We start from the raw sequence: 72,089 nt of genomic DNA, 5'->3' as shown, positions 1-72,089 counted from the left end.
TACCGTGTAGGTTTTCTAGAAGCTGCAGAGATATGTATTGGTCGTTCTCTATTCTTACAGACTACATAAACCAGTATAAGAGACTGCTTCTAAAAAATATTAGGGGCATATCAATTAGAAAATTCTATCTGTCAAGAGGAAATAGCTTCAGCATTTTTTTTTTTTTATTGTTGGGGATTCATTGAGGGTACAATAAGCCAGGTTACACTGATTGCAATTGTTAGGTAAAGTCCCTCTTGCAATCATGTCTTGCCCCCATAAAGTGTGACACACACCAAGGCTCCACCCCTCTCTCTCCGTCCCTCTTTCCGCTTCCCCCCCCATAACCTTAATTGTCATTAATTGTCCTCATATCAAAATTGAGTACATAGGATTCATGCTTCTCCATTCTTGTGATGCTTTACTAAGAATAATGTCTTCCACTTCCATCCAGGTTAATACAAAGGATGTAAAGTCTCCTTTTTTTTTAATGGCTGAATAGTATTCCATGGTATACATATACCACAGCTTGTTAATCCATTCCTGGGTTGGTGGGCATTTAGGCTGTTTCCACATTATGGTGATTGTAAATTGAGCTTCAGTAAACAGTCTAGTACAAGTGTCCTTATGATAAAAGGATTTCTTTCCTTCTGGGTAGATGCCCAGTAATGGGATTGCAGGATCAAATGGGAGGTCTAGCTTGAGTGCTTTGAGGTTTCTCCATACTTCCTTCCAGAAAGGTTGTACTAGTTTGCAGTCCCACCAGCAGTGTAAAAGTGTTCCCTTCTCTCCACATCCACACCAGCATCTGCAGTTTTGAGATTTTGTGATGTGGGCCATTCTCACTGGGGTTAGATGATATCTCACGGTTGTTTTGATTTGCATTTCTCTAATATATAGAGATGATGAACATTTTTTCATGTGTTTGTTAGCCATTCGTCTGTCATCTTTAGAGAAAGTTCTATTCATGTCTCTTGCCCATTGATATATGGGATTGTTGGCTTTTTTCATGTGGATTAATTTGAATTCTCTATAGATCCTAGTTATCAAGCTTTTGTCTGATTGGAAATATGCCAATATCCTTTCCCATTGTGTAGGTTGTCTCTTTGCTTTGGTTATTGTCTCCTTAGTTGTATAGAAGCTTTTCACTTTAATGAAGTCCCATTTGTTAGCTTCAGCATTTTTGAGCAAGATCATTCTTAGAACTACTTAAAGAAGGATGTGGGTAGAGTCAATCTCTTTAGCACTTCTGGGAGTATGTTTAGACAGTATATCGGGCCTCAGTGAGTACCAAGGATGGCTTCAAAAAGAAATGATTATGACAAGTGCCACATCTCCTTTGAGTATGGAAGTATTCCTAAAGGAAAAAGAAATGACTAGTCTGGCTAGTAGAATGTTAGGAAATTAATTCAACAGTGGATGTTCTGCTGCATTTTATAGAATGACCGTTTTTAAAATTTTTTTTAAACCCACAAATTTGATTTTGCTTCAAAATGCTTTGTGTTGGCAGATAAAGCCTCATGACCCAGATATAAAATTGTATGATATATTCTATCACTCCAACAGCATTCAGCTGCATATCTTTAATAAAAACTGGTTATTTCTGGAAGGATGAGGCGAAATGTGCATAACAAGTATGTATCTTTCTGGGGAGAAAGTCTTACTGCTGGAAAAGTAATGTAAGAAGATCTCACAGGCTTATGTCTTTGGACAAACCAGTAGCAAATGACTTTCTCACTCTTTAATTACCTAAGTCATTTAGAAAAATGTTAGTAAAATACTGCAGTCTAAAATGTTAATAGCTAATTAACTACTTAAACAGTCAACATTCAGTACACAATTATAGATTACACACCAGGCCCTGTGGAGAATGGAGAAGGAGAAAGTGAAAAAAAATGTATGTAAAGTTCCTATCCTTAAGGAATTTAAAATCAACCAATTAAAAACAATGAAAATAAAATATTGGTTGAATCTTTCAGAAATGAAGTTTATGCTGGGCCCAAACCTGGGCCATGGGGATATAGTGGTGTCCAAGATAGACAGAATGCCTGCTCTTGTGGAGACCACATAGTCAGATAATAAATTCCTGAATACATAAATAAACTACTAAAAAGAAAATAGAATAGATCAGAGATATTTTCTCCACAGATGTGATATTTGCGTCAGCCAGGGGAAACATTTGAGGGCAGTGTGCTCTTCTAGGGACAACAACAAAGATAACCATCTGAATGCAGGAGCAGACAGAGTGTTCAAGGAGCGTCAATAGGGCCAGCACGCTGCAGCGGTGTGGACAATAGCTCTATGGTGCTGTAGTTTGAATATGTTCTCCAAAGTTCTCCCCCATGTAACAGTGTTGATAGACCTTTAAGAAATGCTTAATCCTCTGTGGATTAATACCATTATCACAGCAGTGGCTCAGTTATTACAGAAGTGAGTTAGTTACCATGAATGGGAGCTTTGTATAAAAGTGAGTGGTCCCCTCTCACTTTCTTGCACTCTCTGCCCTTCTGCCTTTGCCAAGGGATTCTATACCAAGAAGGCCCTCCTCGGATGCTGGCCCTTTGGCCTTGGGCTCCCTAGCTTCTAGAACTATAGGAAATAAATTTATTTTCTTTGTAAATGACCCAATCTCTGATATTCTGTTATAGCAACAAAATACAAACTAAGACAAATGGGGTCAAAGAGGTATGCAGGGACATTTTGGGGAATGGCTGTAGGTTCTGGTAAAAATTTTGGATTTTAATCCAGATGCCATGGTAAACTGGTAGAGAGCTTTTCAGTGAGACGCAATGTGATGTACGCAAATTATAATATATGTGTAATATGAATGCTATTCATCTAAAGTGTATAAACTGAGAGCTGCAATTAATTGAAGACTAGACATTTTTTAAATCTATTTTTGATAAAGAATTAGGGATAATTTCATGGAGAAGTTTGTCTTTGAGCTGAGTCTTGAAAAATGCATAAGCGTTCCTATGCTGAGAGAATCATGTGAACAAAGCTCTCAGTCAAGAAATCATGAGATGTTGACAGCTGCCTCACAGATACATTTGCTTCCCAAGAGGAGAAACTATGTTAGCATAATGAAATGACTTATGTGTGAAATTGTAAGCACCAGCAGAAGGCTGAAACGTTTGGATGGCCCAAGGTTGACCGGGATGTGGCTGCTGGACTCCACTCCTCAGGCTACACTGATGGCAGCTGTTTGCTCTTGCACCTGGATGCTGACCTTCTTGTTGTGTTTTGACGTCCTGAGGGACAACATGATGCAGTAAATGTCAGGATAAAGGTGTCATGTTTCAGGAATCTGGCTAGGTCACAGAGAAAGGTTGGTACATTCTCAAAGTAGAAGAAGTTCTCGCTAGTGAATACAAATGGGCTGACCGCTGCTGCCTGTTTGTTTCTGTGTCAGTGATTATGCAACGATGCTGTCTGCATAGAGAAAGGTGACTCTGGTGCTTGGGAAAAGGGAATGAAACATCAATTCTTGGGTCTGGATTATGATAAAGACTCAGAAATAATTGAGTTCAAGTTTAATAGCTCTGTCCAGAAAGGGATGGTGTGTTCTGTGCCACCAATGTAGATGGTAACATGAAGTCCTGGAATTACAGTTGTCTTCATTTTGATATGGCTATTTTGATTGCACTGTTTTCCTATGTTGAAAGACTTTGTCTGACACACAAGTCTGCCTAGTAATGTTTACTATTAGTTGAATTGTCTAAAAGCAGGGGGTCTGCAAAATTTTTCTATAAAGAGTCACATAGATAATAAATGTTTTAGATGTTTTGGGCCAAGAAGGTAAGCCAACTTTTTATATAGGCACTTATATAACAAGAAAGAAAAAAATCTACAAGTTTTTACTGGTGAGCTAGAAATATGATAATAATTAAGTATAATTTTTTATATTGCAACTCTACTAATGAAAGTAATGGAATTCTTTGAGTGACAGGGTTTCACTTAATTTGGGTTCAAAAATAGTGTTCCCCATCATCAAATCAATTATACATATTTATTAGAACTATTCTTAGCTTATAAGCTGTACTAAAACAGACAATGGGGATGATTTAGCCCCTGGGACATAGTTTACAACCCCTGCCTTAAAGCATATCTTAATTAGCAACATAAACACTTTTTCAAATTCATAAACATAATATTAGTCACCTTTATTTATAACCCTTTTTTAAAGACATCCATATACCAAAAAAAAAAGACATCCATATACCAAAAAAAAAAAAGACATCCATATACAATACATAAGTGGTTAAAAAAATCTGTGCATAATGGTTGGCATTACTCCTTTGTGACTGTGTGACTTCAGGAAAGTCACCTAACATTGCTCAGTGTTGATTTTTCCACCTGTACCATATGATAATATTATACTAGTATTTCTTTCAGGCCATTGTGAAGATTAATTGAGATAATATTAATATGGTGCCTAACACATTGTGGGCAATAAATAATAGTTATTAATTTTTATGCATTATCTACAATAATTCATTACAGATATATAAGACAAGGATTATTATTCACACCATTAGTATTATTCTTCCCTGGGGAAATAGAGGCAGAGATCAAGAAATTTACCTATAATCTGTGATGGTGCTACAGATAAAAGTCAGTTCTCTGATTTCATTAATTCACTTAGTATTTATTTATTATGTATATATGTGGCAGGCAGAATTCTAAGATGGCCCTTGAGAGACCTGTGCCTGATATGAATACCCTCTATAATGTCCTCTGCTTGAGTGTGGGCTTAGGTGGATTTGGATACCAGGGATAGTTACTCACTTGATTAGGCTACATCATATGGCAAAGGGGAAGAAAAGTCATTTCCATGATTATGTTATATTATCTAAGACTCCATAATAACAGACTAGAGAGAGCTTCCCTGTTGGCTTTGATGAAATAAACAGCCTTCTTATGAGAAGATCATGTAGTTTGGACTTGAGGTCAGCCTCCAGGAGCTAAGAACAATCTCAGCAGACAACCAGCAAGACAGCAAAGGACAAAAGCTCTACAACTGCAAAAAATTGAATTCTGCCAACAATTTGAATGAACTTGGAAGAGGACCCTAGGCTTCCAATAATAATGTGGCCCAGCCAACACTGATTTCCCATGAGGACTAAGCAGAGACCCAGGTATGCTGTGTCTGAACTGCTGGCCTGCAGAAACTCTGAGATAATAAATGTGTATTCTAGAAAGTAGCTAAATTTATGATAATTTACTACATAGCAAATAAAAATCTAATAAATGTACAAGGTAGTTAGCTAAGTGTTAAGAATAAAATGGTGAAGAAAATAGACTTGGTCCTTATCCTGTAGGGTTTGTGGTTTAGAGAGCAAAGGGAACATTTTAATGCAATATGTTTCTATCATACAAGTAGAAAGAAATTGTCCTGGGAGAAGAAATAAGGTCATCTGACTGTCTTGGGGCAAGGAGGAGCAGTTTCTGGGGGGGGAGCCTAGGAAGGGAAAATTTAGGACATCCAGCCAGAGAACTGGAGGGCCAGTGCTGGGGGGAGGTGGGAGGAGCATTCCAGCCTGGGTAGTAGCAAGTACAAAGATCCTGGGACGTGTGAGAGCACAGTGTGTTCAAAGAATTCCAAATTACTCACTGGCTAGAGGGAGCGAGGTGAGAGAGAAGGGTGCAAGCAAGAAAGTTCATGAAGGACCTCATATCATAGAATTTGGACTTTCTGCTCAGGGGAAGGGGGCACCAGTGAATGGTTCAAAGGAGAGGAGTGGCAGCTTCCGAGGTGTCATCTTTTCACTCTGCATTTAATTTCAGGGTAAAGTCAGAGAGACTGGTTCAGGGGCAGAGCAGCGATCCAGAAGGCAGATTGTGGTACCTGGAACTAGGACCATGGCATGGCAGTTGGAATGAAAATGTTCTCGGCTGCCTTCATTTCTCCAGTGTGGATATGGAGTTGCCTTAACTTCTGACAGGCCAGATGTGTTGGTTCATCAGGGCACAGCTAGAAATGGAAAAATTCACATCTCCACCAAACCTTTAAAAAAATAGATTATGTGATCAGAATGTCTAGACTGTGGGAATAAAGGATTCAATAAAGTGTCTTCCTTATGACCTTCCTATTGGCCTACAACTTCTGTTTATTTGTGTTTTTTTTGTGTTTTTAGGAGAAAGTACTTTCAGAAGAGTGGTCACTCCCAGCTGTTTATTGATCCTTCTGAGGACTGAGGAATGTTAAAATGCTCTGACCTTTCTTAGCCTTGTTGCATTCCTCTGGCATTTTGATGAAAAGCAATTAGCCATTTCTCTTTCTCTAGTAATAGCAGTTCCAAATTCAGAACAAGCTCCCTAATTAGAAGATCATAAGCCAGTATGGAAAAGCAAATGGTCACCTGACAAGGCAGAGTAAGATAAATGTTGGTGTTTCATGCAGTGACTGCTGGACACCAGCTGAGCAGGGCCATTGAAAGAGATTTTAAAATTAATCTGGGCCTGAGAAATGGTGTGAATGTTGTAGTGAATCTATTGTTTGTTAATAATTCAGTAAGTGCTGAAGAGCACAATAATTTGTTTATGGTAACAGAGAAGCTGAAAAAGCTTATACAGTAAATTGATTAATGAAAAAAATACCACGGATTTGATTATCCTGTCACTGAGAGAGATGTGGGGGGTGGATAGCATCAGTTTGGGGTCCACAGAAGGTACAATACAGACACTTATTCTTATCCTTTAAATAGGATTTAGAGTGATTCCCTACAGCCCTGAATAGGAGAATTGTTGTAGCCTTGAGCTTCTTGTACAGCTATTTCAGTAAATGACACAGGCGAAGCCTGCAACAAGCGTATCTAAAATAAGAGGTGGTTTAACAGCCAGGGAAGGCTTTGATCATGTGATAAGTGAGTCAATGGGAAGAAATCTCTAAGGTTAGAGAGCTATAGTTCTATCAATTATGTTGCTCTATAAATCAGGAGAATTGGGGAAAGAACAAGAGGTTGCCTTTCAGCCTCCTGCCAGAAAGATTTCTAGGAGAAAACTTCAGCTGCGTTCCAAAACTATGTCACAGATGAACTCTCAGCTGAAGTATGTTAATGTAGGTAGCACTAGGTAGAAGTGCTAACATTTTCCTTAATCTCCTCCTATATGAGATTCTGTGGTGGGGGAATGTTTCTGTGTGGATGCAACAAAGCAAATAAGGCTAGTGAGTTATTACACAAACCGTCTCCTTTTAAAGTCAATTTAAAGCCCATGGCCAAACTTTCAGATATGTTTTGTTGTACACTTGTACATTGGTGTCACCTTTTGATGAAAGTTGGCTGTGATGAGCCTGAAATTCTGGAAGCATATTTTCTCTCACAGGGGCCTATCTTCCTAATTAATTCTCCATGAGTATTTTGTTAGTAGAATGGAAAGCTTAGTCAGGGGTTCATAAAGTATCCCTTTGGTAAACCCAGGAAAAGTGGCACAGAAGCCTCTTTCTCACTCTTCCTAGATGGGTGGACTCATTAAGCCCATTCTTCAAAGTCTAAGAAATCTCTCAGGAATGATTCATCTTATGAGATTTCTAATATCCAGCTCAATCTAACTAAACACCAATGAGCATTTTCGCTAGGTAATGTTCAAGCAAACCAGGTACAGCCCTGGTTTTGTTAGATGGAGCACATTCCCTGAGATACCTGACTGTCACTAGCTTCACACATATCATCAGGGAGAGAGGAAGGAGTCCATTCTACAATGCAGTAAAGTGTATTTACTCCATAATCTTTGTGATCTCTATAAATGTCAATGTTCCATACCCATCCCATCCCTTGCCAATATATTTTTCTTTATTAGGTTTAAGTAGGAATCACATAAAGTAAATGAACTGGTGGTAGGATTCATACAAAGGACCAAATCTAAAAATGCTTTTATTTGTACCCAACTAACCATAAAATGAAATATTATCTGACACCTCATCTCAGTGGGCATATTATGAAATTTGATCTTAAATTGCTATTCTATACCACTCTCCTAGAACCACTCATAATTGGATGGCCTTTGATAAATAGAAGAAAGAGATTAAAGGTATAAGGCTTTGGGGTCAGTTAGAAATGCATTGATTGGGAGATACAGAAAATCCAACCATGGTGGCCTACAGGTACACGTTTTCATTTTTTCCCCATGATGTACTTTCCAGATGCAGACAATGACTGGCATTGATCCGGTCAATATCAGTAGCAACATCTTTGTGATTCTCTTGACCTCTCCTCATGTCATAAGATGACTGCTTCTATTAATTTCCTAGGGCTGCCACCAATTGCTGCAGTCTGGGTGATTTAAACAACAGAAACTTCTTTTCTCCTGATTCAGTAGGCTAGCAGTCTAAGATTAAGGTGTCAACAGGCTTGGTTTTTCCTATGGTCTCTCCCTGGCTGCAGATGGCTGTCTTCTTCCAGGGTCTTCACATGGTCTTCCCTCTGTGTAAGTCTGTATCCTAATCCCCTCTTTTTATAAGGATACCTAATGATTTCATTTTATTTTAATTATTCTTTGAAAATGCTGTCTCCAAATATAGTACATTTTGAGATACCTTGGGTTAGGACTTCAACAGATGAATTTCAGGAAGGCATAACTTAACCTATAATGGAAATGAAGCTTGAATCATCACCTCCATATTCAAAGATGAAAGAAAGAATCATAGCAGCCGGGTCTTCCTTATTAAAAGTCCTGCCTACCTGTAGGTCATTGATCAGCCCTGGAACACGTAAACTTCTTTAGATATAAAGAGCCTAGGAAGGGCGGAAATTGGTTTGTTGTGATTTCTTTATCTCAATTGTCATCCATTGCCTAGAATTAAGCGCACCATTTATTTCAACAAAATCTAGTTTTGTTAGCAAGAAGGAAAGGGGAAAGATGCATATTGCATATATAAATTAGAAAATTTACTGTAGGGATACAAAAGAAATAGAGGCATGAAGAAACTGAACTTTATGAACTTGTTTAACTTTGGCCTAGTCCAGGGTCAAGGGAACATGTAAGGCCAATACTGGACACCATTGTAAAGAGTCACTGATTTCTCTGCTGTCTCCCTTTCCTCTCCGTGTTTTCACCCCTCCCTAGGCCTCACAGGTTGCTCCTTGCCTGAAGATTTTCTGCATGTCCTTTGGTCAAAGCTTGCTCTCAGAAGAGCATCTTCTATCAGTGTGGACTCCCTGTGGTACCAGTGTGAATAAATTTAAGTCATTGAAATTCATTTCTGAAGGAGATTTCTGTTTTAAGCCTTGCTTTATAATGAAAGGCTTTGCTCCACAACTCAGGGGATTTCATGCAGGTGCACAAATGAGGGAGCTTAGCATCAGAATAGCCATTCCCGTGCCCTGGAAACTGCACTGATTCAGCAGCTGACCTTATATATGGCTACTACTCCACTCACTGAGGAGGCTGGTCCTGAATATTGGCTTGAACTAGGACAGCCCTGGAATATGAAGTCTAGATTGAGTGATCAGATTAGTTTTCTATTGCTTTGTAGCAAATTACCATAAATTTAGTAGCTTGAAGCAATAGCAATTTATTACTTCATGGTTTAGTCAGTGGATCAGAAGTGTATGATGGGCTTGCCCTGATTCTCCACTTCAGGTCTCATGAGTCTGAAATCAAGGTGTTGGCAGGGCTGTGCTCTTACATTGAGGCTGTAGGACAGAATCTCCCCCCAAGTTTCCTGGGTATGGGCAGAATGAATTTCCTTGGCTGTAGGATCAAGGTCCCCATTCCTTGCTGGCTGTGGCCCAAAGTTGATCCCAGACCTGAGAGGCCGTGCCCTACTCCTCACCAGCTGCTCCTTCCCATCTTTAAGCCAGTTTTGAATCTCCATTGTGCTTCAATCTCTGACTTCTTCTGCTACCAGCCAGGGAAAACTCTCTACTTTTAAAGGGCTCATGATTAAATGAGCCTAGGTAATCTCCTTAATTTAAAACTAACTAATTAACCTGAATTACATCTGAAAAATCCTTTTTGCCAAGTAATAGAACATAATCAGTGGAGTAACACCAGGGGACAGAGTTCATGGGGGAACATCTTAGCATTCTATGAAATATCTTTGATGAATTGTCTACTTTATTTATTTATTTTTTGAATTTAGATTGGTTTTAAGGCAGAAGTGGTAAAAAACAAAAAACACTGTACACAGATTTGGGAAATGGGGTGGGTTTTTTCAGGATGACTTTTTTGTTAAAGTCGAGTCATGTGGAAATGGACAGAGGGCAGTTAAAAGAGAACCTTAAGCTGTAAGAAATCAGAAATAGAACCATGTTTGATTTTTTTATTCTTGTACTTCCAATGTATAGTAAAACATTCAGTGAGTGTGTGTTAAATGAATGGATGATTAGAATGTTTATTAGTCATCTTTTGTTAACACTTATTACCCCCATGTTATTCACTTATATTAGCAAACATTTTATTTCTAATTACCTTGATTTTTGTATTTTCTTTTCTCCTAATGGATCATGTCGAAAGTTTATTTTTTTTATTAAATCATAGCTGTGTACATAGATATGATCATGGGGCATCATACACCAGCTTCATAGACCGTTTGACATATTTTCTTTTTTTTTTTTGTAGAGACAGATTCTCACTTTATGGCCCTCGGTAGAGTGCCGTGGCCTCACACAGCTCACAGCAACCTCCAACTCCTGGGCTTAAGCGATTCTCTTGCCTCAGCCTCCCAAGCAGCTGGGACTACAGGCACCCGCCACAACGCCCGGCTATTTTTTGTTGCAGTTTGGCAGGGGCCGGGTTTGAACCCACCACCCTCGGTACATGGGTCCGGCACCTTACCGACTGAGCCACAGGCGCTGCCCCCATTTGACATATTTTCATCACAATGGTTAACATGGCCTTCCTGGCATTTTTTTAAATTATTGTGCTAAGACATTTACATTCCACATGTACTAAGTTTCACATATACCCTTGTAAGATGCACCGCAGGTATAATCCCACCAATCCCCCTTCCTTTATCCCCCTCCCTCCTCCCTCCCCTTACTTCCCTCCCTTTCCCCTTCCCCCTATTAGGTTGTAACTGGGTTATAGCTTTCATGTGAAAGCCCTAAATTAGTTTCATAGTAGAGCTGAGTACATTGGGTACATTTTCTTCCATTCTTGAGATACTTTACTAAGAAGAATATGTTCCAGCTCCATCCATGTAAACATGAAAGAGGTAAGGTCTCCATCTTTCTTTAAGGCTGCATAATATTCCATGGTGTACATATACTACAATTGAAAGTTTAGACCAAGTCAAGTACTCAGTTACTTTAAAGCCTCTTAGAGATGGACATAGTTACATTCAAGTTGCATGTCAATCCCTTATCAATGGGATGGGAAAGTCTGGTTCATCTTCAGAGATGTGCTACAACCTTACACAACAGGGAGAGGAAAACATAGTTGGGAACAATGGTACAATCTATCACAGACTACCTCTCTATAGTTTATTGCCTGGTACTTGTCCCTGCTTCTGTATTAGCAGTTGCTCTAAGGTTTGGCACCAACGGGAGAATATTTAAGAGAGGAAGGACAGCTGATTGAAAGTTTCCCTCCTTTGTCACTCTAAGCTCCCTGTTTCTCTGGGTTGTCTTACACTACCTTGTATTTAAGCCAGAATGCATCAGGCAGAGTTTTAGGGGAGCATTCAAATAGCCCATTTGTCCAGCCTCATTGCTGTGGCTCCTAGAGGTCCCCTCACCAATGATTTTGTTTTAACAAAAGTATTTATTTTCTTTTTCTTCTAGAGATATCCATATACCATTATCTTATCCACAGAATTTACATTTTGAAGCTCTGATTTCTCACTGTTTAAATGTACTTCAGACATAACCTGATTGGAATAATGACATTCATTTTACCTCAAAGATTATAAGTATTGTTTTGAAAAGAAAATGCACATGTAACCCAATTTATCTTTCCTTAAAGAAGCATATATCTTTCTCCTTCTTGCATGCAGGCAACATTAGTCTTAAATTATAGCAACATATAGTGAAAAAATATTGTTCTCTTACCTTTAATGCATGTTCATTTCTCAAGCTTAGAAGAAAAGTTGTTGTGGAAATAACATTTTAGTCAATAGATTACTAACATATTATATGCCTTGCACCTTGGGAAACGTGATATATGGAAAATTACTTAGCTATTAGTCTTCAGTGGGAGCCAAATGAATAATGAGAATTGGTAATTCATCTTATTTTCAAGGATTTTCAATACTATCTGTGTCCTTGGGGCTGCTTTTGCAAATGTTACACTTTACTATTTCCTGATCCAGAGCGACAGGAGGCTTTTTTTTTTTTTTTTAAGACTGAGATTTAAAAGAGGATTGAGGCTTGTCTGGGCTATGCATCAATAAAGACAGGCAGGCAGAAACATAACCATTTGTTTGTGTTTCTTTTCAAATGTGACAGTCAGAACAATAGCTGCCTTTTCTATCCATGTGAAGTTTTCAAAGCACCTGGGACAGATACAGTCACTCTATTAACAAATACAAAGCTTGTGTGTGTGCCAGCTTCACATCTTACCATTACTCACAGTCCTTGGTCCTGATGAACCACCTGCTGCCATAAAGTCAAAAATAAAAAATTTCACCATTCTCTTATTTCATTGAGGGGCACTCATAGGCTTTTTTTTTTTTTTTTAGCTGGTGATGCTGTACATCTCTTCAAATCCTTGATAAATAAAAATTCATGAAGTAAAAGGAGACACATTTGTATGGATGGCTGTCAGAACAGTCAGCAAGCATCTGGCTATCACACCTATTCTGATGGTATCACAGTTACCTCCCAAATGAAAGAAAATGATTCCTTGATGGCTCTTTTCCTGAGTTTTTTTTTGGGGGGGGGCAGGGGTTGTTTTTGTCTCCCCCCCAGAGTTCATTATAATTACTGTGGCTTTTCTTATTCTAAAAAAGATGCAACTATATTAGGTAGTAAGATTGTGTGGTAAAAACTGGCTAGCTGTGTACTAAACCTTACTCTGATTCTTTTATGCACACAAATCACAATTTCTAGCCTTTTGTACAATTAGGAATGGGTCCTCAGTTCTAGAAAATGGGATATAAGCAGAAATAAATGTTCTACTCTCCACGGACGTGCCATAAAGCCCTGCCATTAGTGACCCTCCATAGGTGGGTGAAGATAGACGTGATGATCTTGAAAATATGCGCTGAAGATGATGGAGTTACAAGACAGCAGGATTTTGAGTGCCTGAATCATCTCTTGGAGAAGTGTCCTCTGCTGATTAGTAACTCCTATTTTGGACTTTGAAAGAAGAATAAACTTCTATTTTGTTTGGTATTAAGAACCGCTATGTGTTTTTGACTTTGTTATTGCATCTATGATTTATTTAGCTAAGGCATATATAATTTTATTATGTTCTAATTGTATGTAAAGGTAAGAAGAAGACTCACTACATTAAATCTAGGAAAAATGTAGCAATCGATGTCCTTGGTGAATGCTGATATATTGGAATCATTGACCTGAGTAGACTTCATAGAATATGAGGAAGGAAACAGGACATATGAAGAAAAGTGAGAGGTTATTATCAAGTGCTATGTACTCAGATCTCTAATCAGAGGACACGGAGGATTATTCATTGTTGCCCACTGAGGTTTAGAGATTATTAATCAGTGAAGGCACTGGTGCATTGAGATGACTACAATCCTGACCAATCTTGACTTCTGGAGATATTTTGCTAAGCTGTGCACAAGATTCCTGACAAACAAAACTGAACTGAGATAATAAATATTGTTGGTGTAAGCCACTAACTTTGGGGTAGAAAACTACTACAGGTTGGATCTACTACAGCTGAGTATATATACCCTATCACCCCAAAGTTCCACTTACAACCATCAGAAGTTCATGCATATATGTTCACAAACACATGTACAGGAATTGTAGCAACAGGGCTATTTATAGTAATACCCCATACTGGAAACTTCCTGAATGTTCACTATGTTAAATGTCTACCAAAAGTAATAGATAAGTAGTGGAAGGAGCTGGAAGCTCCTGGCAGACTCTCTATTGATAATTGCTTAGTGTGGAAGATACACCATTTACTTTGTGGGGTTTACATGGTTTTATGTGCATACTAATTATAATAAACTATGCCCAACTTAAAGTAGTGGGTAAGTCAATTTTGATATATTCATAAAATGGAAAAATATATAGTATTCAGAATGATCACTACACAAATAAGCACAAAAATATAGATACTTTTCACAAAGAAGCTGGGTACAAAAGAGAACTTACCTGTAACATTTAATTTATATAAAGTGTGTTTTCTAATTGGTATAATGTCAATATAATGGTTGCCCTCTGGGGGGATAATGTTGATGGGGGATCTAAGAAACATTACATTATAGGCAATACTCTTTCTTCAAATGGATGGTATTTATGAGTGTGATTTTCTTTGGGAAAATTTATCAAGGGATACATTTTGATATGTGTAAATTTCAGCATATGTATTACATATTAATTAAATATTTTCCTAACAGGTTACAAAATGAATGTGCTTCTGTGATAGAAATTGTGTGCTTAATATTGTTGAGCAATTATACAAAGCTGCATGTAATTTTTATGTTAGTACTGGGTGTTGTTTCAGAAGTTTGGAGACATCTACATGTCCACTAAAATGATGGGTTTAATGAATTATGGCACATTTATCAAAGGGCTTGCTGCAGAGCCATTAGAATAAATATGGGGATCTGTGTTTACTGACATTGGAAAGATGCTCACAATGTATTTCTCAATGAGAATAAAAGTTGAAAGACAAGACATGCAAGGCACTGGCAGAAACAACAGTGGGTCAGGCAAACAGAAGGAAAATTACTAAAGTCTTGATGATTATTTACTTGGGTGGTAACTTCATGGCTGACTTTTTCCTTTTTGGATACCTGCATTTTTAATATATCAATGGGATAGGTTTGATTTGATTTTATGTTTTTTTAATATCTTAGAAAGCAGCAGTCATACTTTTTATTTGACAGCTTATTCTGTACACATTTAATTCATTTAATGTAGACCTTGTACAAAGTCAGAACTCAATAAATATTCACTCACAGCCTGACTGAATAAAAAAAGTAATAATGGCAGATAATCTGCCATTCTCTCTCCTCCATTTTAATATATGTCTTAGAGAAGGGTATTTCTGTATTCTAACAAGTTGTATACATAGAGAAAATGAAATTGTATGCATTTGTGTGTGTATGTTTTGTGGTGGAAACTTACATGCTAGACCTTGTTTAAAAGCATTTTGGACATTAATTTAAATGAGAGGAAGATATGTAATTGAGAAGGGACAATGAAGGTAATACTTCCAGTTGGTTGATAGTTTGTGGACATGTTTTTAATCTCTTGAACCATGTGTTAATTTGATTAGACATTTTATCTGATGTTTAGGCTCCTTGTCTGATTTTGTGAAGGTCACATATGTCCTTGCTCATCTATGGTGAGGAAATAACCTGCCAGAGCCTTCACAGCCCAGGCAGGTGGCTGGTGACAGCATGCCTAGTGATCTGAAGCCTGGAATTGCAGTTGGTTACTTATTCTGCATGCAAAACTCAAGTTCTGAATTTCGTATTTCCTGTCTGAGAATGACTTTACAAAATAAAGAACACTGAACAAAACTCATACAATTTTAAGCAAGTCTTTCTTTTTTTTTTTTTTCCTTGTCATGGTTGACACCAGTTTTTTTTTTTTTTTTTTTTTTATTGTTGGGGATTCATTGAGGGTACAATAAGCCAGGTTACACTGATTGCAATTGTTAGGTAAAGTCCCTCTTGCAATCATGTCTTGCCCCATAAAGTGTGACACACACCAAGGCCCCACTCACCTCCCTCCTTCCCTCTGTTTCCCCCCTCAAAACCATAATTGTCATTAATTGTCCTCATATCAAAATTGAGTACATAGGATTCATGCTTCTCCATTCTTGTGATGCTTTACTAAGAATAATGTCTTCCACTTCCATCCAGGTTAATACGAAGGATGTAAAGTCTCCATTTTTTTTAATGCCTGAATAGTATTCCATGGTGTACATATACCACAGCTTGTTAATCCATTCCTGGGTCAGTAGGCATTTAGGCTGTTTCCACATTTTGGCGATTGTAAATTAAGCTGCAATAAACAGTCTAGTACAAGTGTCCTTATGATAAAAGGATTTCTTTCCTTCTGGGTAGATGCCCAGTAATGGGATTGCAGGATCAAATGGGAGGTCTAGCTTGAGTGCTTTGAGGTTTCTCCATACTTCCTTCCAGAAAGGTTGTACTAGTTTGCAGTCCCACCAGCAGTGTAAAAGTGTTCCCTTCTCTCCACATCCACACCAGCATCTGCAGTTTTGAGATTTTGTGATGTGGGCCATTCTCACTGGGGTTAGATGATATCTCAGGGTTGTTTTGATTTGCATTTCTCTAATATATAGAGATGATGAACATTTTTTCATGTGTTTGTTAGCCATTCGTCTGTCATCTTTAGAGAAAGTTCTATTCATGTCTCTTGCCCATTGATATAAGGGATTGTTGGCTTTTTTCATGTGGATTAATTTGAGTTCTCTATAGATCCTAGTTATCAAGCTTTTGTCTGATTGAAAATATGCAAATATCTTTTCCCATTGTGTAGGTTGTCTCTTTGCTTTGGTTATTGTCTCCTTAGCTGTACAGAAGCTTTTCAGTTTAATGAAGTCCCATTTGTTTATTTTTGTTGTTGCAATTGCCATGGCAGTCTTCTTCATGAAGTCTTTCCCCGGGCCAATATCTTCCAGTGTTTTTCCTATGCTTTCTTGGAGGATTTTTATTGTTTCATGCCTTAAGTTTAAGTCCTTTATCCATCTTGAATCAATTTTTGTGAGTGGGGAAATGTGTGGGTCCAGTTTCAGTCTTTTACATGTAGACATCCAGTTCTCCCAACACCATTTATTGAATAGGGAGTCTTTCCTCCAAGGTATGTTCTTGTTTGGTTTATCAAAGATTAGGTGGTTGTAAAATGTTAGTTTCATTTCTTGGTTTTCAATTCGATTCCAAGTGTCTATGTCTCTGTTTTTGTGCCAGTACCATGCTGTCTTGAGCACTATGGCTTTGTAGTACAGACTAAAATCTGGTATGCAGATGCCCCTAGCTTTATTTTTGTTACAGAGAACTGCCTTAGCTATACGGGGTTTTTTCCGGTTCCATACAAAACGCAGAATCATTTTTTCCAAATCTTGAAAGTACGATGTTGGTATTTTGATAGGAATGGCATTGAATAGGTAGATTGCTTTGGGAAGTATAGACATTTTAACAATGTTGATTCTTCCCATCCATGAGCATGGTATGTTCTTCCATTTGTTAATATCCTCTGCTATTTCCTTTCTGAGGATTTCATAGTTTTCTTTATAGAAGTCCTTCACCTCCTTCGGTAGGTATATTCCTAGGTATTTCATTTTCTTTGAGACTATGGTGAAGGGAGTTGTGGCCTTAATTAGCTTCTCATCTTGACTGTTATTGGTGTACACAAAGGCTACTGAATTGTGGACATGGATTTTATATCCTGAAACATTACTGTATTTTTTGATGACTTCTAGGAGTCTAGTGGTTGAGTCTTTGGGGTTCTCTAAGTATAAGATCATGTCGTCAGCAAAGAGGGAGAGTTTGACCTCCTCTGCTCCCATTTGGATTCCCTTTATTTCCTTGTCTTGCCTAATTGTATTGGCTAGAACTTCCAGCACTACGTTGAATAGTAAAGGTGACAGAAGACAACCTTGTCTGGTTCCAGTTCTAAGAGAAAAAGCTTTGAGTTTTACTCCATTCAGTAAAATATTGGCTGTGGGTTTGTCATAGATAGCTTCAATCAGTTTTAGAAATGTGCCACCTATGCCTATACTCTTCAGTGTTCTAATTAGAAAAGGATGCTGGATTTTATCAAATGCTTTTTCTGCATCTATTGAGAGGATCATGTGATCTTTATTTTTGCCTCTGTTAATATGGTGGATAACGTTTATAGACTTGCGTATGTTAAACCAGCCTTGCATCCCTGGGATGAAGCCACCTTGATCATGATGAATGACTTTTTTGATGATAAGCTGTAATCTATTGGCTAGGATTTTGTTGAGAATTTTTCCATCTATGTTCATGAGTGAGATTGGTCTGAAATTCTCCTTTTTGTTTGGGTCTGTTTGCTTCATAGAATGTGTTGGGGAAGATTCCTTCTTCCTCAATTTTTTGGAATAATTTCTGCTGTACAGGAATAAGCTCTTCCTTGAAGGTTTGATAGAATTCTGGAGTGAAGCCACCTGGCCAGGGCATTTTTTGGTTGGAAGATTTTTTATTGTTTCTTTGATCTCAGTGCTTGAAATTGGTCTGTTTAGGAGCTCTATTTCTTCCTGGCTGAGTCTAGGGAGAGGGTGTGATTCCAAATATTGATCCATTTCTATCACATTGTCAAATTTCTGGGCATAGAGTTTCTGGTAGTATTCAGAGATGATCTCTTGTATCTCTGTGGGATCAGTTGTTATTTCCCCTTTATCATTTCTGATTGAGGTTACTAGAGATTTTACTTTTCTATTCCTCGTTAGTCTGGCCAATGGTTTATCTATTTTATTTATTTTTTCAAAAAAACCAACTCCTTGTTTCATTAATTTTCTGAATGATTCTTTTGTTTTCAATTTCATTGATCTCTGATTTGATTTTGGATATTTCTTTTCTTCTACTGAGTTTAGGCTTAGATTGTTCTTCTTTTTCCAATTCCTTAAGATCTCTTGTGAGATTGTTGATGTGCTCTCTTTCTGTTTTTCGAATGTAGGCATCTAAAGCGATGAATTTTCCTCTCAAAACTGCTTTTGCAGTATCCCAGAGGTTTTGGTAGCTTGTGTCTTCATTGTTGTTATGCTCAAGGAAGTTAATGATTTCCCGTTTTATTTCTTCCTTCACCCATCTGTTATTCAACAGAAGATTGTTTAGTTTCCATGCCTTTGGGTGGGGTCGAGCATTTTTGTTAGAGTTGAGTTCCACCTTTAGTGCCTTATGGTCTGAGAAGATACAAGGTAAAATTTCAATTCTTTTGATTCTGTTGATATTTGTTTTGTGTCCCAGGATATGATCAATTTTGGAGAATGTTCCATGGGCAGATGAGAAGAATGTATGTTCTTTATCTTTGGGATGGAGTGTTCTATATGTGTCTATCAAGCACAGTTGTTCTAGGGTCTCATTTAAGTCTCTTATATCCTTGTTTAATTTCTGTTTAGAGGATCTGTCCAGCTCTGTAAGAGGAGTGTTAAGGTCCCCTGTTATTATGGTATTATCAGATATCATATTGCTCAGACTGAGTAAGGTCTGTTTCAAGAATCTGGGAGCATTTACATTGGGTGCATAGATATTTAGAATTGAATAAATTCTAAATATTGTCTTCTTGTTGTATTTTTCCCTTGAGCAATATAAAGTGACCATCTTTGTCTTTTTTGACTTTAGTTGCTTTAAATCCACATGTATCTGAAAATAAGATTGCAACTCCTCTTTTCTTCTGAATTCCATTTGCCTGAAAAATTGTCTTCCAGCCCTTGACTCGGAGCTTTAATTTGTCTTTTGAAGCCAGGTGTGTTTCTTGCAGACAGCAAATGGATGGCTTGTGTTTTTTAATCCAGTCAACCAATCTATGTCTCTTCAGTGGGGAATTCAAGCCATTAACATTTATGGAGATAACTGATAAGTGTGGTAGTATTCGATTCGTCTTATTTGGTGAGAGTCCATTGCTTAGTTTTATCTTTTGCATCAGTGTGGAGGTTTGGTTCTGTCCTTTAATTTCTGAGTTCTTACTTTGCTGCTGATCCATTGTGGTGGTCAGTGTGCAGAACAGGTTGAAGTATTTCCTGTAGAGCTTGTCTTGTTGTGGCGAATTTCCTCAATGTTTGTATATCTGTAAATGATTTGATTTCTCCGTCAATTTTGAAGCTTAGCTTAGCAGGGTACAGAATTCTGGGCTGGAAATTTTTCTGTTTAAGTAGATTAAAGGTAGATGACCATTGTCTTCTTGCTTGGAAAGTTTCATTAGAGAAGTGTGGAGTCAATCTGATGGATTTGCCCCTGTAGGTCAACTGGCGTTTACGCCTGGTAGCTTGCAGAATCTTTTCTTTTGTCTTGACTTTGGACAGGTTCATCACAATGTGTCTTCGAGAAGCTCGGTTAGAGTTGAGGCGACCTGGGGTCCGATAGCCCTCTGAAAGCAGTGTGTCAGAATCTTTGGTGATATTTGGGAAATTTTCTTTTATAATATTCTCTAGTATGGCTTCCATTCCTCTGGGGCATTCTTCTTCCCCTTCTGGAATACCTATAACTCTTATGTTGGAACGCTTCATAAAGTCCCATAATTCTGACAGTGAACGTTTTGCTTTCTCTCTCTTCTTTTCTGCCTCTTTTACTATCTGAGTTATCTCAAAAACTTTGTCTTCTACCTCTGAAATTGTTTCTTCTGCATGGTCTAACCTGTTGCTGATACTTTCCATTGCATCTTTAAGTTCCCTGATTGACTGTTTCATTTCCTTCAGCTCTGCTATATCCTTTTTATATTCTTCATCTTGTTCATCTCTGATTTGATTCTGTTTTTGGATTTCCTTTTGGTTATTTTCCACTTTATTAGCAGTTTCCTTCATTGTTTCCATCATTTCTTTCATTGTTTTCAACATGTGTATTCTAAATTCCCTTTCTGTCATTCCTAACATTTCTGTATACGTGGAATCCTCTGCAGTAGCTACCTCATGGTCCCTTGGCGAGTTTGTTCTGGACTGGTTCTTCATGTTGCCTGGAGTTTTCTGCTGATTCTTCCTCATGGGTGATTTCTTTTATCTGTTTCCTTGCCCTAATTTTCCTTTCACTTCCTCTTGCTCTTTAAGTTCTCGTGCCTGTGGACTAAGGGTTACAGGACCAGAAGGGCGAGAAGGTTGAAGAGCAAAAAAGGGATGAAAGAAAGGAGGAGCGAGTGATAAGAAAAAAAAAAAAGAAAAATAGAGAAAGGAGAGGGGGTGGGTAAAGGGAATATTGACAAAAAGAAGAGAGGCACAGAAAGAGGGAGACAGAGCAATATAGGTGTACAGTAGGGTACTTTGATACAACCTTAAAAAAAAAAAAACCACCTTCTGTGGATGCCCAGTTGGGTGGTTCCCTTGAGGTCAGCAGCTCTTTGCTAACCTGATCAGACACAGTACCCCACCTCCACCAAGTAGAGAGGAAAGACAAATATGCTATAAATCAAACCAAAACAAGCAAACAGAAAACTTTATGGGATAAAGTTGGCTGGAAAAACCAAATAATAGCGGTAGAAACACTAACAAAAATGAAGTTCTAATTATTGTAATACTCAGCAATGGGAAATTATAATTAAACTAGAAAAATTGAGAAAGAAAAAGGATCTGTATGGAAAAGGTTGAACTTAAAAAACAAAACAACAATCAACAAGATCAAAATAAAAAAACACAACCAAACCAAAAAAAAAAAAAAAAAAAACACAACCAAAAACAAAGCAGTATGTATATGTTATTGAATATTGTCTGGGCAACACGTGGTCTTCTGGGGTATGAGATGTTAATCACAGTTCTGATACGACTGGCAGCTGCTAGTTTCTCAAACCCCAGCAGGTAGACACCCTAAATCTCTCTTCAGCCCACTTAAAAGGCACTTCGAACTTGTTCACTTACTGAGCAGAAGCTTTCTCAGGGAAGTGCTTGTCGCTGGAATCACTGCTGAAGTGGCTATCCACTTACCCTGTGTGTCAAAACTGGTCTCCCTCTGCCCCCGAGGGTTAGGGCTGCAAGGCGGCTCAGACCCCGCCCTTAGGCTACTTGGTCGCTGGGTTACCAGCTCCCACCCAATTCCAGCTCTGCCACCCTGAGGGTGGAGCTTGCCGGGGCAGATCGCTCACAATGTCTGCCTGTGACCCAGAGCCAAACACTATTAGCTCCGTCTGGCTCAGCGGCTCAGACTGGGGCCCTAGACAAAGGCCAAAGTTCTCCGCACTCCCGCTCAGGCTCTCCCCAAGGCAGTTCAGCTGAGTGCCAAGTCCAAAGACACCAAAACAGTTCATAGGTAAGGCCTTTCTGGTTTGCAGTCTCGCTGCTACCGAACTTACAGTTGCGGGCCGGTTTAGACGGATTGAACACACGCGACCACTTGCCAGTTTTCCACTGTTTTAGTCCTCCTCTTGGGGTCCAGAAGTCTCTCGCTGACTCCCTGTATCCTCTCAGGGGTGATGATAGGCAGATCCCACCAGCCAGCGATGCCTGGAGTCCTATCTCCCCAGACTCACGGTGCCCAGATGCAAGGAAGCTGTTCGCAAGTCTTTCTTTTTAGTCCCTTTTTTTCCTTTTCCTTTCACTTATGCATGTGCATGTGTATGATAGTATGTCCTAGACCATTGATCAGCATGTCTTATTTATTGTTTTATTCCAAAACAACATTGACAACTGTCCACTTAAATGTAGTAATACTGGCTTGGCACCTGTGGCTCAAGCGGCTAAGGTGCCAGCCACATACACCTGAGCTGGCAGATTCGAATCCAGCCCAGGCCTGCCAAACAATAATGACGACTATAACCAAAAAAATAGCTCGGCGTTGTGGCAGGCGCCTGTAATCCCAGCTTCTTGGGAGATGGAGGCAGGAGAATCGCTTGAGCCCATGAGTTGGAGGTTGCTGTGAGCTGTGATGCCACAGGACTCTATCTAGGGCAACAGCTTGAGGCTCTGTCTCAAAAAAAAAAAAAAAAGTATCGTAATACCAACTCAGCTGTCTCAGTAGAAACAAAATGTTTGCAAATACCAAAATGTAGGAGATGAGGGAGGGTTAGGAAGAAGGGAATAGTAAGAAAGGATTTAAATTTTTTATTTCCAGTACGTAAGAATGAGGACTATTAGAAAACCAGCATTTAGTTTGATATTTTATGCAAATTAACTTATATAAGGAAAGAGGAAGTAATAGTTTTGTCATAGGAACTATATGGATTTAATTGAATCACAAAATATAAAAGTGGAAAGATGCAATAAACAAATAATTACTACCTAGGTTTGATTAGCCAATCCTTTACTTTCTCTTCTCTTCTCTTAATCCTGTGGGCATTTATCACATACTACATGAATATAGCCAAAAATTTTTAAGTTCAAATGGGCTTCATTTATTTGCTAGCTGGAATTTATTTTAGAAAGCTAAGTGAGGGCTATCTCAAAGCAGTTGACTTAATTGGGGAATTATCCATAGATCTGTAATTCAGGTTTTTATTTTATTTTTTTCTATTTGCAGTCCCATTTAGAATAGATGTAGTTTTAAAATCGTTACATGAAAAAAAAAAAAGAAAAAAAATCATTACATGAAAAAGCTGACCAAATCATTTACTTTTTTTTTTTATTTCAAGCTATATAGCTCAGTGAAAAAAAAAAAGAAAAAAAGAAAAAGGGACATGCAGACATAGCCTAATGACAGAGAGTCTTAGAAAAAAAGTAAATGATATGGAGGTATATTTGTTGAATCCCATACAAGCTAGATTTGGCAGTGTGCTCACTGCAGGTTTAGGGGAGGGGCGCCGCTAGGCCTTAATGGTAGGGCAGAGCATATTCAAATGGGAACAATTGCAGGGCTCTGAGGTAAGTATTCTAGGGGCTAATAAATCTCTTCTATTTCAAACAACCAACCTACAAGATAGAATACCATTGTATCTCCCTGGGTAGTACAGAGGTAGTAAAAATGACAGGTTAACAATGATAAGTTTAGGCAAATGACAGAAGTAGCCCCGGTGGTCCTGTCATTGTGATGTCATGTGGCAGATGAAAGATAAGGTGCTGAGTTACAGCGGTTAAGATCTTACTCCGTCTTCTCTATGCCATAGTATCTATTTTCTTGGGTAGAAGAAATTCTTATCAATGGGTCAAATTTCTGAGCTCTTGCAAGACATGCAACATCGCTGTTCTGAGAAAACAGAGAAATATAACTAGAGAGGTTAAAGTGATCTACAAAATAAAAAGCTGAGTCAGGAGAGAAGGAAAGGGAGAGGTAAATATCCTTGAAGACTGAGAATGGGATGCTATCGTGCCCCCAAGAACTGATAAAAATGAAAGAGCAATACAAGGGTATTTAAGATGTTTGGGAGTAAAAGGAGTAATTAGATGTTTTTGAACCTTCAGGTGAGGAGAGTAATAGGACAAAAATATGTGGAAACTGAAAGAGGGGGAAGTTAAATAATAAGTAGCCAAACTTGGCTTATATCACATAAACATATGAAACATCTAGAATTACCTTAAAACAAGCAAACAAACCTGGGATATTCAACATATCAAAGTTTAGTGTTAGGGCTAAGATTAGAGTTAGAAAAAAGAAGAAAAAAATAGGGAAAGAAACATGAAAATGTAGTGTTGAATGATGTATCTGTGTTTATCATCACGTAAAATTAGAGTAACATATTTGACTTCTGGGACCACCAATTTTCTCCCTTTAAATTTAAGTGGAATAATTGCAAGAACATATGAAAGCAAGCAAACATGCACAACACCTGATATATATTGGTTTAATCAAAAAGTGGAAAAAGGAAAAGCTTGAAGCCTCCTCACATATAAGAATTTTGAGATAATCCATCATATACTCTTTTATAGCACTGTAGATTTTCATTTTGTTCCTCCCAAGGAAAAGCAAGGGCTTTATTATCTCTACTAGATAAATAATTATTAAGCATCCCAAGAAGTTTTAAAATGGAGACTCTTATAAAATGCTGTATGGTAATTGTCAAAAACCCCATAATCTTTACAACACATCAAAGCCTCTTTCAAGCCATGGGCTTACTAAACCATTAAAAGGACAAGTCTTTAGCAGCTATAGGTTTGCAAATGTAAGATTACCTGAGTCTTTAAATATTTTTATCCTGTCTCTAGGATCAATTTGTACCTATTTTTGCCTATATTCTAGTCTAGATTAATATGTGAATTTAAGTTTTAAAACTCTTAATTTTAGTAGTCAGAGAAAAGTTGATGTTGAACCATATTTTAATGCATGAGAAAGAGATGACAAAAGCCAGTTGTCAGAAGTCTCAGCTTGAATGTAAACTCTGTAAGGTTTGAAACTTTTCTTTCTTTTCCAATCATTTTCAGTGCCTTGAAGAAGATTTTGCCACACTTGGGTATTTGACAAATATTTATTAAGATAATTAATGAAAAATTTCCACAGTTATTGATTATCTTGTAGCATATTTCTCAAAATTCAGTTCTTTATAGAGCTAAATACTCTAATACACAAGCACTCTGCAAGCCACAGATGTAATATTCTTCTTTGTAAAATATCTCAGGAATGGAAAGAAAATCCATAGGAGTACTCAGTACTACTATGAAACCAGTTTTTAATCACTCACACTTTATGAAAGATGAATCACAACTATAGCCTAGGATGAAGGAGGGAAAGGGAGGGGAGGGAAAAGAAGTGGGGTGAGTTGATATAAGGAGGGTTAATAGGGGGACCACACCTATGGAGCATATTGCAAGCACAAGTTGGATCTATCAGGTATAAAACACAAATATCTTAACACTGTAATTGGGTAAATGAGGTGAAGACTATGTTAGTAGGACTTAAGTACTCCAGTTTGTACAAATAATCAACACATTGAATCCCATAATGGCATAATTGTATGCATGATCTATGTACCAATGACTTAATAAAAAAAAAGTTTTGGGGAGTACTATTTTAAAACTAAAAAGAAAATAAGATTATTTTTAGTAATATATCTTTTTTGTTCCAGTATATCTAAAATACCACTATTTTAACAATTAATATTATGGTTGCGAGGTATTTTATATTCCTTTTTGGTACCGTCTTTTAAATTCTTTGTGTATTTTACATTTACCATACATTCAGATGAGCTGCATTGTAAGAACACAGAATTTCATTAGCACATTAGGCAGGTTTGAAAGAGATGAAATTAAAGCAGAATCTTAGATTTAAAATAAGAACAATATGAGATCGGTGGTGTGTATGAGAAAGCTCTGAATCTGAAGTTAGGTTAGAGCTAGTTTTGAATCCCGTTCATTAGTTGTGTGACTTTGAGTGAGACATTCCCAATGAGTCTGTATGCTCATGCGTACTCATATAGAAATAATTATTCAGACCATGCTGGGTTGTTGAGTATGTTAGAAAAAAATGTAATTGAGAGGTATCCTATTGAACATGACATATACTAAGTGTTCAATAAAGATTATTAATATTTGCCATTATTTTATTATAATTGTATAATATATACTTCATGTTTTTCAAATTTTTGTGATTTTAAAAAATGACATTACACTTCCCTTTTAAATGAAAATAAGGCATGAATCCTGCTTCTGGATTATATGCCAGATATTAGCTCCTGAAATATTTTTCCCACTTATTTGTGAGCATTTATCTCAGGACAAGGTCCTCGTTTGCCTTTATATCAGTGGTATGGGGCTGTCTTGACTACTGAGAAGTCTCTGGGTTTTCTGTTCTACTGGGAAAGTTCCCTGTTGGCATTATGCTTCTGTTACTACATTGATGTCCCATTTTAGACAAAGGAATTTGGATTTAGGATCATAAAGCCAATATGAATAGCCTACACATATGAGGAAAAAATAAACACATTTTTAGACCTACAACTGTCTAGAAATTTATCACTTACTAGTTTACTTGAAAATTAGTCGTAAATGTACTCTAGCAAGCAGAAGACTGAGTAATAATTTGAGAAAACCATAAAATACAAGAAATGATAAGCAAATAAACAATGAGGATATGTAATTGTTCAATTGTTAGGTAAGGATTTAAAAATAGGCTATATTATTATATTAAAAATCAATAAAATTGAGAAATTAAAAAACTAGGAGAAGCGGGCAGCGCCTGTGGCTCAAGGAGTAGGGCGCCGGTCCCATATGCCGGAGGTGGCGGGTTCAAACCTAGCCCCGGCCAAAAAAAAAAAAAACTAGGAGAAGGAAGTAATTTGTATGCTAATGGTATTCTCTCAAAAAAGGGAGCTCTAGATTCTCATTGATTTTTAACATTAATATGAAACTAAATTTTCATGTTAGCTATGAATTGGTGTATAAATATTAGTAGAATATAAATAAAACTAAAACATCCAATATTCCAAAAGACGAAAGGCAAATAATATATGATGAACATAAGCAATGGTGAAAGGTAAAAAGAAAACACATAGATATTAAAAAATAAGATGCCTGTACTAGAATCTAAGATCTATGCCTATGTTTTTGTGCTATTAGCTGTAGTCCATAATCATGTGACTTCTGTCCAATAGGATATTAAAAAGTATATGTCGCTTCCAGTACTGATCCCTAAAGTTCCTTCCTGGTGACTCCCAGATGCAATTTTTATTTCCTCAGATTGGATGAAAATGGCTACAATAAACTTTGACGTGGTTCATTTAAGATGGCAAAATCTCTACTAATGCAATTCCTTCAGTGATTATACCAAGCAGCCTTCTGCTCCTTGCTACTCTGGATCACTCACATTTATTTATTTATTTATTTTATATTTATTTATTTTTTGAGACAGAGTCTCACTATATTACCCTTGGTAGAATGCTGTGGCATCACAGCTCACAGCAATCTCAAATTCTTAGGCTTACGTGATTCTCTTGCCTCAGCCTCCCAAGTAGCTGGGGCTACAAGCACCCACCACAACACCCAGCTATTTTTTTTTGTTGTAGTTGTTGTTGTTGTTTGGCAGGCCTCAGCTGGGTTGGAACCTACCAGCTCCAGTGTATATGGCTGCCACCCTAACCACTGAGTGACAGGCTCCAACCCCACTCACAATTATTACATGGTGTCTTACTCCATTGCACTGCTATTAACAAAATGCCATGATTGGATACTTTATAAATAATATAAATTTATTTTCCCACACTTATGGAGATTAGTCAGTCCAAGATCGAGGCACTGGCATTGGTGTCTAGTGAGATCTAGTCTTCATTTCCAACATGGAAACTTGTAGCTACATCCTCCACAGGGGAGGAATGCAGTATCCTCATATGGTGAAAGGCAGAGGGCAGAAAGGGGAAAATTCTCTGAAGACTCTTTTATGAGGGATTAATCCATTCATGAAAATAGAATTCTCATGACTTAATTACTTCCCAAAAGGTCTAAACTTTTTTTTTTTGCAGTTTTTGGCTGGGGCTGGGATTGAACCCGCCACCTCCAGCATATGGGGCCAGCGCCCTACTCCTTTGGGCCACAGGTGCTGCCCAAGGTCTAAACTTTTAATACCACCACAAGAAAGATTAAGTCTCAACATTAATTTTGAAGGGGATACACATTCAACTCATAGCACATGATAGATAAACTTCCAGTACATTTTAGTCATTATTTGTCTTTTGGTTCTATTTTATGTCTAAGTAGTATTTACTTCATTAATATGGCTGAAATAAAGCCAAATAAACTAATGATTACAATAAACATGAATAGATTATATTCTTAAAATAAGCCAGATTTAGAGAAATGTACTGCTACTTAATTCAATTGCTTTTTCTGAGTTGAAGGACCAGATCATATCTTGAAGGTGTATTTATGTATGAGATATTTGAGTTCAGTTCCAGACCGCTGCAATAAAGCCAGTATCAATAAAACAAGTTCCCCGTTATTTTTTGTTTCCCAGCAGATATAAAAGCTCTATTTTTATTACGCTGTAGTCTATTAAACGTTCAGTTTTATGCCTTAAAAACAATGTGCATACTTTAATTAATAAAACTTTTTTGCTAAAAATGCTAATGATCATCTGACCCTTTAGTGAGTTGTAATCTTTTAGCTGGTGAAGAGTGGTGTTCCCTCAGTGTTGACAGCTGCCTATTGAACCAGGTGGTGGTTGCTAAAAACTGGTGTGGCTGTGGCAATTTTTTAAAATATGAAACAGTGAAATTTGGTTCATTATTATCTCTTCTTCTCATGAAAGATTTCTCTGTAGCATGTGATGAATAATTATCAGATGCAGAATTTAAAATTCTTTTGTTTTTTGGTCAAACTGATTTGGGAAGATGTTATAGTATCACTACTGAGAATGCTTTTCTGGTTTATGAGTTCCTAGAGCAAATGGAGAATTATGTCCTCCATTTTCAGATCCATGTGCCTCATTGTGCAATGATAAGGACTATGGATATATTTTTCCAAAACTCACTTTAAATTTTTTTTCTTTAGAAGTAGACACTGCACACACCTTCACAACTTCATTAATGTAAAAAATACCCATATTTCTAGTTTCATTTCTAGTTTCTAGATAGTTTCTAAAAATTTACTTGAAAATAAATTTCTGTGTGTACAAGTAGTATGTGTGCATGATTTCAATTCACAGAAAAATTTTTTTTTTTTTTTTTTTTTTGTAGAGACAGAGTCTCACTGTACCACCCTCTGGTAGAGTGTTGTGGCGTCACACGGCTCACAGCAACCTCTAACCCTTGGGCTTACGCGATTCTCTTGCCTCAGCCTCCCGAGCAGCTGGGACTACAGGCGCCCGCCACAACGCCCGGCTATTTTTTTTTTTTTTTTTGGTTGCAGTTCAGCCGGGGCTGGGTTTGAACCCACCACCCTCGGCATATGGGGCCGGCACCCTACCCACTGAGCCACAGGCGCCGCCCAATTCACAGAAAATTTTTGTGGTAGAATTATAACACTTGGGAATTACAGGTTTATGTTGATTTTACATTCCATGGCTTATATCACTATGTTTCAGCTTCCTATAACTATTGAATAGTAAAATGTTTTTTGCAATATGCTATAGTAAAAACTTATTTACAGTCTTAACATATGGGTCTATTTCACATTGTGACAGAAGAAAGAGAATGCATAAAGGTGTGTTATTTACCCATGTCACTTTAATTGGAAAGCAAAATAAATGAAGTCGTAAAAAAAAAGTCTTATGAAGCACAGGTAGATAATTTGATGTTTTTAGTTCTTAAGCAAAAATGATAGGCCCCAATTTATGAATATAATTAAAATTGATATCTGGTAATGAAGGTATGCATGTCTGTTCCTCCTGAGCAAGCATATATATCATATCAGGCAAAAAAAAAAAAAAAAGCAATAGATCATCATAGGTAAATGAATTGTCTGCATTCAAACATATTATCTTTTTCTTCTTTCATATGTTGTCATGGCAACGATTGACTTCATATGGCCTGATTTAGTTACTCAGCAGCCAAAGAGAAAATAAATGTCCTGTTTTCTGTAATCTGCTTCTAAAAGTGATATCTTTAGATTGTGCAGTGATAAGAGGAGATGGTTAAACTTCCTGGATTTTCTTTCATGATTGCTGCAAAATCAATAATTATCTACAAGATGCAGGGCAATTATCAACTTGGGGTTTGAATAGTAATGTCTTTAGGTAAAGAACAAAAGTGTTTTAAGTATGTACAGAGTTTCTTTGAGAAAATAGAGGCAGGATAACCTTTTAATAGACATTTGTCCAAATGTTTTCATATATATAACTTAGAAATGAGAAAAGGCCTACAGAATATGAGATTTTTGGACAGAGAAATATTTTAGCAACACCTAAAACTCAATTTTATTTTTCTGTATCTCCTTGTTGTACAACATCCTATTGAAATATTTCTTTCCTATGTGAGTTACATTTATGAAAATTTGTTTACTAAAATAGGAAGGGAAAAATAGTATCTATTTCCAAATGAGTATTGAGCGTCTAGTATTAGTATTCTTCAAAATAACATAAGAATGGAAAAATTAAAATTTGCTAGGTGTAGGTTTGTATAATTTTCTACGTGGACTGAGTTAAAAAGATACAAAGTATGCTGAATAAAATCCCCCTAAGACTTTACATTTTTATGGACTTGGACAAAGAAGTTTTTTAAGAATTAACTTAAAATATGAGTTCTAGGGTAGCGCCTGTGGCTCAAAGGAGTAGGGCACCAGCCCCAAATACCTGAGGCAGTGGGTTTAAACCCAGCCCCATCTAAAAACTGCAAAAAAAAAAAAAAAATGTTCTAATTTCAGTTATTCGATTTCTAATTCTTGAGCAAAATGGGTTTAAGTGTTTGGTTTTATAAGGGATTTCCACTCAGTAGACTATACATTATCATAAATGGCTTTGTGCTCTTCAGGGCTACCAGTGAGTCCTGAGAGTGGTCTCTAGGTACAAAAAGATATGGAAAAGCTATCTTGTTTGGGGGTGGGAGGGTTGCTTTCTTTTTATTGTGCATTTCGTGATTATAGCTATATATTTTGCTTTACCTATGAAATAAGGGCTTATGAACATGAAGATTTCTCTGCTGAGGAATGAAACTATGAATAAAAACACAAATCCAAGAGTAATTCAAGGGTGCCCCTTGCCCATGGCTGTCCTATGTACATAGAGACACCTTTACCTCTGATTCAGGTTTCCCCTAACAATTTAACAGACTGATCATGGAAACCACTTCTGGGATATTTCTACTATGTCATCTTTTTTATTTTCATTTTATCTAATGAAAAAAGAGCTAGGGAGGGAAATTAAACACTTAAAAAAATCTGAAATGTGGGCAATTCTTCCCTCTCCTTCTCATCTCCATCTTGATTATATGTTTAGTTTTTCAGTCATTCACCTCATTCAGGTTATTTGACTTATTATTTAGAGAAGATTAAAATGACAAAGATTTAGCCACTTCAATTCTTTGTGTGAGTCTCAGTTCTATCATCTGTGAGTTCCGCATTTCAATAATACTGAATCAGATTAGTATAACATCATACTCTTGGATCTTTTGGAAACATGACCCTATGTTAACACAAGGTATTGCTATTCACTTTCTCAAAATGACTCAGTTGCTGTAAGTCTTGGTTTCTCCAGTAAAAATTTGAAATGTTGAAAGTCACACTATTGATCTGTGTCCTGAATTTATTAATTTTTTTTTTTTTTTGAGACAGAGTCTCAAGCTGTTGCCTGGATAGAGGGTGCCATGGTGTCATAGCTCACAGCAACCTCCAACTCTTAGGCTAAAGCAATCCTGTTGCCTCAGTTTTTCTATTTTTAGTGTTTACAGGTTCTTGCTTTTGCTCAGGTTGGTCTTGAACTTGTGAACTCAAGCAATCCACCTGCCTGGCTCTCCCAGAGTACTAGGATTACAGTTGTAAACCACTGTGCCTGGCCTATTAAACTAGTTTTGAAACAAGTTAGAAGCCAGGCTGAGAGCAGGATGCAAATAAAGCCAAAATAAAATATTCTTTTTTTAACTCCTTGGCATTGCCTCAGAGTGTTCTTATTGTTTTCCATACAGTTTTGCACTTTTGGACATTCCACCAATGATAAAATTCAGACAAGTAATTGGTGTATTCCTCATAACACCTTCTACAGATAAAATATCTCCAAGTCCAAGCTTGTGTTCTTTTCATTTTATTTGACCTTACATTTTACTGCATCTAGTTTATCAGCAGACCTTGTTGCCTGTCTCTTCACTTGTGAAATGGGGGAAAGAGTGTCTATCTTAGACGTGATATATGATTGGGATGTTAAATATAATAGCATGCATTAAAAGCCTGGAATAGAGCATGAACAACAAATAGTTAGGTACTAGTTTCCTTTCAGTTCTTTAGCCCCCAGGTGTGGGAAAGTTTTGTTTGTTAGTTTGCTTGTGGTAAATTGATCCATGCTAACTGCATTAGTTAGCTATTATGAAAAATCACTCCAGACTCTTCAAAATTTTTCTGAGGATAAATCTGTGTTGTTCTGCTAATCTTGACCAGGCTTGGCTAGTATCACTTGAGCTTGATCATGCCATCCATGATGAGTCAGCTGAGGGAGAACAAGCTGGGACGGCCTTCATCGTGAGACCTGGGCTTTGCTCCATGTCCAGCTGCCATCCACTCAGAAATCTAGCCTAAAAGTGTGTATCAACGAGCAAATAAGTTCAGTTGTGGAAGGGAGCAAGGAAACATAAGTATGTGCTTTTCAAGCTTGGATCACACTTACTAATATCCCACTGGTCAAAGTTATGTCCAGAATCAGAAAGTAGAAGGAGTATAAAGTTGTAAGACAAAGGACACAAATGGTCAGGGCCATTGGTACAATTCACCTGCTATATCTACAGAGTCTTTCTTGTAGACACAGTTAATCAGGCAAGGTTTGATAAAAAGAACAACTGTAACTCACCATTCAATGAACATTGAATAAGGGATTTACTTTAGGAGCTAAACCTTATACAATTGTGGGGATCTGTTGGCATAGATTACCAGCCCTCTCTGTCTCATATTAGTGCTGAAGCCATTTTGCCCGCTAGACTGCTACTCAAAAGGAGAAACAGGATGTGGAAAGTCCACTAGAGCTCATAAGGACAAATTGGGACTTAGTCTGTTTTTCTTCACCTTCATCCTTGGTACAATGGATCCCCTGAAGGGGAAGGGTTGTGTTCTTCACCACAAGCTATACACACTCTTAACTCAAAAATCAAAGAAACTAAAGGAAGGGATTAGGTGAGAGCTAAAAGGGCTGCTGGTCCAGTTACTGCCTTACTCCCTTACAGAGCTGCTCTAGTGCCTGATGCTATGTGTCAAGCTTCAGAGTATGAAAATGTATGGTTATTGCTTCACTCTGTCTTGTGAACTACATGCAAATGTTGCTCATGGCCAAAACTAATCTGGAGCTGTACAGGGAGGGAAATGTATCATCAGCTTGGTCTCCTGTCCTATTTGTTAAACTCCCTTTTTGTCTCATATCACTTCATATTTGGGTATGGTAAATTCATCCCATACTCTATCCCACTCTCTAAGAGGGTTTAGATTGCTAATTCACTCACTTTGGAAAAATTGATGCAAAAATTTCCAATTGTATGTAGCATGTGAATATTTGGCATATTTTAACTTTTTTACCTATCTTATAATTCTTGATAAAATACTATAATAGATACTTTGCTTCCAGATTAGAATATGTTTATGGTAATATAATAAAAGATGTTTCATAAATGCAAAGATAGAGACTGAGAATTTAATTTCTGAAATAATGATTATAACGCTCAGTAACCAAGGGGAAAAATAAATCAATAAAGCATATTAGGGATTTGTTATCATTTCAGTGAAGAAATGATTTCAATGGCTAAATAATGAAGTTTTTTAATTAATGACAGATTCTAGTGAACCTCTTTGATTTCGATGTAAAATTCCCACAATTGAATAGGTAGAAATAATTCTCAATTCATCTAACCTCAAAGCAAAGAATGATCTAATGGTATTTACTGTTGCTTCTCATTAAAATATTTTATTATAGAAATAGCCATGACTAGTCAGTTCAGAAAAAGGATCATACCTCTCTACATATATATGTATCATCTATCTCTATGTATTTCCCTAATTTTTATTTTTAATTACTATGGGTACTTAATACTTACATATCTTTATAGGGTAGATGTTATGTTCTGGTACAGGCATGTGAGTTCTGATAATTAAGTTCTGACACTCATCCTAGAAAAAGTGGTACATACCTCACTGCTGAATATCTCTATAATCACCTTAAAGTACCCCATTTGGGAAGCTATGCACCCACACCAGAGCCTAGTCTAACCTTCAATGCACTTTTTCTACAATGAGTTCAGAAAATTATCAGACCTTATTCTCTGACAGCTCTGATGGCCATTCCAGAAGAAGAGTTCCAATTTTTCTCTGAAAAGTTGACTAGGTGCTGGTGTTGGTGCATAGCTTTCCAAGGTGAGTACTTTGTTGGTGACCATAGTGATATTCAGCAATGAGGTACGTAGCACTTCTTGGATGAGTTTGTGAATGTAATTGTCACACCTCATATACACATACAAACACACAGATGCTCTCCAACTCATGATAGTGTTACGTACTGATAAACATATTGTAAGTTGAAAATATTCTAAGTCAAAAATGTATCTCAGAAAGTCATGAGTCAAAGAATCATTGACAACTGAGAGAGATTAAAGATGGCGGCCGAGTAACAGCTTCCCTGCAACTGGGCACAGTGAGTCTGGGGAGATAAGACTCCAGGCATCTCTGGCTGGTGGGATCTGCCTATAATCATCCCTTTGAGGATACAGGGAGTCAGCAAGGGACTTCTGGACCCCAAGAGGAGGACAACAACAGTGGGAAACAGGCAAGTGGTTGCATGTGTTTGATTGACCTAATCACACTGGCAACCGTAAAGTATAAGCAGCAGTGAGACTACAAACCAGAAAGGCCTCACCTGCTAACTGTTTTGGTGTTTTTGGACTTGGCACTCAGTTGAACTGCCTTGGGGAGAGCTTGAGCAGGAGTGCAGAGAACTTTGGGCATTGTCTGGGGTCCCAGACAGAGCCGCTGAGGTGGGCTGCAGGCAGCCACTGTGAGAGAACTGCGCCGGCAAGCTCCACACTCAGGGTCCCAGAGCAAGGATCGGGCGAGACCTAGTAACCTAGTGACTGAGCAGCCTAAAGGCGGGGACTAAGCTGCCTTACAGCCTTAACCCTCAGGGGCAGAGTGAGACAGTTTTGGCACACTGGAGGCTCGGGCTGTTGCCCTGGGTAGAGTGCCGTGTGTCACAGCTCATAGCAACCTCCAACCCCTGGGCTTGGTGCCACCCGGAACTCCATAAGATCTGCGTCGCAACCCCGTACCAACAGGGCCTCCACATGCCCTGACCAGGAACTACGGGAGCCACACAACCTGTGTCCTTACTCCTGTGTCCTCCCAACCTCCACAATGGCCCGCTCATCTGGCCAGGGATACTGGTAGCCGCCTGCCCTCTGAACCCTCCCTGCCTCAGCGCAGAGCCCTTCTCCTGGCCACAGACGGCTGGAGCCTTGGGCTCTCTGTGCCAAAGTCACTGGGCGACAGGCACTCCCAGAACCCTACACACCACCTCCCGCCCTGTTGATGGATCCGGGTGTGTCACATGCCAGAGCTGCTTCCACAACCAGAACTCCCTAGCTGGAGCAGCCCCAGAGGAACTACACAGGGTCACTCCCTACAAAGATCCAGCAACAATAGAGTGATCCCGCTGGGGTCTAATCTTGGAGAAACACCTCCCCAACTCTGAGGACAGCCAGAGGCAACAGTGAAAAACAATCATGAGAAGAAATCAACAGAAAAACTCTGGCAATATGAATAATTAGAGTAGATCAATTCCCCCAAGGATCAATGGGGCAGAAACAGCACAAGATCTCATGCACAAACAAATAGCTGAGATGTCAGAAATCAAATTCAGAATCTGGATAGCAAATAAGATTGAATTAGAACTCCAAGCAGTAACCCAAAAGATATCTCAAGAATTCAACAAATTCAAAGACCAAATGACCAAAGATTTTGACACATTAAGACAAGAATTTGCATCCCTCAAAGATCTGAGAAACAGTAGAATCCCTCAGTAACAGAATGGAGCAAGCAGAAGAAAGGATTTCTGACATTGAAGACAAAGTTTTTGAATGCTCACAAACTCTCAAAGAGGATGAGAAATGGAGGGTAAAAACAGATCACTCTCTCAGAGAGCTCGGGGATAATTCAAAGAAAACTAATATTCATCTTATAGGGATCCCTGAAAGCAATGAAGTGGCTTCACAGGGCACAGAGTTTCTTCTCCATGAGATGATGAAGGAGAATTTTCCAGACATGCCAAGAGATTCTGAAATTCAGATAGCAGATAGTTTCAGAACTCCAGCACGACTCAACCCGAATAAGACATCCCCCAGACACATCATAATCAATTTCACTAAATTTAATAAGAAGGAGAAAATTCTGAAAGCTGCCAGATGAAAGAAAACCATTACCTACAAGGGGAAGAATATTAGAATAACTGCAGATCTCTCTGATGAAACCTTTCAAGCTAGAAGAGGATGGTAATCGACTTTCAATCTCCTAAAACAAAATAACTTTCAACCCAGGATCTTATAGCCAGCTAAACTGAGTTTCATTTATGATGGAGAAATTAAATACTTCAATGACATTCACATGTTGAAGAAATTTGCCATAACTAAACCAGCTCTCCAGAATATTCTCAGACCTATCCTCCATGAAGACCAGAGTAATCCTCCACCACAAAAGTAAACGCACCCAGAAAATTTTGATCATATTCCAACTTCCACAGTTGCAAAAGGATTAAAAATGTCCACTGGACTCTCGAAAGGCTTATCAATATTCTCAATAAATGTGAATGGTTTAAACTGTCCTCTAAAGAGACACAGGTTGGGTGACTGGATACAAAAACTCAAGCCAGATATCTGCTGCATACAAGAATCACATCTTATATTAAAAGACAAATATAGACTCAATGTGAAGGGATGATCATCTATATTCCAGGCATATGGAAAGCAGAAAAAAGCAGACATTGCAATCCTGTTTGCAGATGCAACAGGCTTTAAACCAACCAAAATAATTAAGGATAAGGATGGACACTTCATATTTGTTAAAGGTAATACTCAGTATGATGAGATCTCAATTATTAATAGTTATTCACCCAACAAGAATGCACCTCAATTTATAAGAGAAACTCGAACAGATATGAGCAACTCAATTTCCTCCACTTCCATAGTAGTTGGAGATTTTAACAGCCCTTAGCAGTGCTGGATAGATATTCCAAAAAGAAACTAAGAAAAGAAATCTTACATTTAAACTTAACCTTAAGATGTTGATGTTTAATTCAACATCTGGACTTAACAGACATCTACAGAACATTTCATCCCCCCAAAAATGAACACACATTCTTCTAATCAGCGCACAGAACATACTCCAAAATCAACCATATCCTGGGCTACAAATCTAACCTCAGCAAATTTAAAAAAATAGAAATTATTCCTTGCATCTTCTCAGACCATCATGGAATAAAAGTTGAACTCAATAACAACAGGTACCTGCATACCCATACAAGAACATGGAAGCTAAACAACCTTATGCTGAAGGATAGATGGGTTATAGACGAGATTAAGAAGGAAATCACCAAATTTTTGGAAAAAAGCAGCAATCAAGACACGAATTATAAGAACCTCTGGGATACTGCAAAGGCAGTCCTAAGAGGGAAATGTATAGCACTGCAAGCCTACCTCAAGAAAATGGAAAGAGAGGAAGTTAATAACTTAATGGGACATCTCAAGCAACTGGAGAAGGAAGAACACTCCAACCCCAAACCCAGCAGAAGAAAAGAAATAACCAAAATCAGAGCAGAACTAAGTAAAATTGAAAACAAAAGAATTATACAACAGATCAATAAATCCAAAAGTTGGTTTTTTGAAAAGAGCAACAAAATAGATAAACCTTTGGCCAACCTAACCAGGAAGAAAAGAGTAAAATCTCTAATTTCATCAATCAGAAATGGTAACAATGAAATAACAACTGACCCCTCAGAAATTCAAAAATCCTTAATGAATACTACAAGAAACTCTACTCTCAGAAATATGAAAATCTGAAAGAAATCGACCAATACCTGGAAGTATGCCACCTACCAAGACTTACGCAGAACAAAGTGGAAATGTTGAACATGCCTATATCAAGTTCTGAAATAGCATCAACTATACAAAATCTCCCTAAAAAGAAAAGCCCAGGACCAGACGGCTTTACGTCAGAATTCTACCAAACCTTTAAAGAAGAACTAGTACCTATACTACTAAAATCTTCTAAAATATAGATAAAAAAGGAATATTACCCAACACATTCTATGAAGCAAACATCACCTTGATCCCCAAACCAGGGAAAGACCCAACAAGAAAAGAAAATTATAGACCAATATCACTAATGAATATTTATGCTAAAATTCTCAATAAGATCCTAACAAACAGAATCCAACAACACATCAAAAAAAATTATACACCATGACCAAGTAGGATTTATCCCAGGGTCTCAAGGCTGGTTCAATATACGTAAATACATAAATGTAATTCAACACATAAACAAACTAAAAAATAAGGACCATATGATTCTTTCAATTGATGCAGAAAAAGCTTTTGATAATATCCAGCATCGCTTCATGATCAGAACACTTAAGAAAATTGGTATAGAAGGGACATTTCTTAAACTAATAGAGGCCATCTCCAGCAAACCCACAGCCAATATCGTATTGAATGGAGTTAAATTGAAATCATTTCCACTTAGATCAGGAACCAGGCAAGGCTGCCCATTGTCTCCTTAACATTGCTCTTTAACATTGTAATGGAAGTTTTAGCCATTGCAATTAGGGAAGAAAAGGTGATCAAGGGTATCTACATAGGGTCAGAAGAGATGAAACTTTCACTCTTTGCAGATGATATGATTGTATATCTGGAAAACACTATGGATTCTACTACAAAACTTTTAGAAGTGAACAAGGAATACAGCAATGTTTCAGGCTACAAAATCAACACCCATAAATCTGTAGCCTTTATATATACCAACAATAACCAAGCCGAAAAAACAGTCAAGGACTCTATTCCTTTCACAGTAGTGCCAAAGAAGATGAAATATTTGGGAGTATACCTAACAAAGGATGTGAAAGATCTCTACAAAGAGAACTATGAAACTTTAAGAGAAGAGATAGCTGAAGATGTTAACAGATGGAAAAACATACCATGCTCATGGCTGGGAAGAATCAATATTGTTAAAATGTCTATACTACCCAAAGCAATATGTAATTTTAATGCGATTCCTATTAAAGCTCCATTGTCATATTTTAAAGATCCTGAAAAAATAATACTTTGTTTTATATGGAATCAGAAAAAACCTCGAATAGCCAAAACATTACTCAGCAATAAAAACACAGCAGGAGGAATCACACTACCAGACCTGAGACTGTACTATAAATTGATAGTGATCAAAACAGCGTGGTACTGGCACAAAAACAGAGAGATAGATATCTGGAACAGAATAGAGAAGCAAGGGATGCACCCAGCTATTTATTGTTATTTGATCTTTGTCAAGCCAATTAAAAACATTGAGTGGGGAAAAGATTCCCTATTTAACAAATGGTGCTGGGTAAACTGGCTGGCAACCTGTAGAAGATTGAAACTGGACCCACACCTTTCACCATTAACTAAGATAGACTCTCACTGGATTAAAGATTTAAACTTAAGACATGAAACTATAAAAATACTTGAAGAAAATGCAGGAAAAGCTTGAAGGAATCAGCCTGGGTGAATATTTTATGAGGAGGACTCTCCAGGCAATTGAAGCAGTATCAAAAATACACTACTGGGACCTGATCAAACTAAAAAGCTTCTGCACAGGTAAGAACATAGTAAGTAAAGCAAGCAGACAGCCCTCAGAATGGGAGAAAATATTTGCAGGTTATACCTCCAATAAAGGTCTAATAACCAGAATCCACAGAGAACTCAAACGTATTAGCAAGAAAAGAACACGTGACCGCATCTCAGTGTGGGAAAGGGACTTGAAGAGAAACTTCTCTAAAGAAGACAGATGCACAATCTACAAACATGAAAAAAAGCTCATCATCCTTAATCATCAGAGAAATGCAAATCAAAACTACTTTGAGATATCACCTAACTCCAGTAAGAGTAGCCCACATAACAAAATCCCCAAACCAGAGATGTTGGCATGGATGTGGAGAAAAGGGCACACTTCTACACTGCTGGTGGGAATGCCCACTAATACGTTCCTTCTGGAAGGATGTTTGGAGAATACTTAGAGACCTAAAAATAGACCGGCCATTCGATCTCCTATAATTCTTTTACTAGGTTTATACCCAGAAGACCAAAAATCACAATATAACAAAGACATCTTTACCAGAATGTTTATTGAAGCCCCATTCATAATTGCTAAGTCATGGAAGAAGCCCAAGTGCCCATTGACCCACAAATGGACTAGCAAAGTGTGGTACATGTATACCATGGAATATTATGCAGCCTTAAAGAAAGATGGAGACTTTACCACTTTCATGTTTACATGGATGGAGCTGGAACATATTCTTCTTAGCAAAGTATCTCAGGAATGGAAGAAAAAGTATCCAATGTACTCAGCTCTACTATGAAGCTAAATTATGGCTCTCACATGAAGGCTATAACCGAACTATAGCACAAGACTATGGGGAAGGGGCCAAGGAAGGGGAAGGGAGGGGGGAGGTTTTGGTGGAGGGAGGGTAATGGGTGGGGCCACATCTATGGTGCATCTTAATGTACACAGTTATGATTTAACAATAAAAATAAATAAATTAAAAAAAATCATTGACAACTAACGTCTGAAATCTTGTAGTCGTGCATCACGTTGGTAGCACATAGAGTCAAACACTTGTAAATTGAACCATTTTAAGTCAGAGACTACTTGAATATACATATAAACATTAAATCATATAAAGTAGGAGTTTATGTGACCGATAAAAATAAAGAGAATTTCACAGTAGTTTGGAGTATCCAAAGAAGACATTGAGGAGGAGATGGTATTAGAGTTGGAAATGAAAGAAATAAAAGAATCTCCACATAAAGTGGTGGAAAACAGCTACATTGTTTCTTATTATTCTAAGCATCAGCTATTTGGATGGGGCTTAATAGGAATTGCTTTTCTCTGCTCCACAAGGTATCACCTGGAATGACTTCAATGGGATGAGAAGATCACAGAAGACCTCACTCATATGTCTGGTGCCTCAGCTAGAAATGGCCCAAAAGTCTTGAGAGGGGTGTCTGCGATGGGTGGGCCTCTTTCTTATTAGGTTGTCAGATGGGTTCAATCATTTTCAGGACTATAGTTCTTTTCTATGTTGTCTCTCTCTCTCCTTTACCTTTAGCTAGATAGTGCAAACTTTTTTTTTTTTATTGTTGAGAATTCATTGAGGGTACAAAGAATTAGGCCTCACTGATTACATTTGTTAGATAAAGTCCCTCTTATAATTGTGTCTTGCCCCCAAGAGATGTACCATACACTGTGACCCCCCACCCTCTCCCTATGCTCCTCTCCCCACTTGCTCATTCCCCAACCTACCCCTTGCCTTAGCTTATCCACTGCGTTCCTATAGGAATAGGCTACCTTGGATTCTTGCTTCTCCATTCTTGTGATGCTTTACTAAGAAGAATGTGTTCCACCTCCATCCAGGTTAATATAAAAGATATAAAGTCTCCATCTTTTTTAATGACTGAATAGTATTCCATGGTATACATATACCACAGCTAGTTAATCCATTCCTGGGTTAGGGGTCATTTAGGCTGTTTCCACATTTTGGTGATTGTAAATTGAGCTACAATAAACAGTCTAGTGTAAGTGTCCTTATGGCAAAAGGATTTTCTTTTTCTTCTGGGTAGATGCCCAGTAATCGGATTGCAGGATCATATGGGAGGTCTAGTTTGAGTTCTTTGAGGATTTTCCATACTTCCTTCCAAAAGGGTTGTATTAGTTTGCAGTCCCACCAGCAGTATAGATGTGTTCCCTTCTCTCCAAACCCACACCAGCATCTGTAGCTTTGAGACTTTGTGATGTGGTCCATTCTCACTGGTGTTAGATGATATCTCAGGGTGGTTTTGATTTGCATTTCTCTGATGATTAGGAATAATGAGCATTTTTTCATATGTTTGATAGCCATTCATCTGTCATCTTAAGAAAAGGTTCTATTCATCTCTCTTGCCCAGTAATCTAAGGGATTGTTGGCTTTTTTCATGCTGACTAATTTGAGTTCTCTGTAGATTCTACTTATCAAGCCTTTTTCCAATTCATAATGTGCAAATATCTTTTCCATTCTGAAGATTGTCTGTTTGCTTTGACTATTGTTTCTTTAGCTGTACAGAAGCTTTTCAGTTTAATTAAATTCCATTTGTTTATTTTGTTGTTGCAATTGCCATGGAATTCATCTTCATAAAGTCTTTCCCCAGGCCAGTATCTTTAGATATTTCCCCCCACATTTTCTTTGAGGATTTCTATTGTTTAAGCCTAAGATTTAAATCTTTTATCCATCTTGAATCAATTTTTGTAAGTGGTGAGAGGTACAGGTTTACTCTTTTACATGTGGTTATCCAGTTCTCCCAGCACCACTTATTGAATAGGGATTCTTTTCTCCAGGGTATGTTCTTGTTTGGTTTATCAAAGACCAGGTGGCTGTAAGATGTTAGTTTCATCTCATGTTTTCTATTCAGTTCCAAATATCAATGTCTCTATTTTTGTGCCAATACCATGCTGTTTTGATCACTATGGCCTTGAAAGTACAGCCTAAAGTCTGGTAGGGTGATATTCTTGTCTTTGTTTTTATTACTAAGAATTGCCTTGGTTATATGGGATTTCTTCTGGTTCCATACAAAGTGAAGAATTATTTTTTACAAATCTTGTAAGTATGATGATGGTATTTTAATGGGGATTGCATTGGATCTGTAGATTGCTTTGGGTAGTATAGACTTTCACAATGTTGGTTCTTCCCAGCCATGAGCATGGTATGCTCTTCCATTTGTTAATATCTTCTGCTATTTCTTTTCTTAGGGTTTCATAATTCTCTTTGTAGAGGTCCTTCACCTCTTTTGTTGGGTATATTCCTAGGTATTTCATTTTTTCTGAAGCTATGGTGAAGGGAATTATTTCCTTGTTTAGCTTCTCATCTTGGCTGTTATTGGCATATACAAAGGCTACTGATTTGTGGACATTGATTTTATATCCTAAGACATTGCTGTACTTTTTGATCACTTCCAGGAATCTTGGGGTTGAGTCTTTGAGGTTCTCTAAGTATAAAATCATATCATCAGTAAAGAGTGAGAGTTTGACCTCCTCTGCCCCCATTTGGATGCCCTTTATTTCCTTCCCTTGCCTGATTATATTGGCTAGAACTTCTAGCACTAAATTGAATACTAGTGGTGATAGATGACAACCTTGTGTGGTTCCAGTTCTGAATGGAACAGATTTCAGTTTTATTCCATTCAGTACAATATTAGTGGGTTTGTTATAGATAGCTTCAATCAAATTCAGAAATGTGCCTCCTATGCCTATATTCTTCAGTGTTCTAATTAAAAAAGGATGCTGAATTTTATTGAATGCTTTCTCTGCATCTATTGGGAGGATAAAAATGTTGCAGGAAGATGAGGCCCAATGGAGAGAACAAACACCCTGACATCATGATTAAAATAGGAAGGGCTTTATTTCAGCCAGTGGAGGGATGGCACAGAAGAATTCAAAATGGCCATGCTCCCCCACTGGTTCCGTCTTCTCCTTTTTATCCCCAGTAAAAAAGTTCCAGCCTATAGGTACCATTCTCATTGGTCAGTTTAAGTCAAGCTGGAGAAGCTGGCTGTAGCTTTTACAAAATTGCAACCTTTTATGGAAGTGGAAGGAAGTCTCAGGAAGTTACGTTTCTACAAATTCCTAAAGGCTAAGTCACCATGGGGAGGACCTCTCAGGTGTATCCTTAGTATCTCCTTGAAAATACCTGTTTTCTTAAACCTTACTTTTTCTGGTGTCCTGTCTCAATATGGCCTTTGTTTTTGCTTCTGTTAATATGGTAACATGGTTAATATGGTTAATATGATAAATTACGTTCGTGAACTTACATATGGTAACCAGCCTTGCATCCCTGGGATGAAACCTACTTGATCATGATGCATGATTTTTTTAATGTGTAACTGTAATCTATTGGCTAGGATTTTGTTGAGAACTTTTGCATCTGTATTTATTAGTGAGATTGGTCTGAAATTCTCCTTTTTAGTTGGGTCTTTTCCTGGTTTTGGTATCAGGGTGATGTTTGCTTCATAGAATGTGTTGGGGAAGATTCCTTCTTCCTCAATTTTTTGGAATAATTTCTGCAGTATGGGTATAACCTCTTTGAAGATTTGATAGAATTCTGGTGTGAAGCCATTTGGACCAGGGCATTTTTGTTGGCAGATTTTTTATTGTTATTTTAATATCAGTTCTTGAAATAGATCTGTTCAAGAGGTCTGTTTCTTCTTGATTAAGTCTAGAGAGAGGGTGTGATTCCAGGTATTGATCAATTTCTTCCATGTGGTCCAATTTCTGGGCATAGAATTTCTTGGAGTACTCAGAGATGATCCCTTGTGTCTCAGTGGCATCTGATATTTTCCCTATCATTTCTGATTGAGGTGATTAGAGATTTTTACTTTTCTGTTTCTAGTTAATCTGGCCAAATATTTATTGATTTTGTTTACTTTTTGAAAAAGACAACTTTTTCTTTTGTTAAATTTCTGAATAATTCTTTTTTTTTCAATTTAATTTATTTCTGGTTTCATTTTAGTTATTTCTTTTCTTCTGCTGGTTTTGGAATTAGATTGTTTTTCTTTTTCCAGTTCCATAAGATGGTTCATGAATTTGTTGACGTGCTCTCTTTCTGTTTTTCAGATGTAGGCATCTAATGTGATAAATTTCGCTCTTAAAACTGCTTTTGCTGTATCCCACAGGTTTTGGTAACTTGTGTCTTCATTGTTGCTATGTTTGAGTAATTTAACAATTTCTTCTTTTATCTCTTCCTAAATCCAATTATCACTCAGCATAAGGTTGTTTAATTTCCATACCTAAAGTGTGGTGATGAATGTTTTTTGTTGGAGTTGAGTTTCACCTTTTTTGCCTGTGGTCTGAGAAGATACAAGGTATAATTTCTATTCTTTTAATTTTGCTGAGGTTTAATTTGTATCCTAGGATTTAGTCAATTTTGGAATATGTACCATGGGCTGTTGAGAGAAATGTATATGTGGTAGTTTGGGATGGTGTGTTCTGTACATATCTATCAATCTCAGTTATTCTGGGGTCACATTTAAGTCTTTTGTATCTTTGTATAGTTTCTGTTTAGAGGATCTGTGCAGTTCTGTTGAAGGGACATTAAAGTCCTCGTCTATTATGGTGTTATGGCATATCGTATTACCCAGACCCATCATGGTCTGTGTCATAAATCTGGGAGCATTTAAGTTGGGTGCATACATATTTAAAAGTGAAATGTTTTCTTATTGTTCCTTTGACCAGTATAAAGTGTTCATCTTTGTCTTTCTTAACTTTACTCACTTTAAATCTGCTTGTATCTGAAAATAAGATCACAATCCTTTCTTCTGATTTCTATTTGCTTGAAATACTGTTTTCCATCCCTTAACCCTGAGTCTTGATTTGTTCTTCAAGGCTAGGTATGACTCCTGGAGACCGCATATGGATGGATTGTGCTTTTTTATTTTATTTTTTATCTGATCAGCCCTGTGCTTTTCTTATCTGATCAGCTAGCCTGCAACTTGTTACTGGTGAATTCAGTCTATTGCTATTTATTGAGAGAATTGATAAGTGTGGTGGAGTTCTATTCTTATTTTGTGAAAGTCCACTGTAGACTTTTATCTTTTGTGTCATTGTGGAAGCTAAGTTTTGACCTTTAGCTTCGGGTATTTACTTTGCTTGAGGTCCTTTGTGATGGTCAGTGTTGAGAATAGGTCTAAGTGTTTCCTGTAGAGCTGGTCTCATTGTGGTGAATTTCCTCAGTACTTATATAGCCACAATAGATTTGATTTCTCCATCAATTTTGAAGCTTAGTTTAGCAGGATACAGAATTCTGGGATGAAAATTGTTTTCTTTAAGAATGTTGAAGATGAATGACCATGCTTTTTTGGCTTAGAAAATTTTAGTTGAAAAGTTTGCTGTCATCCTAATGGCTCTGCCTCTGTAGGTCAGTTGATGCTTACTCCTGGCTGCTTGCAGAATTTTTTCTTTCATTTTGACTTTGGACAGTTTCTTTACAGTTTGTCTTAGAGAGGCTCTATTTGAGCTTAGATGACCTGGGGATCTATATCCATCTGAAAGGAGTGTGTTGGGGGTCTTTAGTAAAACTTGGGAAGTTTATAGTCTCCAGTAGGACTTCCATTCCTTTGGTTAAATCTTCTTCCCCTTAGGAATCTCTATTATTTGTATGTTTGAATGCTTCACGGAGTCTCCGTGTTTTCTAAGTGCCTGTTCTGCTTTCTCTTCTTTTCTGCCTCTTTAAATACCTGGGTTAACTTGAAAACTTTGTCTTCTAGCTCTGTCCTCCATGGTTAAACTTTGTCTTTGTCCTGCATGGTTTAAACTATTTTTGATATTTTCTACTGCTTCTTTACATTCCCTGATTCTCTTTTTTATTTCCTTAAGCTACATCATATCCTTTCTATATTCTACATATCCTCATTGACCTTTGGTTCTGTTTTTACATTTTTCATCCATTCCTTTTATTGTCTTTATCATACATATTTTAAATTCCCTTTCAGGGAAGTCCATTAATTCTTTATAGGTAGAGTCTTCTGCAGTAGCTCCCACCTGGTCCACTGAAGGAGTTCCTCTGTTTTGGTTTTTCATGTTGCCCTAATTTTTCTGTTGGTTCCTCCTCATGTGTTTTTTGTTCATGTTCACCTCTTTGTCCTCCTTTTTCCTTCTCACTGCCTCCTTTGCTTCAAATTACCTTGTCTCCAAGCTTAGGTCTTGAAGTGGCCTCAATCTGAGCAAAGCCAAACTTTTGCTCATGGCCAAATAAACAGAAGTCCTTGCTATTAATGAGGATATGTTACAAGATGTCCCCAGGACATCAGGTGGTGCTGTGTTTTTTGGGGGGAGACAGAGCACTGCCAGCAACCTCTATGATCCTTATTCCAAACTCAGTTGCCTTTGGTGATCACCTGATTGTTTCCTCAGCATTCAGACCCTGGTGGGTTGGGATCCTAAAGCTCACAAGAATCCTTCAGTGGCAGGTCTCACCATGCCCTCTTACTCCAGTTCCTGTAGGATATAAGAGTCTTTCAGCTTGTCCCAAGAGTGGAGTTCTGATCCCTGCAGGGACAATTAAGATAGCCATGCTTTAGGCCCATGCTCAGATCTTCTCGTGACCTTCTCACAATGGCAGCCCCCAGCCACTGGAGACCTTCTCAGTCTGGCTGCCTAACCAGCCACCAAACCTATGGCAAGTTCACTCCAGCCAGCATTTGACTCTGGTTGCTGTATCCTGTTCAAGTCTTCCCACTCTTCCAAGCTTTCCACTCAACATGCAGCTTCCCCCAATGACTGAAAACTCTGGAAAGGCTTCCTCCTATCTTGGACCTCTGTGGGGGGCCATCCAAACCCAGCCAGTCACAATCACTTGACTAATTCATCAGATTTCCACTGCTTCCCACTGCTTCCATCATAAACTGTATCCAGCTCACCACCTCCTCACTGTGCTCCCTGTGCTATACCTCTGGGTAAGGATCCCACACCAGGTATGGCTAGGTTCTCTCCTTTTCCCCAGTTATTCTAGGAGAGCTCAACTGAACAATCCTTTTGGTCTACTATCTTGCTCTGCCCCAAGATTCCTATTTACTTGAAAGTATAGACCATTGTTTACATAATGCTTTCAAGAAAAAAAAAAAAGAAGAAGAAGAAGAAGAATAACAATTTGCCTGACTCCTGAAGACATCATGAGACTCAAAGAAATTTAACTCAGATGGCAGGGCTATACTGCTTTCCCTTTCTACTTTGTCCCTATTGGCTACTACTGTAGGTAGTACCAAAAACTATGTTTAGTCATTTTGGCTGTTTATGTTATTGAGATAATGAAATCATAGCTATTAATTTCATCTTCAAAGGAGAACTGATATTTGTCATCATATATTCTTTAAGGAGACAAATGATCAATGTAAATCTGTCTTTGCTAAAAATCTTACAATATAGAACAGTGCCTGTGCCTCAAAGAGGTAGGCCCTGGCCCCATATGCCAGAGGTGGCGGGTTCAAACACAGCCCGGCCAAAAACTGCAAAAAACAAACAAACAACCAACCCCCCCCAAAAAAAAACCAACAACAAGAAATCTAACAATATAAAAGCACGAAAACAGTTTGCATCAAGAACACTATCTTCATAACTGACAAAAGAACATCAAATATTCACCTCTATACCTGACCTGAGAACTGATTATTTGATTATCAGAGTTCCATAATTCAACTGAGAAACTTCCAAGGAACTGAAAGGTTGAACTCTGATCTAGATCTTTCCCTTAATTATTTGAAGTTTCAGGATGTCAAAACTCAAAAAAATTATACCATACATATAAATTTTTCGTTTCCAAGTTTGCTCACCCACAAATGCTGATATCCCACATCCACAACATATGACATTTTGTTTCCACTTTTGGCAAAGAAGGCATGACTTAAACTCCTGGTCCCAGTGGTACAAATCCAGTGGGAATCTTACTGAAGGTAGCTTATCTATTCTTCAAAGAATTCCAGTAGCAATCTCCTGCAGAGTTTCATCGCCTCCAGCAACAATGATCACATCTGTGCTTACCATCAATTCTATGAGCTTCTGGCTTGTCCCTCATAATCTATTATAATGATAGTCACATGCAAAATTGGGGCAGCATTTTTTTTTTTTTTTCAAATAGAGTTCTGGCTTTGCCTCTACAATTTGCAGGATTGAGAAAGAGAGTTGCCTTCTTTATTTCCACATTGGGAGGAATGAATTAATTACCAAACACATGAGCTTCTCAACAAGCTACTCTCCTTAGCAGGATATCACATGGGCAGCCAGTGGCCTCCCCATGTCAGCAGACAGAGCTGGGCTGTGGCCTTCTCCCAATGATTTTGAAGTGTTTTAAAGAACACAGTCATCTTCTCCTAGAGAGGTTTGTATGGCCAGTCCACTCAAGGTCATCTGTCAAAATCTTTTGACCAATGCAAGTCAAATAACCAGCCCAGATATAAGAGAAGTGAACAATTGGATGAGTAATAACAAAATTCTATTGTAAAAAGAACATGTGAGATGGAAGGACTTGTTTCAACAATTTTTAGAAATACTCCTCTGACATGACTTAATGTCATGGTTTAGAGTTTCACTTTCTTCACATTGTCCTGATTATTATAGAACACCTTTACTCAAAAATTTCTGTTCAAATTGTCTCCACAATTTTTTTATGATACAAATTTTCTTTATAAGACACAAATACAGTTAACAAATAAAATTAGATAGTTTAATGTATTGGAAAGAAGATGGATTTGAGGTCTATTAGAACTTGGTAGTTTGTGTTACCCTGGGCAAATCAAGAAATATCTTTCAGCTTATTTCTTCATAAAATAGGAAAGGGAATCACAATAGGGTCATAGTTAGCACTGGATACAAAATTTAAGTTTATTGGCTGCAAGAAAGCCTGGCATGTAGCTCAGTGGATTAATTTCATTCCTGTAACTTATTAAACAATGATAAAGCTTAAGAATGACAGTGATATGTAAATGAAAATAGACATCTTGATAAAAATGGCATTTTATGTACTCTAAGAAGTAAACGTTTGGATTATCATGTTTAAATTTTATGAAGTTCTTTTAATGATAAAGTCTGTGCGTGTGTGCTTGTGTGTGTGCTTGTGTTGCTGAGCATAATTTGTCATCTCATTCAAATGGCAGTACCCATGTCACACGGTCAATACCTACTAATAACAAGTTCCTTGTCTCTTTGCACTATTTACAGGTAATATTTTGTGATCCTTTTTTGTTACATGTTGTATATATTATACTTTTGGACCTGTTTCTCAGGAAACGGGACCTGGCTCTTGACAATTCTCCATATATTGTGGTCTTTTTGTCCTGGGATTTAATACTAATTATTAATCTCCCATGCCATTTTATTTTTCCTGAGCATTTTAATAATTAGTATTTCTGCTGACTCTTCCATGTTCCCTTGGTTATTAAAATGGGTTTTCTACATGCAGCGAATTATTAGGCAAAGAGAAAGGACTATTTATTTAGTTTCCCATAAGGCTAGACTTTGGTTGTAATAAATTTAAAACACTTGACATGAAAATATAGGGAGTTGTTTTTAAGAGAAGAGGCAGTTAAAGTCCTTTTTTTTCTAATTTAGACATAGAAATTGCTAAAGAGTAAAACCAACTCAGTATATCTGCTATAATTTAGCCACAATAATTCTATAATATGTATAGTATAATCTGCATTTAACAGACCATGTTTTTGAAGTCTAAGGAAGAAAATAGCCTATCCAGGTTTTTTTCTTTTTGATGAGGGGTGGACTTGAATTCAGACATAAAATTTATGATATTTTTTCCTCTGTTATTTTTATTATTTTTTTTATTATTTAGAAATAACCACACTTAATTGTGGTAAAGAGACTGGATTTCATTTTCCTTTCAAGACATATGTAGTCACCATATTACCCTTCTAAATTTGAAGAATGTCTAACATAGAAGTAAATGTTTTGTGTCTTATGATAATCAGAAGAAAAAATCAGAGTTCATAGATATAAGACTTCTCTGTTACCAGCTTTTTATCTCTTTATTTCAGAATTATATCAGAAAAGAGCTTGTTCCTGTGAAAGGCTTAAAAGGGAACACAAAGGATAAGTGGGCATTAGGACTCCTCAGGTAGGGGAAAGACTAATGGGAAGGCAGAATTTTACTTAGAAAGAACAAAAACTCTTATATTAGAAACTCTAGCTCTACACTTACTGCTGGAGTAATCTTAACCAAGCTATTCAAGCTCAAGCTCCCTGAACCTACTACATTAATTTCTGTGTAAAGTGGAGATAAGGGTATACCTCTTTGGGAGTTTACCTCAGCATTATCATAAGAGGTACTTGAAATAATTAATGTAAATTGCCTAAAATCCAGCCTTTCATATGTTAGAAATCTAAGCATGTTAGATCATTTTTCTACCTCAGCAGGTGGGGTTCAGGGAGTGTTTTAGCATCATGGAAGTTCACCAAGTGGGAGGCATCACAGAACACAGCAAGTAGGTAACAAATAATATGCAGTCACTAGCCAGACTGTGGTCACACATAGAGGAAGAGAGTGAAGGTAAGAAACCTTATTAGACTAATATATTAGGTTTCCCTTGTTTTCATGTGGGGAGGAAAAAAAATCCACTTATTATTATTGAAGAGCAAAAATAGTACAGGACTATAAGCAAATTTTCCATGGTGGTGAGATACCCCAGCACTCACCTTGAGATTTCTGTTAGTCAAAAGTCTTGATTGATCCTAGAATCTAAGTAGTACCTCAGAATGTGGTCTGGGAATCAAGAAACAGCTGGGGAGTTTACTTTAAAATACAAATTCAGTCAGAACAAGATGGTGGACCAGAATCACTACTGTGAAAATGTCTATACTACCCAAAGCACTCTACAGATTCAATGCAGTCCCCATTAAAATACCATTGTCATACTTTCAAGAATTGGAAAAAAAATAATTTTTCATTTTGTATGAAATCAGAAGAAACCCTGGATAGCCAAGGCAATTCTTACTAATAAATACAAAGCCGAGGGTATCAGCCTACCAGACTTTTGGCTATACTACAAGGCATAGTGATCAAAACAGCATGGCATTGGTGCAAAAATAGAGACATTGACATTTAGAACCAAATACAAAAACCCTGAGATGAAACTAACATCTTATAGCCTCTTGATCTTTGATAAACCAAACAAGAATATACACTGGGGAAAGGAATCCCTATTCAATAAGTGGTGCTGAGAGAACTGGATAACCACATTTAAAAGAGTGAAATTGGACCTGCATCTCTCATGACTTACAAAAATTGATTCAAGATGGATAAAAGATTTAAGTCTAAGGCATGAAACAATAAAAAATCCTCAAATAGAAATGAAAATAAACAAATGGGACTTAATTAAACTGAAAAGCTCTGTATAGCTAAGGAAACAACAGTCAAGGCAAACAGACAATCTTCAGAATGGAAAAGATATTTGCACAATATGAATTGGACAAAAGCTTGATAAGTAGGATCTACAGAGAACTCAAATTAATCAACATGAAAAAAGCCAACAATCTCTTAGATTACTGGGCAAGAGAGATGAATAGAACCTTTTCTTAAGAAGACAGATGAATGGCTAACAAACATATGAAAAAAATGCTCATCATCCCTAATCATCAGAGAAACGCAAATCGAAACCACCCTGAGATATCATCTGACCCCAGTGAGAATGGCCTACATCACAAAATCTCAAAATTGCAAATGCTGGCATGGATGTGAAAAGAAGGAAACATGTTTATACTGCTTGTGAGACTGCAAACTAATACAACCCTTTTGGAAGGAAGTTTGAAGAATCCTCAAAGAACTCAAACTAGACTTCCCATTTGATCCTGCAATCCCATTACTGGGCATCTACCCAGAAGAAAAAAAATCCTCTTGCCACAAGGACTTTTGTACTAGACTGTTTATTGAAACTCAATTTACAATCCCCAAAATGTGGAAACAACCTAAATGCCCACCAACCCTGGAATAGATTAACAAGCTGTGGTATATGTATACTATGGAATATTATTCAGTCACTAAAAACATGGAGACTTTACATCTTTTATATTAACCTGGATGGAGGTGGAACACATTCTTCTTAGTAAAGCATCACAAGAATGGAGAATCAAAAATCTGAGGTACTCTATCCCATATGAATGCAGTAGATGAGCTAATACAAGGGGTGGGTGTAGGGGAATGAACAAGTTGAGAGAGAGGTAGAGGGAGGGGTCACAATGTATGGTACACCTTTTGTGGAAGGATACAATTATAAGAGGGACTTTATCTAACAAATGCAGTCAGTGTAACCTAATTCTTCCTTACCTCAATGAATCCTAAACAATTAAAAATAAATAAATAAATAAAACCCCAAACGACAGGTTCATGGACCCCAATCCAGATCTGCCTTCATGCTTTTGTTTACTTTCTGTGCATTAAAACTCATTGTGTTTCCACATCATCCTGGCAAAATATACTTATGGATTATATTTTCAGATTTTAATTAAATTGACTCTCTCAAAATTAGTTCCTGCAAGAAGCCTTTATTGAAGATAAAAGATTAATGCACATACAAGTAAACAGAAGGAAAATGGAAGAGATGGTATTCTACTTCTCATGTTGGATCTCTTCCAAGCCAAGTGAGGAATAAATGAAATGCTAATCTGACACTGGCAATCGCACTGCACAGTCACAATGTTCTCACAATGAATGGTGCAGACAAAAACCTATGTATCATTAAAATATAAAAATCAAATATGTATTTTAAAATATTGTCCATATCATTCTCTAAAGTTTTCTATTTCTGCTCTTTTATAATGGAATATTAGTAGAGTAGCGAATGCCCATAATTCATAAATAAATATAAATCAATGAGTTGTGAGATTAGAAGTATTTAAAATTGAGGCACCAAGAAGGCTTTAGAGTAGGGAGCTAGGTGTGTCATTACCCACTTGGTTATTAAAATAGCCACATAAAAAGTTAAATAATGTGTCATGTGTTGTTTCTCTTCACAATGCCCCAAATGTGCATATTTAGAAATATTTTAATATTTTGGTGTTATATAAAACACAAACCAAGTCTTGTGCACATTATCCCATGGTACTACAGGAGATAAAGAACCATCCTCTTAGTTATTGAGCTAAAAATCAAACCACATCTTCATTTCCTCCTGAGAAAATTTGCTCTAATTCTGTCACAATAGCCAAGTACACAGCATACTAAATAACTCTAAATGATTTGTACATGTATAACTCTTTATTGAATAATTATGAATAAAAGTAGTTTTGCTGGTTGAAACAGAGTTGGAGTGTGATAGATATAACTTTTAATAATATCTATTTAACAACTTCTAAAAAGTGTGCAATATTAACATGTGAAATCAAACTGTTATTGGACTATCTTTATTGAATTAACATTATGGACTTTTAACAAATGCCCTAATTAGGTAGACTATCTAATGGGAATATTGCTTAAATTAAAATCAAGAAAATTGTTCAATATGCTTACTAATCCTCTAGGGAAAATTTGGAAGGCTCTTGCCATACTTTTATGAAACCCTTAGTGTTGTTTGATCTATTTGAACCAAATTTGCTGCTTTCTTATTGCTTATTCCCTACTGTTGATTTTCTCTTGGGTAAAATGACATAACATATAAAAAAATTAGAGCCATTAAATAGACAGATCCTGGAGAGGTAATGACTATAAAATGAAATGTTTATTATTCTCTAAACTTAATTTGCAAACAACCTCAAAGATTTAAAGATTCTTATAAAGTGCCCATTGTAGAGTAGGTAGATGTGCAAGGCCTATTAGCTGAATTTAACTGGAAATTTTACTTTTCATAGAATAAATTGGTGTGATTGAAGCTTATCAATATGGATAGAGAAAAATATATAATTATCTCAACTTTCTTAGTATCTACTCAGTGCTAAATCAGTAAGCAACCAGCATTGTGTAAAAGGATGATGGGAGACTAGGGAGCTGTGTTATTTGAGGAATGTTGGTAGAAGTGATGGAGCTGTGTACCTTACACAAAGAAGATATTATGGGGAATTTGCAGCTATCTTCAAAATGAGGAGGATTGTCATATAGAGGAGTAGTCTTCTGTTGTTCCAAGAGACTAGGACTAATTGATATAAATTTCCAACCAGACATGGTGGCTCACACTTGTAATCCTGGCACTCAGAGGCAGAGGTAGAGGTGGGAGGATTCCTTGAGTTTATGAGTTTGAGACCAGCCTGAGCAAGAGCAAGAATATCTCCATAAAATTAAAAAAATTAGTTGGGCATTATGGTAATACCTCTAGTTTCAGGTATTCAGGAGCTAAGGCAGGAGGATTGCTTGAACCTAAGTGTTTGAGGTTGCTGTGAGCTGGCCTGGTGCTAGGGCACTTTAGTCTGGGCAACAGAGTGAGACCCTCTCTCAAAATAAACAAATAAAATATATACATCTATATATATACATACATACATACATTTCAGGAAGACAGGATTTACCAAAGTGTAAGGAAAAGCTTTCTCACAAATAGCACGTAGCTGTACTTTTTCACAAACAAAGCCATGGGGCTACCACATTAATATGGTGAAATTGTCCCTGAAGGTTTAATATTTAAAGCAGAGGGAATGATCATCTGTGTCTTAGTCTGTTTGAGCTACTATAACAAAATATAATAAACTAGAAATTATAAATAAAGGAATGTATTCTCTCAGAGTTACTCTTCACTACCTCCTGATTCCTTGGTTCCAACTACTATTTCTTTCATTCTTTTTTTTTTATTAAGTCATATACTCATAGATCATGAATATATTTATACATATGTGGGGTACAGTATGTTGATTTTTAAATAGAATTTAGAGTGCTTACATCAAACTAATTAATTTAGCTTTTGCCTCATTTACTTTATTATTGTGTTAAGACATTTATGTTCTATACTTGATAGATTTGACTTGTACCCTTGCAATATGCTCCATAGGTGTGGTCCCACTGTTTACCCTCCCTCTATCAAACCTCCTTCCTCCCCTCCATTTCCACTCTATTTTTTTTCATTCATCCTGGGCTATAGTTGTAATCTATCTTTCATAAGAAAGTGTGAGTAAATATAAATTGGTTTCATAGAAGTATTGAGTACATTGGATACTTTTTCTTCCATTCTTGAGATACTTTATGTAGGAGAATATGTTCTAGGTCCATCCACATAAACATAAAAGAGGTAAAATCTCCATCTTTTTAAAAGGCTGCATAGTATTCCATGGTATAGATATACCACAATTTACTAATCCATTCATGGGTCAATGGGCACTTGGGCTTCTTCCATGACTTGGCTATTATGAATTGAGCTGCAAGGAATAATCTGGTGCAAATATCTTTTTTTTGCAAAGTGATTTTTGGTCTTTTAGATATATTCCTAGTAAAGGAACTGTAGGATCCAATGGCAGGTCAATTTTTAGATCCCTGAATGTTCTCCAAACTTCTTTCCAAAAGGAACATATTTTGCATTCCCATCAGCAGTGCAGAAGTGTTCCCTTTTCTCCACATCCATGCCAACATCTGTAGTTTTGGGATTTTGTTATGTGGGCTACTCTTACTGGAGTTAGATGGTATCTCAAAGTGGTTTTGATTTTCATTTCTCGGATGATTAAAGATGATGAGCATTTTTTCATATACCTGTAGACCATACCCCTGTCTTCTTCAGAGAAGCATCTGTTCAAATCTCTTGCCCATAGTGAAATGGTATCACTTATTTTTTTCTTATTAATAAATTTGAGTTCTCTGTGGATCCTGATTATCAGACCTTTGTCAGAAATGTAATCTGCAAATATCCCCTCCCATTCTGAGGGCAGTCTATTTGCTTTACTTACTGTGTTCTTGGCAGAGCAGAAGCTTTTTAGTTTAATCAGATCCTAGTAATCTAATTTTGGTATTGCTTCAATTGCCTTGGGGGTCCTCCTCATAAAGTTTTCTCCTAGGCCAATTTCTTCAAGTGTTTCCCCTGCACTTGCTCCAAGAATCTTTATGGTTTCATGACTTAAGTTTAAGTCTTTTATCCAGTGAGAATCAATTTTTGTTAGAGGTGAAAGGTATGGGTCCAGTTTTAGTCTTCTACAAGTTTCCAGCCAATCCACCCAGCACTATTTGTTAAATAGGGAGTCCTTCCCCCAATTTATATTTTTGACAGGCTTATGAAAGATAAAATGACAATAAGTGTCTGGATTCATCTCTTGGTTCTCAGTTCTGTTCCATACATCTACCTAACTATTTTTGTGCCAATACCATGGCACTATAGATTTATAGTATACCTATAAGTATAGGTATATTATATGTTTGGATCACTATAGATTTATAGTATAGTCTGAAGTCTGGTAGCATGATTCCACCTGATTTGTTTTTATTTCTGAGTAATGTCTTAGCTATTTGAAGTTTTTTCTCTTTCAATATAAAATGAAGTACTAGTTTTTCCAGATCTTTAAAGTATGACAGAGGTGCTTTAATAGGGATTACATTAAATCTGTAGATTGCCTTGAGTAGTACGGTTAACAATATTGATTCTTTCCAGCCTTCATCATGGTATGTTTTTCCATTTGTTGACATCTTCAGCTATTTCTTTTTTTTTAATTTTTTTATTAAATCATAACTGTATACAATGATATGATCATGGGGCATCATACACTCACTTCATAAACCATTTGACACATTTTTATCACAGTGGTTAACATAGCCTTTCCGGCGTTATCTCAGTTACTGTGCCAAAACATTTACATTCTACATTTACCAAGTTTTGCAAATACCCCTGTAATATGCACCACAGGTGTGATCCCACCGATTCCCCTCCCTCTACCCACCCCCCCTTTCCCACTTCCCCCTATTGTTAAGTTGTAGCTGGGTTATAGCTTTCATGTGAGAGTCCCAAATTAGTTTCATAGTAGGGCTGTGTACATTGGGTATTTTTTCTTCCATTCTTGGGATACTTTACTAAGAAGAATATGTTCCAGATCCATCCATGTAAACATGAAAGAGGTAAAGTCTCCATCTTTCTTTAAGGCTGCATAGTATTCCATGGTATACATATACCACAATTTATTAATCCATTCGTGGATCGATGGGCACTTGGGCTTTTTCCATGACTTAGCTATTATGAATTGGGCTGCAATAAACATTCTGGTACAAATATCTTTGTTATGTTGTGATTTTTGGTCTTCTGGGTATATGCCCAGCAGAGGAATTACAGGATTGAATGGCAGATCTATTTTCATAGTTCTCTTTATAGAGTTCTTTCATATCCTTTGTTAGGTACACTCCAAGCTATTTCATTTTCTTTGACACTACTGTAAAGAGAATAGAGTCCTTGATTATTTGTTCAGCTTGACTATTGTTGGTATATATGAATGCTACTGATTTGTGAGTATTGATTGTATAACCTGAGATGATGCTGTATTTCTTGATCACTTCTAAGAGTTTTGAAGTTGAGTCCCTGGGGTTTTCCAGGTATACAATCATATCATCTGTGAAGAGTGAAAGTTTGATCTTCTCTGACCCTATATGGATACCCTTGATCACCTTCTCTTGCCTGATTGCAAAGGCTAAGACTTCCCTTACAATGTTAAAAAGCAGTGGAGACAATGAGCAACCTTGCCTGGTTCCTGATATGAGTGGAAATGTTTTCAATTTTATTCCATTCAATATAATATTGGCTTGGGTTTGCTGTAGATGGCCTCTATCAGTTTAAGAAATGTCCCTTCTGTACCTATTTTCTTAAGTGTTTTGATCATGAAAGGATGGTGGATATTATCAAAAGCTTTTTCTGCATCAATTGAGAGAATCATTTGGTCTTTGTTTTTTATTTATTTATGTAATTTATTCTATGTATAGGTTTACATATATTGAACCAGCCTTGAGACTCTGGGATAAAACCCACATGGTGGTGGCGTATAATCTGTTTGATGTGTTGCTAGATTCTGTTTGCTAGGATCTTGTTGAATATTTTTGCATCAATATTCATTAGAGGTATTGGTCTATAATTTTATTTTCTTGCTGGATCGTTTCCTAGTTTGGGGATCAGGGTGATGTTTCCTTCGTATAATGTGTTAGTACTGCTTTTTTTCCTATGTTTTGGAAAAGGTTGAGTAATATAGGTACTAGTTCCTTCTTAAAGGTTTGGTAGAATTCTGATGTGAAGGCATCTGGTCCTGTACTTTTCTTTTTGGGAAGATTTTGTATAGTTGATGCTATTTCAGAACTTGATATAGGCCTATTCAACATTTTCACTTCTTCTTGGCTACTTCTAGGAAGGTGGCATGCTTCCAAGTATTGGTTAGTTTCCTTCAGATTTTCATATTTCTGAGAATAAAGTTTCTTGTAATATTCATTAAGGATTTTTTTTAATTTCTGCAGAGCCTGTAGTTATCTCGTCACTATCATTTCTGATGGATGAAATTAGAGATTTTACTCTTTTATTTCTGGTTATGTTAGCCAAAGGTTTATCTATTTTATTGACCTTTTGAAAAAAACCAACTTTTTGGTTCAATGATCTGTTGTATAATTATTTTCAAAGAATGAAAAGTATTTTCAATTTTATTTAATTCTGCTCTAATTTTGGTTATTTCTTTTCTTGTGCTGTGTTTGGGATTGGAATGTTCTTCCTTTTCCAGTTGGTTGAGTTGTCCCATTAGGTTGTTGATTTCCTCTTTTTCCGTTCTCTTGAGGAAGGCTTGCAATGCTATACATTTCCTTCTTAGGACTACCTTTGTAGTATCCCAGAGGTTCTGGTAGTTCATGTCTTCATTATTGTTTTGTTCCAAAAATTTGGTAATTTCTTTCTTAATCTCATCTATGACCAGCTGTCAGTTAGCATAAGATTATTTAGTTTCCATGTCTTAGTGTCAATTTGCAGATTCCTGTAGTTACTGAGTTCAACTTTTATTCCATGGTGGTCCAAGAAGATACAAGAAATAATTTCTGTTTTTTAAAATTTGCTGAGGTTAGCCTTGTAACCTAAGATGTAATCAATTTTGGAGGATGTTCCATGCGCTGATGAGAAGAATGTGTATTCAGTTTTGTTAGGATAAAATGTTCTGTAGATGTCTGTTAAATCCAATTGTTGAATGGTTAATTTTAAGTCTAAAATTTCCTTGCTTAGTTTCTTATTGGAGGATCTATCCAACACTGCCAAAGGCGTGTTAAAATCTCCGACTATTATAGTGCTGGAGGAAATCAAGATGCTCATGTCAGTTAGAGTCTCTCTTATAAACTGAGGAGCATTCTGGTTGGGTGCATAAATATTAATAATTGAAATCTCATCATGTTGAGTGTTTCCCTTAACAAATACAAAGTGACCATCCTTATATTTTCTTACTTTTGTTGTTTTAAAGCCTATTGTATCTGTGAATACAATTGCAACACCTGCTTTTTTTCTGATTTCCATTTGCCTGAATTATAGATGACCATCCCTTCACCCTGAGTCTATATTTATCTTTTAAAGTAAGATGAGATTCTTGTATGCAACAGTATCTGGCCTGAATTTTTGTATCCAGTCAGCCAACCTGTGCCTCTTTAGAGGGCAATTTAAGCCATTCACATTAATTGAGAGTAGTCATAAGCCTGGTAATATTTTGGGTGTTGAATTTTTCAAAAGTCCAGTGGACATTTTTAATACTTTCACCACTGTGGAAGTTGGGATTTGATAAAAAATTTCTGAGTGAGTTTACTTTGGTGGTAAAGCATTGTGCTCCATCATTGTGGAGGATGGGTCTGAGAATATCCTGGAGAATTGGTTTAGTTATGGCAGATTTCTTCAGTATGTGAATGTCATTAAAGTATTTAATTTCTCCATCATAAATGAAACTCAGTTTATCTGGATACAGGATCCTGGGTTTAAAATTGTTTTGTTTTAGGAAGTTGAAGGTAGATGACCATCCTCTTCTGGTTTGAAAAGTTTCAGTAGAGAGATCCGCAGTCATTCTAATATTCTTCCCCTCATAAGTTATGGTTTTCTTATGTCTGGATGCTTGCTGAATTTTCTACACATTAACTTTGGTGAAGTTAATTATAATATGTCTGGGAGATGCTTTATTTGAGTTAAGTCATGTTGGGCTTCTGAAACTGTCTGCTATCTGAATTTCAGAATTTCAGAATTTCTTGCAATGTTGTGGGAAGTTCTCCTTGATTTTATCTCTTCGAGTAGAGCATTTGGGCCTTTGGAAGCAACCTCATCACCTTCAGGAATTCCCATAAGGTGAATATTAGTTTTCTTGGAATTATCTCAGAGCTCTCTAAGAGAATGATCCATTTTTGCTCTCCACTTCTTTTCCTTTTTGAGCATTTGGGAGCATTCAAAACCTTTGTCTTTGATGTGAGAAATCCTTTCTTCTGCCTGCTCCATTCTGTTACTGAGGGATTCTATTGTATTTCTCATATCTTGGAAGGCTGCATTCTTTTCTCAAAATGTCAAAATCTTTGGCGATTTTTGTCTTTGAATTAATTGAATTCTGGAGACAACTTTTGAATTATTTCTAATTCCAACTTTACTTCCATTCTGTTAATCATGCCATCCAAATTTTAAACTTGATTTCTGACATCTCAGCCATTTGTTTATAAATGGGATCCTCTGGTGTGGTGGCTTTGTTGTTCTTTGGGAGATACTATCTGCTCTGATTATTCATGTTGCCGGAGTTTTTCCACTGACTCTGCCCCATGATTGTTTTTCACCGTTTCGCTAGATGAGCAGGTAAGGTGAAATTTTATTTGGAGCTTCTGGGCTTGTGGTTAACCAGCCCTTTTCCAATGAGCTGGGACTGGTGACTGCAGCTTTTCCCCTACAGCTTTGCAATGGAACCATACAGTACTACCTCCTGAGACTCCGGAGACCTGCTTGCTGTGGTGGGGCTAGGTGGCTCTGTCTTATATTCAGCTGATCTCTGTCCAATTCTAGTGAATCAGTGACTCTGGGTTGAAGTCTCAGCTGTGGAGAAATATAATCAACAATGACATCACACCCACCCACCCACCCCCAGGCACCAACTGGAAGAGGAAAATCAAACCTTTCCATTATAACAGAACCAGGGTACCACCTTGGAGGGTCCTTGGGTGATTTGTCTAGTTCACGAGTTCCAAACCAATTGTCCCAGTCAGCACTCACTCTCTAGTGGGAGAGTTCAAAAGTCTCTAGTAACTAGATAGCAGGGGTCTACTGGAAGCTCACGTGTGGGTCACTTTGGTGTTCTCTGGAGTCAGAAAGGCCCATCCAGTAGAAGGTTTGGACCAAGGTGGCTGATGCTTCTTTCCCCACCTTCCTCCCCCTTCACCACCAGACTCTGGTAACCCCAATCTCCCGTCATCTCAGTCTCTGGTAATCCCACCGCCAGTCTCTGGTAACCCAGTCTCTGTGACCTAGTTCTGTCCAATAAGCAAATGTGCCAGGACTTTGCACCTGCCAGAGTTAGTGTAACATCAATACCTCCTCAGGCTGGCCACCACCCTCTGCCAGTTGGCAGGGGGCGATGAAGCCTCAGGTACTCATTGGCAACTGGGGAGTGTTCCACCTGAGCTCATTCTAAACCTGAGGATATCCAGACAGCAAATGTATTTCTCCCTCAGCCACTGCACCTTTGCCCCCTTGCCCCTTCTGCTCTGGTATCCCTATAAGGCAAGGTCTGGCTCCCTCTGGCAGTCCATAGAGTTGGGGAGGTGACTCTCCAAAATTAGATCCCATGGTATCACTCTATTTATGCTGATGCTGGGTGGAAGGTATCTCCACTTGGGCTTCCATGCCTCCACAGTTCTGTCTCCACCTGTCGCGCAGAGACCCAAGCCTCCGCCCACTGCTGAGTTGCACATTCTCAGAGCCAGGCCAGACACCTTCCCCTCTGTGCCTTTCTACACTGTTACCAGGTTCACAGATATAGTGTAGCTGTAGTGTAGCTGCACTGCTGCCATCCATGCAACACCCAGTCCTAGCCAAGAAATGCAGACAGTCTGGTGTCTGCGCAGCTTGGACTTCTAGACCACAGTGGGGGGCAGGAGAGGGTGCACTGGAAGTTCAAGGTGGCAGGGAAAATATTTGTTCAAACTTCTTGCCAGACAAAAGAATTCCTAGGCTCACAACAGAGACTCTCTGGAGAAGGCGTCCCAGCTTCCAGAAAGTCATTCTGATGGGGTGAGAGAAGCGAACCTCAGTTCACTGCTCACTAGTAGAAATCCCACAGCAAGCAAGCAACTCTCTTGGGGGAGGGGATGGACACGCGTCCTCTTTGGGATGAGTCCTGTACCTGAAATTTTTTTTCTTGGAGTCGCAGCTTGCCTCAGCAGAGAAGATGTGCAATTATCTATCACTTCTCTCAGCTTGGCTCCCACCCTTCAGCTTTGTTGGGTTCTTTCTGGCCGTATGTCTCCCTGTGGACTGGAGCTTCTGTTGAAAGCTGGCTCCAGTCAGCCATCAACCCTCTCTCCCCCTTATTCTTGTTGAATGTAAAAATTGGAGTTAGGGAAAATAGCCAACCCGAGGATTTAGCAAAACACAAGACATGTTGAAACAAAATGAACAAATAAACAAACAAAAAAGCAACCAGACACATAAATAGATAATCTGAAATAAACAAACAGACAAAAAAAATCCAAAAAAGAGAGAAAAAAAAACTCAAATAGGCTGATGTAAGCACTCTCAGCAACCATAAGAAGGGAAGATGAGAAAAAAAATAGTATTAATAATAATTTTTCAAAAATTTAACAATAGCTCCTACAAAAAAGAAAAGGAAAAGACACAAAAGAGCAAAAAGAACAAGCAAAGAAAAAAGAAAAAAGCACCTACAACAAAAATACTATTCATATATATGTATATATATTTATAGTACTCTATATATGCCGCACGATCAACTTTAGTAGGAATTTATTTATGTTGCAATATACTTTCTGGACACTAGGTAGAGCTGTGAGTGGTTCCCAGGCTTATACCTGATTCCCGGCTTACACTGTTCTTGGTTTTCGCCTGGCTACTCACTTGGCACTTAGACCCTGCTGAAGTGTTGATTTCACCCATCTCAAAAAATCTTCACAGGCAGGTTTCACAAATTCTCTCTGCAATGGTTCCCATGAAGTGCAGGATATTCTGGGCCTGCTTTGGGTGCAGGATGGCTGCCTGCAGGTGAGACTCAAATTACCACACCTGGCCCATACGGAAAGGTGCCTGTGGCAGTCACCATTTCCCAAATTTCAAAACATGTCTGCTGCTTATTCGGGATCTGTCCCGTCTGAGTGTCTCTCCTGCCACCTAGCCCTGGTGGTGCTGCTCCAGACAGCATCTCTATCTGGCCGCCAAATTCTGCTCAGGAGTCCACACTTCACCAATCTTTCCACACAACTCCTAGTTTCCCCATGAACTGAGGATTGTAATCCTCCATTGGGAGGGTGGGGGTTTAGCTTCAGCAGCAGCACAGAAATTTTCCTGGCAGTCTCTGCAGCTCTGGATTACACTCCAAGTCCAGCAATCTGCCACTTCTCTGCACACCCTGAACTGCCTGTCCACACCAATATTCCACCCAGGGAATGAGCTAGCCTACTCACTCTCACTTGTTGTTCTGGAAGACTTGAGCTAAATGTCTGTCCCGTCAGCCATCATGCTCTGCCTCACTTCTACCTACTATTTCAAATGCAAAGTCTGAGACATAATCCCTGGCTGGTCATTTTCCAAAATGAGTATCTTATTTAGCAAAAATCCATGGAAAGTGGAGGGGGAGTATCTGTGGACTATTTCAAGGAGCTGTTGATAGTTCAAGTCTGTTGAGATTCACCACTAAAGTGTACATGTGCTGTTTAGCCCACAGAGAGTGTTCATCAAGTAATGGATATCTGAAACACAGACTTTACATGTTGCTGCCTGTGTGCAGCTTCCAAACATACAGATATGCACACAACCTTCTCATGCACAGACACACTCACATATGCTTTCCAAAGAGTAAGTCTTAATCTTAAAAATTATACTATCCAGATAAATATTAAAAGAAAGAAATATTTGTCTAAGTTTAGTAAAATATATCTATATTCTCACAACAATGCTTAAAAATGTATCTATACTCCTATTCACAAAAGTGATAAAATTTCACATAATTGTGCCTCTGTTCTTCTTCTGCCTTTATGCTATGCCCAGAGGTCTATGGGTGGTTGTAATATGGGGAGCGTTAACAAGCCTATTTTAAAAAACAGAATTTTCTGCCTTTGGTAGGTATTCTCTGGTTATACAGATAAACAGTTAAAAGTTTGAAGAAGTGCTGTGTTTCTGAAACAAAAATGACCTTTAAAAATAATGCTTTTTCCTGCCTTTGGCCGGGATGCATCCTTTGGTCTAGGGTTTCCAAATTATCCTCTGTTAGTGGAGTAAAGATAATGTGAGAGTTTATTAGCCATATATTCATGTATTAACCCAGAGGTCCAATTACAAGGTCTATAGACCTGTCTTTATGGTCTGTAGTAAAGAGAATTAAACCAATAGGCCAATAAAAATATTACAGAACATATGAATTCAGAACACATGGTATTTATCTTTCTATGCCTGGCTTATTTTACATAACATAGTATCTTCTATGCTCAAAAAGTTGATTTCATAAAAGGTGAGAATAGAACAGTTGTTACTAGAGGCTGGTGAGGAGAAAGGGAAGGGAAAATATGAAAGTGTTGGTTAAAGGATGCAAAATTTCAGCTAGATAAAACAAGTAAGTTCTATTATTCTGCAGTACTGTAGTGTGACTATGGCAAACAAGAATTTATTGTACATTTTCAAATATCTGGAAGTGAGAATTTTGACTGTTCCCAACACAAAGAAATGATAAATATTTAAGATAATAGATATGCTAATTACCCTGGTTTGATACTTATGAACTGTATATGTGTATTGAAATATCACTCTGCACCACATAAATATGTACAATTATTACATGCCAATTAAAAAAAACACAAACTAAAACAAGCAAAGAAAAACACAGAACAAAGAAAAATAGCATTAGCCTGAAATAGCACTAGCCTGAAGGTGTAAAGGAAACAATGAACTTTTAGGACAAAATTGAACTTTTGAAAGCAATCTATTAATATCACCAAAATCAGAAGATTTATTTAGGACAAGAAAGCATAAACAACCATAAAGTAAGAAAGATTATATTCAGATGATAATGCTGACAAATGTAGAATGAAATCAAAAGTGATACGCAAGATTAAAAAGAAGGTAGAATATCAAAGTTTTCATAAGGATTGGAGATAATAGCAACTACCATTCTTAACTATTTGTTGACCCAGTTCAGGCATAATTTCATACATGATAGTCATTTGAAACAATGACCAGGGATAATCTGTCTCATCCCCCGCAAATTAAACTGCTTGCATAATAGAATCATAAAGTGGAAAAAAATATGTCCATTGTGTCATAAAATGGACAAATCCAATATCACCCTTCTATTGAACGTTTTTCTTGCCAAGCAATGAAAGCAATGATGCTTTTATGCATCATTGTGCTCCAGGTTCCTGATCTGTAAAACATTTTAAATAATGCTCGTATGTGTTAATGTATACAAAGCACTTAGAACAGTGCCTTCACAAGTGGGGTAGTCAGTAAATAAAATAATTATAATATTAGAACAAGAGATTTGCAGGTTTCCCATGAATAGATGTTATCAACAAACTCTTTAAATGTTCTCTTACACCAGTCAATGCTTTTGGATAATTAGGTAGAAATAATGTATATAGCACAAGATAGAACATTTTTAACAAGTATGTTAAAAAGTTATAGAAAGTGAAAAACATGCCAATATATAACAAAATATTATCTGATGTTTTGTAGGCTGAGTTGGGTTTTTTTATCTTCTTTTTTATTCTTTTCTGCTTTTTCCGAATGTTTTACAATAATCATGTAACATACTCACTTTACTCTTGGAAATTCTGTATCTTTAATTTGTGATTTTCAGTATACACATGTCTTAATTGATACTTTAATAAAGTAAAAATGATTGTATGACAAGAAACTATAGAGAAATCACTAATAAAACTATGGAGTGAGTCTTTGACATTGTTTTATCTTACTCCTTTTGTAATTTTTTTCATTATAGTATGTAATATCTTTTAAATGAAAAAAAAAGTATACTGTGTAGGGCGATCTGAAATATCTTTTCTATTTAATCATTCCTATTTTTTCTAACCCAAAATTTTCTGCTCCTCTTTTGAACTCTGATAATTCTGTCCACTTCTGATGGTTATTCATGATTATCTGTCTTATAATCAATGTGTTCCTATGTGATTCTATATAATGCTTAATTTCAAATGGCATAACTATGGTAGATACAGCACATTTTCTTACACTGAAAATCTTGTTACATTTATGTTAGTAATTTGCCACTTTTTATTGTTGAGTAGATTTCATTATATGAATGTACCAAATTTGTTTTTCTGTTCCACCTATTAATGGACATTTGAGTTGTTTCCAATTTAGGACTATTACAACTATAGCTGCTGTAAACATACATGCATAAGTCTTTGTAGGTACATATGTTTTTATCCTTGGGTAAATACCTAAAAGCAATATGGCTAGATTGTTTGATAGATATATGTTTAACTTAGTGGGAAACTGACAAACTGTTTCCCAAAGTGGCTGGGTAGTCTCACTAGCAGTGGGTGGGAGTGATAGACCCTTCACATTCATACCAAATTGGGTCAATATTTAATTTTATCTGTTCAAATAGCCACTATTTCATTATAGTTTTAACTTGTATTTCTTTAATAATTAATAGTTGAGCATTTTTCATATGCTTTTTTGCCATTTATATATCTTCTTTGTTGAAGTTTTTATTCAACTCTTTTCTCCAGTTGAAAAAAAATGGTCTATCTTCTTATTACTGAATTTTGAGAGTACTTTAGATATCTAGATATTAGTCCTTACTCAAATATGTGATTTATAAAGTTTCTTCTCCCTTTTTGTTGATTGTCATCTTTTTTTCAATAATTTTTTCAGAGAGAATACAATTTGTAAGTTCAATTTATCTTTTTTATTTTATGAATTGTGTTATGCCTAAGAAATATTTTCCTAACCCCCAAATAGAAAGGTGTTTGCCTATGTGTTCTCAAAATTTCAAATAATATTTGTAGATTTGTCTAGTTTCATTAGCAATTCTATCAGATTTTGCTTCATGAATTTTTGAGCTTTATTCTTTTCAGTCGGGGAGTTTGGCAGGTTTCTCCTGAGATTACCCTCTTTCTGCTGTGTCTTGAATATACTCTCAAGTCAGTCAGTAGGACAATTGTTAGACTTTCCTCATTTTTCTTTAAATCTCAAGTATTTCTGTTCTGATGCTCAATGTTTTAAAAACTATTGTTTCATACATTTTGCCCTGTTTTTTAGTTGTTGCAAGATGAAAGTTAAATTTGGTCCCTGTTACAATGTTGTTATTGGAAGTGAAGTTCCAATAATTTTTCAATAACTTTTTTCTTTTTTTTTTTTTTTTGCAGTTTTCGGCCGGGGCTGGGTTTGAACCCACCTCCTCCAGCATATGGGGCCAGCACCCTACTCCTTTGAGCCATAGGCGCTGCCCTATAACTTTGTTCAAGTTACTTTTGTTACTGGTTTTTGTATAGACGGTTATCGATAAGCAAAATGCATAAATATTTAAGTGATTCTAAAGGTCATCTTTAAGTTACCTTCATGGAACAACAAGTTGAGATCAGAAGTAACAAGTCCCATTTGTTTTCTATATTATATGTTTTTATTTGTTCTGTTTTCTCCTTGTTGTTTATCCTTTTGTTTTATTTCCTGAACTTTTTACCTTATACTTATATTAATCAATTTATATTTTCTTTTTTTTCAAGCATTTTTTTGTCTTTTTTTTAATTATTAAATCATGGCTGTGTAAATTAATGTGATCATGGGGCACCATACCCTGGTTTCATAGACCGTTTGACACATTTTCATCACACTGGTTAACATAGCCTTCCTGGCATTTTCTTAGTTATTGTGTTAAGACATTTATATTTTACATTTACTAAGTTTCACGTGTACCCTTGTAAGATGCACCGCAGGTGTTCTACTCCTATTGAAGTTAACTAATAGGATGCCAAATGTTTAAAAATGAAAACAAAACAAAGAACTGTAAAGAGATAGAGGAAGAAGAAGAAAGAAAGAGGCAGGGAAAGGAAAGGAAAAATACAATTTCTTTCTCAACTCTTGGGCAATCCTACTTTATGGAATTATGTATGGGTGCTGAGAAGTAAGGCACTGATCTGACTCTCTTCCTTCTGGGTAATCTACTTATAATAAATTATAGAAAAATTTAAAATTCATCTTGGTATTCTGAAACATTGCTACATTGTTTTAACTGTGTTTTATTCCCTTATCACATGTAATGCTTTAATATCAAAGGGCTCTTGGCTTTTCTCAGTTCTAGGAAATTTTTCTCCCTATGTTTTGCTAAAAATCTATTAAATAAATAGTAGAAATTTTAGGTTTATCCTCAATTGCTCAAAATATTTCTTTTAGACCTTCCATCACTTTGTCCCTTATGTTTCAAACACTCTTCTAGCTCATGAATTTGCTTAAATTTTGTTTGATACAGAATACCATTTAGCCAATCTATTGATATCTTTATTATACACTTTACATTTTTTATTCAGAAATTGTCAGTTTAAAAATAATGGTTTATGGGTTGTTTTTGCATGTGATAGTCTCTGAACCCTTCGAGCATATTAATTTTCCTTACAGTGGTATTTGACTTGAATTTGTTCTCTCTGCCACAGTGTTGGTACTTACTGTGTTCTGATTTTTGAGCATGTGCTCATTTTTAGTGAATGTTTCCTTTTAAATGATCTGATATAAATATGCAAGTTACTTGTGAGTTTTTCTGTGAATCATTCTGTAACCCGATTTGAAAAAGAAAGAGGTTTGTAGGTGGGTGAGATATGGACAGCCTCTCTCGGTTATGACTACCCCAGAGTATTACTGCTCTGACACATTTTGTATTTTCCACTTGAAAAAAGTCCCATGATTGGCACTTTGCCCGAAAGAAAGAGGGGATATTTGAAGAAGTTGGTCTTTTAATCTGAAATTTCTATTTTTTAATCAAACTATATTGTTATGTGATCGGTGGCCTCCTGCCTGTTTCTAGCATTCCCCACTGTGGTCATGATACTTTAGGTGTCATTCCTCTGTGTGATTTAAAACACAGTGTCTTTATGTTCATCCCATCTGCTTTGTATTTTCAGAAGTTCCTCAAAGTTTCTGGTTGGTTTGTCTTCGTAAGCATTTTGATATATGGGAGTATACATATACAAATGAATCTTTTATCATGTCAGAGGATTTGACATGAAAATAGAAGACAGCACATACGATTAGCCTACCATTTTGAACAAAAAGTACATTTTATTATACTCAGGTTTCTAAACTTCATTTTTATTTTTCCTTGTGAATCCAATGGGCATTGTTCTATAATAAATAAATAATTACTCATCAGTAGCCCTGGAATTTAGAGCACCTAATACAGGATTCTATCAATAATTCTGTAGGTTCAGGCTTTGAGATTCACTTGCTATCAATGTTTTGTGTATAAGAGAAGAATATTAAAACATACCTCATCTATTCGATTTTTTATTACCTATAAAACTTCTATCAGATAATTAAAAGAGAGAGAATCAGACTAGTTTTAAACACAATAAATTTATTATTGCTTTCTGATTCAAAGTCCTCAAATCCCTCTCTTTTATAGCTGTACCTTTGATTAAATTAATTTAACAGTCAGTAGACTGATCACCAGGCAACAGAGTATAAAAGGGTGCTATTGAGTAAAGGAGAGACAACACTCACACATCTCTGAGACATTATGTTAACCCTAATGGAGAACTGTTTCAATAGCAATGCCTTCTGTCTATTCACAGTTCATTAATTATGATAATACCTAGCAGTTTATTTTTTCTATATTCTATAACAAAACAAAAAATGTATGTGTTAGGATAGTTAGTATTAAGCAAAATAATTTCTGTATTACCTTAAAGTTTTTGCATCAACTAAAATATTTCCAGATATAAAATATGACCATACATGACTAGTGTGACTTCCAAATTTCTTTCTTCATACTTAACAGATTTCCCAGTTAGTGCTGCCAAAATGTTTCCATGTGAATAAATTCATTGCATAAACACTGCACATTTTTGAACTCCTACAGGGTATAGGACATTGTAGGGGAAACAGAGACAAACAGGACATATTAGTCTCAAGTTATGATGGTATAGCTATGGAGGAACAATGCAGATGTGATTATTTTCATAGCAGTATAAGGCAAATTAAAAAAAAATTGAAGTAATCCAAAGTAGTAGATAAAAAGTTTCTCAAAGAGCAAGTAGTACGTAATTCATAACAATTAATAGAATGGGTATGACCACTCAGAAATTTTTTAGAGGACATTTGAGCTGTAGTTCAATGGGCACATCATGTGGGAGCCAGGAAGGTACACTGGATAGAGGTTATCTCTGTGAGATAGCAAAGTGGGCAGGAACCAGCAAACGAAGGAATAGAATAGCCTAGATGAATTCCACAGCTTCTACAGGAAAAAAGTAGAAAACAAGGAAGAAATGAGAGCATAGGGGTCTGATAGCCGAGGAACTTAAATATTCGACTAAGCATGACTGAAATTTGTAAGTTGATGACATGATTAACTGTATAGATAAAGTCATGTTTAGAAGTTTAAAAAAATAATCATAGGTGTATTAGAATTTATTCATTCATTCATTCACCATAATCTCAAGCATGTGCTGATTTCTGAAGATACATGGATTAAGAAGACAGCAAATTATCTCATGAAATATACACTTAAGGGCGGTGCCTGTGGCTCAAAGGAGTAGGGTGCCAGCCCCATATACCAGAGGCGGTGAGTTCAGACAAAAACTGCAAAAAAAAAAAAAAAAAAAAAAAGAAAGAAAGAAAGAAATATATACTTAAAAATTAAAATTGTAAGTGATTTAAAGAATTATAGTAGAGAGTAGTAGGACCAAGGAGGATGTATATTTAGATTCAGTGATCAAGGAAAGAGAAGTCAACATGGTGGTATTTAAACTGAGACTTGAAGAAGGAGCCAGATAAGAAGAGAGCACAGGC

At 37.0% G+C, this 72,089-nt stretch overlaps 1 pseudogene; it reads right to left on the bottom strand.

Moving 5' to 3' along the window:
* Positions 1 to 48,773: 48,773 nt before the first annotated feature.
* Positions 48,774 to 49,346, bottom strand: LOC128584302 (acylglycerol kinase, mitochondrial-like; annotated as a pseudogene).
* Between the last annotated feature and the right edge of the window lie 22,743 nt (positions 49,347 to 72,089).

The sequence above is a fragment of the Nycticebus coucang genome, chromosome 4 (genome assembly GCF_027406575.1).
Source record: "Nycticebus coucang isolate mNycCou1 chromosome 4, mNycCou1.pri, whole genome shotgun sequence".
Taxonomy (NCBI): domain Eukaryota; kingdom Metazoa; phylum Chordata; class Mammalia; order Primates; family Lorisidae; genus Nycticebus; species Nycticebus coucang.
Note: the sequence above shows the minus strand (reverse complement) of the source record. Positions and strands in the feature narration are given on the sequence as shown.